This window comes from Nicotiana sylvestris, chromosome 1 (assembly GCF_000393655.2).
Source record: "Nicotiana sylvestris chromosome 1, ASM39365v2, whole genome shotgun sequence".
NCBI classification, from domain to species: Eukaryota; Viridiplantae; Streptophyta; class Magnoliopsida; order Solanales; family Solanaceae; genus Nicotiana; species Nicotiana sylvestris.
The window spans coordinates 157,676,103-157,745,124 of record NC_091057.1 but is presented as its reverse complement, the minus strand read 5'-3'; the positions used below and the strand labels follow the sequence as shown (position 1 = coordinate 157,745,124).

At 35.4% G+C, this 69,022-nt stretch overlaps 3 protein-coding genes across 8 annotated transcripts; 2 read left to right on the top strand and 1 right to left on the bottom strand.

The window, feature by feature from the left end:
* Positions 1-3,633: 3,633 nt before the first annotated feature.
* LOC104243688 (ATG8-interacting protein 1) lies at positions 3,634-8,612 on the bottom strand. 6 transcript variants are annotated; one of them, XM_070170047.1, is made up of 5 exons: positions 8,442-8,562; positions 6,331-6,695; positions 5,840-6,255; positions 4,087-4,221; positions 3,634-4,017 (listed from the first exon to the last, which is right to left on the bottom strand). In XM_070170047.1, the coding sequence occupies exons 2-4, from the start codon at positions 6,668-6,670 to the stop codon at positions 4,117-4,119; spliced, it is 861 nt and encodes a 286-aa protein (XP_070026148.1). In that variant the 5' UTR covers positions 6,671-6,695; positions 8,442-8,562; the 3' UTR covers positions 3,634-4,017; positions 4,087-4,116. The 6 variants fall into 6 exon arrangements, with proteins under 6 accessions (XP_070026148.1, XP_070026144.1, XP_070026157.1 ...); XM_070170043.1 differs by having other exon boundaries at positions 3,634-3,985; XM_070170056.1 differs by having other exon boundaries at positions 6,370-6,695.
* A 24,969-nt stretch (positions 8,613-33,581) lies between these two features.
* LOC104243686 (bifunctional L-3-cyanoalanine synthase/cysteine synthase 2, mitochondrial) lies at positions 33,582-37,908 on the top strand. The gene is made up of 10 exons (XM_009798923.2): positions 33,582-34,020; positions 35,587-35,696; positions 35,855-35,912; positions 36,080-36,343; positions 36,422-36,559; positions 36,785-36,836; positions 36,952-37,031; positions 37,173-37,232; positions 37,506-37,586; positions 37,676-37,908. The coding sequence occupies exons 1-10, from the start codon at positions 33,874-33,876 to the stop codon at positions 37,772-37,774; spliced, it is 1,089 nt and encodes a 362-aa protein (XP_009797225.1). The 5' UTR covers positions 33,582-33,873; the 3' UTR covers positions 37,775-37,908.
* Positions 37,909-45,133: 7,225 nt separating this feature from the next.
* Positions 45,134-46,646, top strand: LOC104243694 (uncharacterized). Its single transcript, XM_070155528.1, has 3 exons — positions 45,134-45,211; positions 45,406-46,228; positions 46,324-46,646. The coding sequence occupies exons 1-3, from the start codon at positions 45,134-45,136 to the stop codon at positions 46,644-46,646; spliced, it is 1,224 nt and encodes a 407-aa protein (XP_070011629.1).
* Positions 46,647-69,022: the final 22,376 nt, after the last annotated feature.

The following is a 69,022-nucleotide window of genomic DNA, read 5'->3' as shown; positions in this document are numbered from 1 at the left end:
ATAGATATAGAGAGAGATAGAGAAAAATACACAGATACGAGAGAGAGAAACAAATCTGAAAATAAGAGAGAGAAAAGGGCTGAACATTTAAGAGATAGAAAATTCCGAAAAAATATTTAAGCTTTCAAATAAATAAAAAAAAACTAAAAAAATATTCTGCTTTCTTTTGTTGTTTGAAATCAGAATTAATTGTTGTTTCATCAAAGCTGGAAGCTTTTGTTTTTTTGGATTACTACTCCACCGGTCCGTTACTGGGTTGTTACTGTTGCTGGGCTATTGTTGCTGTGTTGTACTGATTTTACTGCTGCTGCTGATTCTCATATTCATTTTCTTTTGCTTCCAATATCAGGTACACAACTGAAAAGCTGGTTATTGTAATCCGAAATATGAAGCGTGAATACATATGAAGAATGAAAATTTGAAGTTTTAATTTCGTTTTTTTTCTTTGTTCCTTTTGTTGATTGTATTTAAGCTATTTCATGAATTACTAAATAATAATTGGAATAAGAAAATAATATCATAAGTTAGTCTGTAATAAATCGGTTCGGCAAAATAGGTTAATTCACTAGTTATGAAGGCTTCAAGATTATAGGTTGATCATGAACAAGTAGCTAAATTTAGCTAAGACACGAATTTAAATTAAACATCGTAAATTAGGCATTAAGGCATGACTTGAGCTTAATCAAGATTAGAAGAACGTTTAAGTCTAATAAACTTTCTAATAAGCTTTAGTAATTATGGTTAAATTTAGTTTCAAATGATTGTGAATAATTAATCTCAATAATATTTTTTAAAAAAATAACAATGCTAAGTTTTAATCTAGCTATATTTGTTTATTTTGAATATTAGTTGTTGAATTTTTATTTAATTTATAATTTTCGAAATTAAGAATAAAATCCCTTTTTCATCAATATTTGTATGAATCAAGCAATTAGCGTGTCATGTTTTCTTAAATAATAATAATAAAAAAAACGTAATTAATTAGGATTTTCTTTATTCATTTTAGAGACTAATTTTAAATAGCAAAATGTAGTCGCTTTAAGATTTATTCATTTAGGAAAATAAATGAGATGAGCCTCGCTTAATAAAATGTATAGATTGCGGGGCCCTCAATAAATGTACATTTAATTGCTTAGAATTAAGGAGGAGTCGTTTTAGCAAATTTCACGGCTCTACCCCAAAGTAATAAATCGCTAATTGCTTTAGGCGCGATATAATAATAATACATTCTTAAACACGGGTATGCATTTATGCGACCCAAATCCAAATCCCAAAACATTGAATAAAAATACGTTCCGGATCGTGGATGCATTTTATGTGTCCCAATCCAAAGACATGTTTTTAAACGATGTTCACATTCTTTAAAAAATATAATAATGAAAGCGGTAAAAAGATAAAACTTGCACATGAGTCCATATTTGTATAAAATCAGATAATCAAGCCAAATATAACAGTTGAGCGACCGTGCTAGAACCACGGAACTCGGGAATGCCTAACACCTTCTCCCGGGTTAACAAAATTCCTTATCCGGATTTCTGGTTGGCGGACTGTAATACAGAGTCATTTTTCCTCGGTTCGGGATTAAAATAAGTGACTTGGGACACCCTAAATCTCCCAAGTGGCGACTCTGAAATAAATAAACAAATCCCGTTTCGACTGTTCTTTAATTGGAAAAAACTCCCTTTGTACCCTCGCGGGGGCGGAAAAAGGAGGTGTGACAACTTATGCTGGAACTCCATCATATTATGTTGGAATTCCAGCATACTTATTCTGGAACTCCAGTATAATATGCTGGAGTTCAAGTATACTTATGCTGGAACTTCAGCATAATATACTGGTGTATTTTCCGGGTTATGAACAGTGTTTTCGCTCAGATTTATCTTTACTTTAAAAGTGGCTAAATTTCGATTACTTTTGAAACTGTGCTATTTTTGAACGACCAGTTGTAAATCTGGCTATTTTTGAATTTCTCCCGTTGCCTTGGCCCCCAAAATTTGAATGTCCCAAATTTATTTTTAATTATTTGATTGAGGTTATTTTATACTAATAAGTTTATAAATTATGATAATCTTCACTAATTATCCTTTTTATATATGAATTAAGTTATATATGTATGGACAACATATTGAATTTCTTTTACCATATTCTTTGAAACTGCATGAACACAAAAGTATTCATGCATCGATTTCCTTTTAGTTTAATTTGACATATTATATTAGGTTACTTACAATTTATTTTAGATATTCACCAAAGTGCTATTTAATAGAATGAACTAAACTTATCACTTAAATTGATCAGAAGGAGTAAATATTTTTGGCATCGTTAATGCTCAAATTATTATGTTATATATATTTATTTCTTTTTCTTGTTTGTGATGATAGCCAAATCAAAATTTGTGTACCTCTTCCAATTTTTTTTGGAAATTTGCTAATGTTTGTCATGATTAATTTGTTGTTTAGAAAGCAAATTTTGTTGTTAGTGTAAATATTTTATAAAATAAATTTAAAAGCCTCTCAATATGATTTCGCCTTAGGCCACGAGATCCATTGAGCCGCCCCTGGCTGTGGCCTCTTCAGGGGGCTGATGGATTCAAATCTATAACAATGCGATTCAGTTTATGCTTTTTAATCATGGAATAATTATATTCATGCAAGTCAAGGAACTTAACTGAATAATTAACTTGAATTTTATGTATAACTTCTATCTTCACTTTATTTGCTCGTATATTTAGTATACTCTAACAAAATTTGGATAAAATTATACAATCACATAACATAAGAATTAGCACAAAATTCTTCTTCTCGGATCCAAAGTTAATTCTTGATAATCCAATAAACGAATGTTGTATTTATGTAGGAAATATTCTAGATGGCTACTGCCTTTTTTCCTCTGATTTCTTTTGCGTATTTGTTTGCTGATCCTTTTAACTTAGGGGATGTGATGTAGAGACAATAAAGTTAACATTATAAGCTCGAATTCTCATATATATGTAATTAATTACAAATAGGATCTTTTACGCCTAAAAATAGAAAAAGAACTATGCTCTCTCAATTTGAATCAGGTGATCGTTTATAAGACGCCACTTAAGAAGGTTTCGTTTGGTGAGGCGAAAATTCCAATTTAAGATAGGACATCGGAAAAGGAAAGACCAAGTGCTGCAAATTTACGAGGTTTACTGCAATGAATTTTTAATCATAAGAACAGCAGCCGTCCAATGGGCAACTGTTTTTTTTTGGTTTCCCACCCGTTGTTCGGTACCCGTATTGGAGTCCGACTATATCCGGATTCGCGTCGGTTAAGGCCTCATTCGGGTTCGGTACCCGTATTAGAGCCCGACTATATCCGGATTCGCGCCGAGTAAGGCCCCATTCGGGGTTAGCGCTCCCTACCAAGGATTTTTCCATACCCAGGGCTCGAACTCGAGACCTCTGGTTAAAGGAGGAGCAGTCCTATCCACTGCACCACATCTGTAACCTAACACAAGCAAATATTTCAGAAAAAGGAAGAAAGTTGGAGAGAAAAATGAAAGATGGGAGATGCGAATGCAGCTGTCACTAGTTAAACAGAATAAAGCCGAACATAAAACAGATTCCCCTCGCTTTAACAAATCACTCATGGGACAAATAAAGACTGTAATTGTAAGCAGGAATTCCAGCAAACTTTATACGTAAAATTCAACGATCCATCTGACACCAGATATGTACAAGATGACGTACAATTCTAACCCTTCTCAAAAATTAGATTATGAAAATAATACAGTGAACTCTTCTGAAATCCTCAAAAGAGCAAAACTAGACAGTAGACAACTTAAACCTTTGGAGAACAATTGTATAACATATGAAGTTCTGTAGACTAGTTTTCAGAACGTAGCTAAATTCTAAGCTGCACAGTGCCAAGCGTGGGAATCAACATTAAAACAGGGCTGCTGCAACTTCCCGAATATAACCCAACAATCAAGACTCCCAGGTGCATGCTTATAAAGCCCCTATCAAACCATAAAGATATTCGCATAAGGCCCTGGTCAAAAGCAAGTAAATCAGGTACACCGAAAAGCAAAACCTCCCAAGACAAGTACACAGGACTTACCCTCATTCACTCATTTTCGTCATCATCATCTTAAAGTTGAGCTGGTGCACTCCCTCTGATAAAGGTACCACGGCGATCACCCCCAACAATCACATCTTTCAGTCGAGATAGTGGACCAAACATCCTGCCAATCCTCTGTCAACATGGAAATACAGATCAGTGGACCAAGAATGCAACTAAACAGAGTAAAGGTAGGAGTGGAATTAGCATTTCTGAGAGCCAAGATGATTGATCTGACGACAAGAAACATAAGCGGAACTAACAACGTATGCGGATGACTTTCAGATTTTAATATTCTACTATACCACAATAAGTGAAAGGTTTTGTAACCCTGGAAATCCTGGTTTATCACTTAGCTGTTTGTGTGATTGAAGTCTCTCAAATCTGATTATAAAAGCTACTATTGATTAGACCAAAGAAAGCAACAAGTGTAAGCTTTTATCCTCCCAGAACCAACAATGGAGATCTCGAAAGCAGAATCAAACATAGGACAAGGGGCGAAGATTAATAAAAGCCGAAAGACCTTCTGCAGATTCACTGATTCAGGTTCACTTATTCTAGCACAGATGAATTTCCAGACTCAAGACAGAACCATATTCAGAAACAACATACTGCGTGTTGTGTTAAAGTAATTTTGTCATTCCATATAGGGCATTGGAGTTGTGAAACTATTATGAATCTTTGATCCTTTTTTTATTTTTTACTTTTTGGATAACAGTGGTGTCCCGGATAGCTTGCGCACACCTCAACTATTCCACGGAGCATCTACTACCTCTCACCAATACATGCACCAGGTAGCTCTGCCTACCAAGGCTTAGGCAGATGACAAGAAATCACCAAGCAATTTTTGTCTCCGCTGGAATCAACTATAAGAACTGCAAAGTAGTTTACTATGTAGGGGAAAGATCATACTCTTCCAAGCCAGTCAACCAAATTTTTATAGACTGGATCCACCAAGAGAAAAAATTAGCAACTGCATTTTTGCCAAGAGTAGGTCACGAGAGAATATGGTGAGATGCCCTTGTGAAAAGGAGAGAAGGATGTGCTCCATAAAAGCTCTTTTTTTAGATAAAAACAAGAGTTGCCACCTAACTATCCATTTCAAAAGTAGTTCTTTTTACATAACAAATGAAACAAAGACCTATACAGGTATCATCAGAACCAGAAGGGAGAACATTAATTTCAAGATAGGCTGTAGTCGGTGTTATAAATATACACGAATAGACTGGCAAACACATAAAGTCCTGTAAATCGCATTCAACATTAACAACTAGTCCCATCTCAGCAAAAGATGGGTGCAAGTATAGGCCAACATATGAGAAAAAGGAGATACGACTGAATGCTTGAGGAGGGAGGAGGGAAGAAATCTAGTAAGCTCATTTGAGAATGTTGACTAAGCTGCAAGCCTAGGTAAAGGCATCTTTATCAGTTGGATCTTACTTAAATCCAGCTATTTTGGGTCAATCTTGTGTTTCTTCTTTTAGTTATCTCAATCAGAATATTTTGTTTGCTAAAAAGTTCCCTGGATTTTTGAACTATCAGACAAATGGCAAGTGTTGCAATTATGCAAGCACTACCCTTCAGAAGGTATTGTAATATGGTAGTTGGTGGGTAAAGTTATTACAAAGTGACCCTAGATGGGTTTTCTATATTTTCTTCACAAACAATTTCAGATTTCAGACCCAAAGTTGAAATATTCAACTCAACAGGGATAAAAATTTCAATTATTCTTCAATAAACAGCAACAACTCACCTCCCCATGGACAACCTGCCACTTCGTTTGCAACACCTGCCACCTTTCTTGCTGCCACGTCTGCCCAATAATCACAAGGCCCATAACAGCAGCAGCAATGAAAATAGACCAGAATGCATTTGCGTCTTTCGCATGGGCCACAAGGGAAGCAGCCCCTCTTTTCCACCATGCTTGACAAGGAAGGTTAGCTGTATCATCATCATCTTCATCTTTAGACTTTGGCAAATTTGAGATGCCTGAGTCTAAGCCCTGGTAAAAGAGTTCAACTGGTTCTGCATGCACATTGGTTTCCTCTGTTGTTGCTGAGAGATCCATGGGTTCTTCACTCTGGCATGAACTATAGTTAGCAGTACCAAGGAAACTCTGCTCTTTGTCTACCAAACTTAAGCCTTGCAGGGCAGCATCTTCTTCAAATTCTGCACCAATAAATAACAGGTTACCCTTTTTTTCATCAATAAATTGAATACCAGGAGATCCCGGAGTGCTCGCACTTTTAGTTTTTGTACTTCCTTCATAAATATCTGATTTACCCCCTTCATCAGCAACAAGTTCTGGAGTAGCATCTTCACCTCCCTGTTCATTACGGATCTCATTAACATCGGGTTCCAACGGCAAATTCTCATGCTGGCTTGGTGGAAAGACAAAGTGACCAGACATAAACATTGCCTGGGAAGTCTCAGCTACATACTCTGCACTACTATTATTATCATCATCATTCGGGTCAACCTGCTTTGGACCAGGGGCAGCAGCATATGCTGATTGTGTAAGTGATACAACTTCCCACTCATTTCCACGAGGAGCAGTTTCCTCCCCTTCCTCATTGCTAGCCATCTTTCAGAAATTGAAACAAAAGAAGCTAAAAAGAAACAAATAGAAGTCAGAGCTTAAGAGCTAAAAGGAATCACACACTTTGAATAACAAATTTATTCCAAAGGAAGTACAGAAAATAATTAAGAAATAATGAGGGCACATATGATAAATTTAGTAAATTCTTAAGACATATTTCTACAAATTTCTGGTACCAAAAATATGCGATGAAATTAGAAAGTATGACATCAAATAACTCTTTACAGAGAGGTGGAGCTAGGAATTCTAACAAGGAGATTCAAGAAAGTATAAAAATGCCACATATGGCATTTGAACCTATATTTCTCTTAGGTTAAGGGCAGGGGCGGATCCACCTTATAAATTTGGGTTCCCGTGAACCCATGGTCTTCCGGCAAATTAATTTTTTCATGTATATAATTTACAGAAATGGTCTAATATAATTCTTAGGAACCCATGCACTACACGGATAAGTGGTGCACTGGCTAGATGGTTGTTTTACTTATCCAAGGACAAAGGATCGATTCCTCTTGGACTTTCTCATTCTACAGTTTTCTTTCCTTTTTTTTATCTTTAATTTTTTCTCGTCCTACAATGTTTTATTCCCCCGAATACCAATTTATGGCAACCTCAATCCCATCTCTCAAGTAATTTTCTATTTACCCTTTTTGCTTCTAAGTTTTTAATTGCTTTAACCTCAAAGAATTTTGAATTGTTAGTATAGTTTCTTAAGGAATATTTTAGTTTATTTTTGTAAGTAATTTACATATAAAGAATTAGTCATATGTTAAGATTTTTGTAATATTTTTTGTGCTTCTTTTTGCACTAAAATTTTCACAAGCTGCAAATTTTACAGTATTAAATTGTCATTAGCATTTTATTTTCCCTCTTTGTTTTGAATTTTGATGGTAAGAACTGAGTTGTTTAAGAAGTGTATAAATTATCTCTTTAAATAATATTTAAAATAGATAATAAGTCATAAAATACTAAAAGTTCTCACATCAATTGACATTATTAATCAAATAATTTTTTGAAGGGGATCCATTTTTTTTAAATCTGTAAAGAAATATTACTATGTTTTATCCTGTTCACACATATAACTTTCCAACAAATTGAATTCCCTTTCTTGCATGTGGTTCCACCACTGTTTTCTAAGCTGCGGAACTGAGAAGTCTCATAAACACATGCACTTGCAACATTGAGAACATCAAACCACAAGGTTTTAAACCTATTACATTTTCTAGTCTTATGGAAGTTGCTCGATAACTCTGAAGTCATATTCATTCCAGACGGAACCATAACTCGTACCTTTGGAACATGCAAACTGACAACACAATCAAGAGAGGAACTTGAAGAAAATTTTATCACTTTCCAATTTTCACTAGCAGAGCCCTCTGTCTATATTTTTTAATCTATGGATCAGTAACTTTTGAACAGTGCTTTTCCAAACCCTAACAAATTTCTAATTACGCGAAAAAGCGTATGTATTTTACACAACAGAGATAGAACCATAAGCAACTAAACAACAGCAACAGTCACAGATACTGAATCGTATAAACAGAGAAGAAATACAATATACAAGCTTTCAGCCGACAGCAGAAGCACATATACAGATCCGAAAGCTGAAACCACGCAACTTGTTAATATAGCGAATAAAGCTAAATCAGATTAAGGATTAAGTCACAACGATCAAATAATCCGATCAACAAATCGAGTGGAGAAAAGAAAAAGCGTTAAATCAAAAAACTAAAATCGGAGGTGAAATTCGAGTACTTACAGAATCAAAAGGCGAAGAGAGATGTGAGATCGGTGTAGATAACGTCTGAGCTCCGGCGAGAATGATTGAAAACTGTCTCGACGAACGAGCGAAGAGAGAGAATGGTTTATATAGGGAAGATTTTTGGGTGAAGAGATAAAATACCGGGAATACCGGTAACGCTGTAGTGTTAAATGACTTGCTGAGGATAGCGGTTTTACTTCTACCAACTGTAGCATGCAAACGGTGTCGTTTGGTGGATTCATTGGGCCAGATTCTGTGGGCCCGGGAGTAGTGCATGGGTGGTTCCCGGTTTTTGTGGTTGCTTGTGGGAGTGGAGAAGTGTTGTGACGTGCAGTGGTGTTTGTGTTGAGTTGGGAAAAGGTTACTCACGAACTCTAATCTTTTTTTTCTTAATTTTGCCAAAATTGACAACAAAAAAAAGTTTTTATAATACAAGGTCACGATTAATTCGAATTCATATAGGTAAGACCCATTAAAAAGTTATCGGTTAGGACTTTTTTAATTTACAAGATTTGTACCTAAAATCTCTAATTAAAAACAAAAATATTATGCAATAGTATTCACATTTATCGATATCGAATAATATGTGTAATTTTTAATTTTTTTTTACGTGACTCATAAATTAGACATACCATCTATATAATTTTTAATTTTTTTTTCACCTCAAACGACTGCACATCCTTTTAGGATGTGTTTGAGTGGGTAATCATTAGTGTTTTAAGTACCGCATATAATTATTTTATTACACCATCAAGTTAATTAAGTTACATCAAATCAAATACTTTTCTCTCTCAACACACGTTAAGTGCTTTAACCTGCGCCTCGTCGGAAAATGGGAGGAAGAGGACGACCAAGGAAAAACACTAGCAAATTCACGGATATCAGCGTTAAGGAACAAGGAAAGCAATCAGGAAAAACTAAAGAGAAAGTGAACGAAGAAGATGACCCAGATACAGAAAGTGATAGTGAAATGAACTGGCCAGATCTGAGCACCGCTCAGTTGAAATTGGCAACAACGGAGAAGACAGTGACCAGAGTGACACCAATGATGAACTCTGGCGCAAAAAACACACATGCAGGGAAGATCGGAGCTGAAGAGGCAAGTTCGAGCAAAAATCCAAGCAATGGAACAGTAAATTCAAAGGTAACCATGGAACAGAGTAACAAAGCACAAGGAAATGAGAAGGGTATGCAGGAGAAGTAAACGCATGGAGCTGGGGGAAGATCGTGGGCTGGATTGTTTAGTGAGAACAAACTAGTTGCTAAAGGAATGAATCTCTCATATATTCCACCAGTAGTACAAGACGGTGAGGTAGTGGTACAATTGTTGGAAGATGACATAGTGGAGGAGCAACAGAAATGGTGTAGAGCATTAATTTTATATGTTGTGGGAAACACCCCAACAATTGGAGCAGTTGAGCAATGTATAGCTCAACAATAGGGGAAAATCAGGAAGCCGAAGGTATTGTTCCATAGCGATGGCTATTTCATTGTATTGATGCATAATATTAAAGAAAGGGATGATGTTGTGATGAATGGACCACACACAATGAATAATAGACCAATTATCATTAGGCAACGAAAGGAGGGGTTTGATTTTGAGGATGAAATCCTCAGAACTATGGGTGAAATTTCCTAAACTACCACTTAGTTACTGGAGTAATAAGGCTCTAAGCAAGATTGGGAGTGGTCTAGGTAAACCTCTATATGCTGATGCATGTACAACTATGACTGATAGAGTTGTATATGCAAGAGTCTTAATTGAGATGGATATTACTAGGCCTTTACCAAGATCAATAAAACTATGTGACCCTACTAGGAAGAAGATTGATCAGATTATGCAATATGATTGGAAGCCACAATACTACCAAGAATGTTGTCAACTTGGCCACTCATGTAAGGAGCAGCAGAAACAACATAATGAAGAGGGACAACATGGGATAAATAATCAGAAGCTCAAGCAAGAATGGAAAATTGTAAGGAAGCTTGATCCAAAGGTGGATAGGATAGATGGACAAGGAAGGTTCAAAGAGCAGCTTGAAATAGAAGAAGAATTAGCACCAAAACAGCAAGATAATGGTAATCAATGGCAGATTGCTAATGGAAGGTCTGCATCAAAAAAAACAAATGAGAGCCAAAGGGGGAGAGGAAGTCAACATAGGCAATGCATTTAAAATACTTATTGACACTGCCCAGAGAATTATTCTCTGAAGAACAAGAGATGAGAAGCAGGAGGAGCAGACAAGGCAGTGAAGATAATCCCAAAACTAAAAATATAGCATGACGAACATTATAACATGGAATGTAAGGGGCATGAATAAGGTGTATAAGCAAAAACTACTAAAATTATTCTGTAAGGAGAATAATGTAGCAATGATAGCAGTTCTGGAAAATAAGAGTTAAAGAAAGTAAGGTTGATACAATAATGAGGAAAATATTTGGAGACTGGAAGTGGACAACAAATTATGAAGTAGCACAAGGTGGGAGAATCTGGATTGTCTGGGATCAGGCAAGAGTGGAGTTTGAAGTCAAACAAATGCATGATCAATACATAGCAGGGCAGATAACTATAAGGCAATGTAACAGTAACTTTTTGTTTGTTGCAGTATATGGTAAACATAACATCTAAGATAAAAAGAGTATGTGGAATGAGCTCAAGGGGATAATGAATGGAGTAAAGTGGCCAAGTGTTCTAATGGGGGATTTCAATAGTATAATGTCCATTGAAGATAGAGTACAAGGTAACCCAGTACAAGATGTGGAAGTGAAAGACTTTAAATTTTTTGTAGAGGAGGCTGGATTGTCTGAAATGAGAACAATAGGGAGATACTACACATGGACAAATAACACAGTGCACAGTAGAATTGATAGAATATTAGTCAATGCAGAATGGATACAAAAGTGGCCTCAAATGGAGGGGATCATCAAACAACCTGAATTTTCTGATCACTGCCCATTGATGATAACTATGGCTGAAGATATTGTACAGGTAAAGAGGCCTTTCAAGTTTTTTAACTGTCTAGCTAACCACCAGAAGTTTGAGGAAATAGTGAAGCACTGCTGGAGGAGGGAACATAGGGGCAACAAGATGCAAAAGGTTTGGTACAAGCTTAAAGCAATGAAAGGTGAACTGAAGAAGTTAAACAATCAGGAATACAGGAGTGTGAGGGATAAAATAAAAGAAGCAAAAAACAAACTGACACAGTTACAACAAACTATGCAATCTCCAAAGAATGATAGTGTAGTCATTGATGAAGAAAAGAAGACTAAATGGAGCTGGCTAAATGGATGGAAGTAGAGGAAAACATACTGAAACAAAAGGCTAGAGTCAAGTGGCTAAAAGAGGGGGACTCCAACACAACATATTTTCATGCTTGTGTGAAAAACAGACAGGCAGGGAATCATATTGGAAGACTTACAAATAATGAAGGGCATATACTGCAAAACACAAAGGAGGTTGAAGAGGAAATCCTACAGTTTTATAAAACATTACTAGGTACAGCAACATCTGCTTTACCAGTAGTGAATCCAGATATAATAAGGAGTGGGAATATGCTGGGTAGGGAACAACAATTGCAGATAATACAGCCAGTCACAAAGGAAGAAGTACCAATAGCTTTGAAGGGTATAGATGATAGCAAGGCACCAGGGTGTGATGGATATAACGCCTATTTTTTCAAGAAGACATGGAGCATAACAGGAGAGGATATCACATCAGCAGTACTGGAATTCTTTGAAAGTATAGATTTGTGCAAAGCCATAAACTGCACTACTATTACTTTGATCCCTAAAGTGAAGAACCCAACAAATATCAAGGAGTTTAGGCCTATTTCCTGCTGTACAGTGCTATATAAGATAATTTCCAAGATCCTAACAACAAGATTACAGGAAGTCATGCCAGAATTAATAGACAAATGCCAAACTGATTTTGTCCCTGGGAGAATGATAGTTGATAACATCATCATGAGCCATGAGCTGGTTAAAGGCTATGAAAGGAAAAACGTATCACCAAGGTGTATGCTGAAAATCGATATGCATAAAGCTTATGATTCTGTGGAGTGGATATATATAGAGCAAATGATGAAGTTACTGGGATTCCCTGAAAAGTTTGTAAGGTGGATAATGAAATGCATCAGTACTGTGCACTATACAATAATCATCAATGGGCAACCAACAAAACCTTTTGAAGCAAGGAGAGGGCTTAGGCAGGGTGACCCATTATCTCCTATACTATTTGTGATGGCAATGGAATACTTGAGCAGACTATTGAAAAACTTAAAGGGGAACAAAGAATTCAAGTACCACCCTAAGTGTGCTAAAGTCAATCTAGTACACTTAGGTTTTGCTGATGATTTGTTACTTTTTTGCAGGGGAGATATACAATCAGTCAAGGAAATGCATCAACAATTCAAAACCTTTTCTGAGGCATCAGGACTAACCGCAAACTAACACAAGAGTTGCATATACTTTGGAGGAGTCGATCTTGTGAACCAAGGGACGATTATCGATATACTGGGATACATCAAGGGAGAGTTACCTTTCAGATACTTAGGGGTACCTTTAAGCACAAAGAAGCTATCAATTATCCAATGTGAACCTTTGATTGACAGGATGCTGAACAAAATACAATGTTGGGCAACAAAATTCCTGTCATATGCAGGGAGAGTTGTGCTTATAAAGAGTGATTTGACTGCAATTCAAAATTTCTGGGCTCAGATCTTTATATTGCCAAAGAAGATTATTCAGTTCATTGAAACAATATGTAGAAGGTTTCTATGGTTAGGGAACGCAGAGCCTACTAGAAAGGCATTGATAGCTTGGGAGAAACTGTGTTGTCCAAGAGTTGCAGGTGGTTTGAACTTCACTAATGTGGAACTATGGAACAAAGCTGCCATTTTGCAAATTATTATGGAACATATGCAAGCAGAAAGAAAAGTTATGGATGCAATGGGCAAATGCTTACTACATAAAAGGGAATACAATATGTGAAGAAAGAAGTATTTTGAAAATGTTGGCTACACTGAACAAGAGGTGCAGAGGATAGATAGTTTCTCAATCAAACAAATGTATAAAGCCATGCAGGGGTAGTTTCAGAAGGTAAGTTGGAGGAAAGTAATATGCAATAACTATGGGCAGCCAAAATTGATATTTATATTGAGACTTGCAATTCTGGAAAGACTAGCAACAAAGGAAAGATTAGCAAGATGGGGAGTAAATATAGAGACGACATGTGCATTATGTCAACAAGGGATTGAAACAATCCAGCATCTATTCTTTGAATGTGAAATGACCGGAACAATATGGCAACAACTGCTACATTGGCAAGGAATACAGAGGAAGAAGCTGAAATGGCAAGAAGAGTGACATGGATACAAAGAGTAGCAAAAGGAAGAAGTGGAGGAGCAGCTCTATCCAGTGACTCTAGCTGCTGCAGTTTACTATATATGGCAGGAAAGAAACAATGTCATTTTCAAACAAGAAAAGAGAACATCAGCAAGCATAGTCAGGAAGATCATTCAGAAAATCCACTTAAGAGCCACCATGTTTCCTAGGTTAGAAAGGACTATGACCAAAGCAAACTGGAACCCGGATACAATGGAACAGTGATAGTAGATAGGAAAGTATGAAAGTAGAAGTGTAGAAAGACCCAAACTGGGGCTGCATGTCCAGTGGGGTGTTTGTTCGTTTGATTCTTGTACATACTTTAATTGGTAAATAAAGTCAATTAATTACCAAAAAAAAAAGTTAATTAAGTTACTTATAACAATAAATAATTATATGTATAAGTATAATATGATAAAATAATTAATTATAACATATTAAACAATGAGGCACCCTACAAACTAAAAGTGAAAAGAATATAAGAAGCTCGCTTCACAAGCATGTTCAATAAGTTCAGTTACGCCAAAAGTTGTACATGTTCTCTACCACTTATCATTGTCCCGTGCATGAATGGAGAATGTATCAAAATCTCATCAATATTTAAGCTGCATTCCCCTTCAAATATAAGACGAACCTCCTTAATTAATTAGTTTCCATCGGAATTGGCTATTTCAATTCAAAAAAATTTAATTACCACTCTCTTCAATAACTAAACATGAAAGGTTTAAACAATTCAAAGCATTCGCTAAACTTCATCGATTTTTTTTTATCAATATAAGATAAGTGGAAAACATAGCCATGTACTTCTAATGAAATATTTTAAAGATTCATTGATTTTGTTTTTGATGTTGGACATGAAAGTAAGGGAGGTTTAGATTTCATTGAAGTATATATATTAGTGTACAAAAGAAATTATCAACTCTATAATCTCATGCAAAAGAAAAGAAAAGAAAAATAAAGAAGGAGACGCAAGCAAAAGACCTATTAGCATAAAGACAGTTTGTCGATATACCAAATAAGTGTTTCACATTGAAATTGAGCTTACAATGTCACACTGGTTTTGTTCATTTTTTCCCCCGTTATTACATAAGATAGTGAAAAATATAGTTAGAGTCTCATAAATAGAATTTTCAGTTGATCCCCTTCAATGTTTAGTTTTAAAATTTACCAGACTTGGTTTCACGTTTTTAATATCGCTATATACCAAACAATACAATCACAGCAACTTTCGGGAAAGTCAGAAAAGATTTTACACGAGACATCATCCTTACCAACCAATAATAGAGTTGAGGAGATGTAGGCACGAAGCAAACATCTATAATTGTTAAATTATACTCGTAGTTTTTTGATTTATGAGACAATTTTATTCATGATCATTGAACTTTTGTGTTTGTTATCCAAAAGTCATTTTTCTTTTTTTGGTTAAGTAAAAATCATTTAATTTTTTGTTCATTACACAAAAGTCACTTTACTTTCTTTTGTTATACAAAAATCATTTTACTTTGCTCTAGTTATCACAAAAGCCACATTTTTACTTGAAAAGTCTATTATGTCCTTGATATTATATAAACCTTCATATTTATGTAATACCTTCTATATTATATACTATATAATATATTTTTAACTATGTATTTTATTTTATAAATAAAATAACTTAATATTATTTTATTGATTATTTTTATATATATTCGTATATTTAATTTTTTCTTAACATTAATTTTCAAGATATATTAGTAGCATTATAAAACAACTTTTTTTTCAGCAATTCTTTTTTTTTTGAATTTAATTGACCGACCAAAGTTGGTCTGTAATTACCGACCAACTTTTGTCGGTATGCCCTTCCGACCTTCAAAATACCGACCACGTGTTAATGGTCGCATTTTGGACGGTTATTGGCCATTACGACCAACTTTGATCGATTTTTTTGGACGTTTTTTTCCGAATTTCTAGTAATATAATTTCTCAAATAACCAATTACCCAAGTAAATCCCCAAGAAAATATCCCTAGCTCAATTCACATGTAGTACCTAGGGATTTTCCTTCAGATTAACATATGATTTTTTTCTCATTTTCTTGTTTGTTTACCTGCGAATTTTCTCACGGAAATGTACTTGCCGATTTATTTCTCTAATATATATTAAAGTTACTGACAAATTTAATAACGCTACTAATATATTTTGAAAATTAACGTTAAGAAAAAATTAAATATACGAATATATTATAAAAATAATGTTAAGTTATTTTATTTATAAATAAAATACATAGTTAAAAATATATTATATAGTATATAATATAGAAGGTATTACATAAATATGAAGGTTTATATAATATCAAGGACATAATAGACTTTTCAAGTATAAATATGACTTTTGTGATAACTAGAACAAAGTAAAATGATTTTTGTGTAACAAAAGAAAGAAAAGTGACTTGTGTAATGAACACAAAGTTGGATGATTTTTACGTAACAAAAAAAAATGACTTTTAGGTAACAAACACAAAAGTTCAATAACCGTGGATAAAATTAACTCTTGATTTCTTTATTTTTTATTGTTAAAACTAAAGGATAATACGAAGACGTAACTAGACAGAATAAATTTAATTGTTAAATAATAGAAGGAAGCTGGACTTGGAAGCATTACCAAAATTTGCCTTCTCCTTCTCTCTCTGTCTTCAGCTATAAGTCGTGTAGCAAATAGCAATACACTATGTTGATATTTGTTGAATTGTCTGATCAGCTACTCATTTAAAATCTTTAAACTATTAGAGATGGAATACTATGTGTATTTAACTATGGGGCCTGATTTTTTTCCCTTGGTCTGGGAAGATTTTTTGTTAAATAGTGGTAGTGAGACATGAATGCGAGACCTTTGTCTGCTGTGATCACCTTATATATAAGCTTAAACCGTTTGGAGGAACACTTATATTTTGTTCATCTATATTAACGAGCTGAAATAATCATGTTAATTTCTTCCAATTGAGTCTCTTGTATTTCCCTAGTCTTTGGGAATTTCATTATTCATCTAAATAGCAGGCCCTAATGGGATAAATTGCATATTATAACAACTCTTCTGTCCTTTTATGCATAACGCATGCAATAGCAACGAGTTAACGAGGAATTCAATGCAAACCTGAAACGGTACCATTCAAGTGTAACTTTTCAGTCACTAAACTCCATTGCGAAAAAAGAAACTAGGAAAAAAATACAAAATTCGTGATCACGAGTACCAGTATGAGCTTCTGAAAGTATTGTTCAATGTTGAAATATCAGCAGTCTTACTACAGCTTGTTGCGGAAGCCAAATGTATAGAGTGTGAATAAGTCACAACTACTATACCAAAAATTATGACAGCCACCAAATAATAAATAAGACAATAAAGCAATAATAAAGGGAACACCAGAATTTACGAGGTTCGGCTAATTCTGCCTACTCCTCGGACACAACCAAATATTTTATTCCACTCCAAAATACAAGTGAAATAATACTAAAGAGAGAAGATACAAATGCCTTAAACAGATGAGAAGGCAAATGAGAGGTGTGTTTCAATCCTAAACATTAGGCCTTCTTTTATAGGGGAAAAATCCCCCCAAACTTAACTCCCAACCAATGTGGGACTTTGGCATTTTGCCAAACTTCAACAAATCTCCACCTTGGCAAAATTCCACATTTTCAATTCTCTCTCAATAACAAATTTTGGTTGTGTCTTCATCTTCAATCTTCAGTGTTCAACAATGTTGATCAAATCCAAACAATGTTGAAACTTGACCGCAGTCACCACCTTTGTCAGCATATCAGCAGGATTCTCTGTAGTATGAATTTTCTTCACCGTGACTCCACCTTCTTCTATGATTTCTCGTACGAAATGATACCGAACATCAATGTGCTTCGTCCTTGCATGATAAACTTGGTTCTTCGCTAATTGAATAGCACTTTGACTATCACAAAAAATTGTGATACCTTTTTGTTCAACACCAAGCTCCTTTAGCAATCCTTGAAGCCAAATTGCCTCTTTCACAGCATCTGTAATAGCCATGTACTCTGCCTCTGTTGTAGACAAAGCAACTGTTGACTGCAAAGTAGACTTCCAACTAACTGGTGCCTTTGCAAAAGTAAACACATAACCAGTAGTTGATCTTCGTTTGTCCATATCACCCGCAAAATCTGAGTCACAATATCCAACTACAGACTGATTGTCTTCCTGCTCAAAAACTAACCCGACATCTACAGTATTATGAATATACCGTAGAATCCACTTCACAGCTTGCCAATGCTCCTTCCCTGGATTGTGCATATATCTGCTAATAACTCCAACAGCTTGTGAAATGTCAGGCCTTGTGCAAACCATTGCATACATCAAGCTACCAACAGCATTTGCGTATGGTACCTTTGACATATACTCTCGTTCAGCTTCATCCATTGGCGACATAGTAGTACTTAGCTTAAAATGGGAAGCAAGTGGAGTACTAACTGGCTTAGTCTTGTCATCTATGCCAAAACGTTGAAGTACTCTCTTCAAATATTCCTTTTGAGATAAACAGAGTTTCTTTGAACGTCTATCTCTAATTATCTCCATGCCAAGAATTTTCTTTGCCTCACCCAAATCCTTCATCTCGAACTCCTTCTTCAGTTGAATCTTCAACTTATCAATTTCTTCCGAATTCTTGGAAGCTATCAACATATCATCAACATATAGGAGAAGATATACAAAGGAACCATCTTTAAGCTTGTGCAAATACACACAATGATCGTATTTGCTTCTCTTGTACCCTTGCCGCAACATAAACTCGTCAAATCGCTTGTACCATTGTCTAGAAGATTGTTTCAATCCGTACAACGATTTTTCAAGTTTGCACACCATATTTTCTTTTCCAGCAACTTTGAATCCTTCTGGCTGAGTCATGTAGATTTCCTCCTCCAAGTTTCCATGTAAAAACGCAGTTTTTACATCCATCTGAACTAGTTCCAAATCCAATTGTGCTACCAAAGCCAACATAATTCTAATGGAGGAATGTTTTACAACTGGAGAAAATACTTCATTGTAATCAATTCCCTCCTTTTGAGCATATCCTTTGGCCACCAATCTTGCTTTGTAGCGAACATCTACTTGGTTAGGAAATCCTTCCTTCTTTGCAAATACCCATTTGCACCCAATTGCTTTCTTTCCCTTCGGGAGATTGGCCAATCTCCATGTATGATTCTGATGAAGGGACTGTATCTCATCATTCATGGCAATCCTCCACTTATCTTCTTCTGAACTTTGAACAGCGTCTTTATAAGTAGTAGGAACATCATCAGCTACAATTGAGGTTGCACAAGCAACCGTCTCTATGAGACGAACAGGTTTCGTTATTGTTCTTTTTGGCCTGCTGGTTGCTATTGATTCAAGTTGTTGTTGAGATTCCTGAGTTGGAATCTCCTCTACTGGCTCTCCTTCCAGAGGGTAATCTTCATTTGTTTCCTCCTCTGCTTCTTGTGTAGGAAAAATAAATTTTCCCTCAAACTCCACCTGCTTAGAAGCACCTTCATTTTGTTTGGTATCTTCTGTTACCTTATTTACCATAGCAAATTCATCAAAGGTAACATCTCTGCTGAATATTACTTTCTTTGTCATAGGGCACCATAAGCGATATCCTTTGACTCCAGAAGTAATTCCCATAAAAATAGCCTTCTTTGCCCTTGGATCCAATTTTGACTCCGTCACATGATAATATGCAGTTGAGCCAAACACGTGCAAAGAGTTATAATCTACAGCAGGTTTTCCGTACCATTTTTCAAATGGTGTTTTGCCATCAATAGCAGCAGATGGTAGACGATTAATGAGGTGGCATGCATATGTAATTGCCTCAGCCCAAAATTCTTTGCCCAAGCCAGCATTGGACAACATACACCGTACCTTCTCCAGCAAGGTCCGGTTCATACGTTCTGCCACTCCATTCTGTTGTGGTGTATGTCTAACAGTGAAGTGTCGGACGATGCCATCATTTTCACAGACCTTATTGAAATGATCATTTTTGTATTCACCTCCATTGTCTGTGCGAATACACTTGATCCTCCTGCCTGTTTGATTCTCCACCATCGTCTTCCATTTGAGAAAAATTCCCAGCACTTCATCTTTGTTTTTCATTGTATACACCCACACTCTTCGAGAAAAATCATCAACAAAGGTTACAAAATAGTGCTTCCCACCCAATGAAGGTGTTTTGGAAGGACCCCAAACATCAGAGTGTACATAATCCAAAATGCCTTTAGTATTATGGATCGCTGTACCAAATTTAACCCTTGTCTGTTTCCCTTTGACACAATGCTCACAAAACTCCAAGTTGCAAGCCTTTACTCCTTTTAACAATCCTTGATCTGATAGAGTTTTCAAGGATTTTCCTCCAGCATGTCCCAAGCGCATGTGCCATAGCTTGGTTGCTTCTGCCTCTTTGTCGTCACTGGATGTCACTGTCGCTGTCCCAATAACTGTACTGCCACGATAGCGGTACATATTATTATTCTTCCGATTAGCCTTCATTACCACTAGTGCACCGGAGCATACTCTCATCACTCCATTTTCTGCAATGATTTTGAACCCTTTTGATTCTAGGGCTCCCACAGAGATGAGATTCTTCTTCAAATCCGGTACATATCGAACATCTATCAATGTTCTGATCATTCCATCATGGTTCCTTAATCGTATTGAACCAATGTCATATGAGGTAAGAGGGCTGTTATCCGCTGTGTGGACGACTCCATATTCTCCTTCTTGAAATTCCACGAACCAGTCCCTGTTGGGACACATATGATAGCTACAAGCCGAGTCCATCAACCATATGTCTGAAGATGTTGATGACTCTGTTGTAACTAATGAGAAGTCTGAATCATCACAATCAGCTACATTTGAATCCATAATGGCCTTTCCATTGTTATGTTTGGCCTTATTCTTCAACTTCGGACAGTCTTTCTTCCAGTGCCCTTTTTCTCGACAAAAGGCACATTCATCTTTGCTGGGTCTGGATCTTGACTTGGATCTTCCCTTCTTTGTCCTCGTTTGATTTTGAGGACGACCCCTCACAAATAGTGCTTCTCCTTCTCCGCCCTTCTGTTTTTCTCGCTTTCTTTGTTCATAGCTGTACAAAGCCGAACAAACTTCTCTGAGAGAAACTTCGTCATTTCCATGGAGTAGAGTAGTTTCAAGGTGCTCGTACTCATCAGGAAGTGACGCCAACAACATCAAGGCCAAGTCACCATCATCATAAGTTGTATCCATATTTTGCAAATCTGTAACCAACTTATTGAAACTGGTGATATGTTCATTCATCGTGGTACCAGGAACATAGGTGAAGTGAAACAGTCTCTTCTTCATGTACAATTTATTTTGACTGTTTTTCTTCAAAAATTTATCCTCCAGTGCTTTCCATAATTTACTTGCAGAAGTTTCCTTTGTGTATGGATATTTCTGCTCTCTAGCAAGGTAGGATCGAATGGTACCGCAAGCAACACGGTTGATAATTCTCCAATCTTCTTCTCCAATAACATCTGGTTTCTTTTCTTCAATGGCCAGATCTAGCCCTTGTTGAAAAAGGACATCTAGAACCTCGCCTTGCCACATCCCAAAATGTCCGGACCCGTCAAATATTTCGACCGCAAATTTCGCATTTGACACAATTCTTGTCATAAGCGAAGATGTCAATGATGACGTATTGTTGACACTTGATGTAGATTCTTCTTGTTTATTGTCTCCCATCTTTGACACAAATATTATTTAATAGCTGACGACACAAATCAAGATTATTTCCTTTCTGGTGTGGAAGATCAGACTAAGCTGCAACCACAGAGCATACTCAGACAGAACCTTGACTCAGTTACCAAGATAAATCTTTTCTGATGTGGAAGATCAGACTATGCTGCAACCACAGAGCATACTTAGACAGTACCTTGGCTCTGATACCAATTGTTGCGGAAGCCAAATGTATAGAGTGTGAATAAGTCACAACTACTATACCAAAAATTATGACAGCCACCAAATAATAAATAAGACAATAAAGCAATAATAAAGGGAACACCAGAATTTACGAGGTTCGGCTAATTCTGCCTACTCCTCGGACACAACCAAATATTTTATTCCACTCCAAAATACAAGTGAAATAATACTAAAGAGAGAAGATACAAATGCCTTAAACAGATGAGAAGGCAAATGAGAGGTGTGTTTCAATCCTAAACATTAGGCCTTCTTTTATAGGGGAAAAATCCCCCCCAAACTTAACTCCCAACCAATGTGGGACTTTGGCATTTTGCCAAACTTCAACAAATCTCCACCTTGGCAAAATTCCACATTTTCAATTCTCTCTCAATAACAAATTTTGGTTGTGTCTTCATCTTCAATCTTCAGTGTTCAACAATGTTGATCAAATCCAAACAATGTTGAAACTTGACCGCAGTCACCACCTTTGTCAGCATATCAGCAGGATTCTCTGTAGTATGAATTTTCTTCACCGTGACTCCACCTTCTTCTATGATTTCTCGTACGAAATGATACCGAACATCAATGTGCTTCGTCCTTGCATGATAAACTTGGTTCTTCGCTAATTGAATAGCACTTTGACTATCACAAAAAATTGTGATACCTTTTTGTTCAACACCAAGCTCCTTTAGCAATCCTTGAAGCCAAATTGCCTCTTTCACAGCCTCTGTAATAGCCATGTACTCTGCCTCTGTTGTAGACAAAGCAACTGTTGACTGCAAAGTAGACTTCCAACTAACTGGTGCCTTTGCAAAAGTAAACACATAACCAGTAGTTGATCTTCGTTTGTCCAGATCACCCGCAAAATCTGAGTCACAATATCCAACTACAGCAAAAGAAAGTAACCATGACAAACAGCTATAATACAGCACAGATTGTGATCATCCAACAATTAGCAACATTGTCACATTAATGTTACCATCCAAACAATGAGAAAAATGCTTCCTTTAATTCATTCTGTTTTCTTGATAATCATAATAAGAACACCAGAAAATTGCAGGATTGAAATTCCATAGCAGATTTGGAAGTAATAATAAGCAAACCACATGTTACATTTTGCATTGAAGAGTACCCCCTTTGAACAAAAGAAAAGGTTTTATTGGCATCATGCGATGAAATTGAATAAATGCAGGACGAACCTCAAGTTGCTTGATATAATCTCTAAAATGGAGTAATTTAATATCTTTAAAGCTATTCTCTAATGGACTAATTGATGTTTTCACCCTAACCCTCTCATGTTACACAATTTTTATGTGCTTACTGAGTTTCGAGGAGAAAGAGCTAATAGTTACAGAGAGTTCAGTGTTGACGTGAACCAGGTGTAACAAAGGGAAAGTGTGATCTTTTTCTTACACTACCTCACATTGTTCTCCTTTCCCTTTTTATTTCTCTGAAGCTTCACTTTTCCTTTTACTCTTTTCAAATTCTCGAAATCGACCGATAGAGCTCCTCAAGTGATTGAGAAAATAAACGAAAAATTTTAGGGCTACATTTTGGAAATAGTCTGGGAAACTTGAGATACCTAAAATCAGTCTATTCTTCATATGTGCTGTGTATTAAGAGTGATTCTCTTCCATCATATTCTTAAGTGGTTAATGTTGAAAAACAGAACAACAGTTTACGAAACTTCCTAATAGTTTCAGCCTTTTGAACAAGCTCTTTTCTGGAAGCACCAATAGGCAAATTCAGCAGTTACAGAAGAAGACATCTGATTTAGGAAGTAAAACAAACCTGTTTTGTGTCATGACCTTTTTCCATGGTGAACATGATCGTGCTCAAATCAACACCTATGAACTTTGTCTCAATAGCTCCAGTTCTTGCCAGATTGGTCCACCTCTTGGCGATATCAGAAACCGTATCCTGAAAATGATTTTAATCTAGACAAATAAGTTCTACTACCATGTACAACAATATGCAACAAGAGAATTAACATTGACATATCAATAACTAAAAAGTTGAGGAATCATTTTCAATTGGTGAGACAATTTTGTCTAGTTTGAGATTTGAATTAGCTCAGTCATAAAGCTCCTACCTTCTAGGTACAAGTTTTGATCCTTACCATGTCTTTCCCTTTACCTCCCACACAAAAAATCAATTAATCAATTGTATGGCTAATCCCAAACTTGTAGCGGCTAAGAAATCCTCTATATCTAGTCTCTGTATGAACGCATATTTCATCCAATATTGTAGAATTTGTCTATTAAGGTAATTTAAAGGCTCTGTGGAACTAGAGATTCTCAATCGAGATCTCACATTTATTCCCTAAGCTACTCGAACTAGGGTGTGGGCACGGATCCGAGTGTCGGATTCCGCAAAAATTCTAGATTTTAAGATTCGGGGGTACAGATCCAGGTATAGATACGAGTGCGGGGATTCGGCTAAAAAAAATTCAAAATTATAAAAAATAGAGCTATAAGTCCGAACTCAGAACACGACCCCGTGAAATCTCGATTTTTCTGGAACACAAAGCAACAAATATGAGACAAAAGTACTACAATATTGAAGGTATGCCATTTTGCATGTCTTAAATTTGTTTTATTTTTAATTTTGAGAAATCAAAATCTCAATTTTTCCCCAAATTTGTCAATGGACTTAGGTCAAAGTATCCGAAGTTAGTTGACTGAATCGGGGACGTATCCCGCTCCCGCACTTGCTCCCGTCCTGTGTTGAGACGGGTGCGGCACCAAAAATGAAGAGTCCGCCCAACTTAGCTTATCCCTGCATCAACATACAAGTTTCTAACCAGACACAATATAATATACGTGTAACAACAACTAAACCTAAATTAGGTACATGATAATAACAAATGTTGTGTCCTAATCTTAACTAGTTGGTATCGCCGATATACAGATCTTTTAATTTCTTTGTGTCCTATTCTTAGCTAAGTACTCCATCATTGATGCCGAGATATTGTAGCTCTTTTGAGAAAGACCACCTTTTTCTAACCAAAAAGTCTAAATAGAAAAGAAAGGTCTCAGATCAACCATATTCAACAGCCAGTTAAATGCGTTCAATTTTAGCAAAGCGATTAATTTACTATACCATATTCTGAAACAAATAAGGATATATCAAAGCAGTAAGCAGTAATTAAATAATCAATTAACAAAGCATTCAAATTACGGTAAAAAGAGATACCGGAGTCCGACGAGTTCCAAGTCGGAGCTTAACGAATCCGAAAACGGGTCCTAGAACCCGCTTCATCATTTCAGCTTGGACATCCTTCGGGCTCATTTTGCTTACATCATTCGGCGGCGGATCGAATTTGGAGTTGGCGATTTCCTTCTTGTTGCCCCATTGTTCGTCCTCCTCGTTGTCTACGACGTCGTTAAGGTCGTCAGAAACGTGGATCCTGCGTTGTAATCCCTCTGCGAAACGGTGAAACCTTAGGGTTCCAGTGGTAACCAAGAATAGCAACAAGCAGATCGTGTAACAACATCTACGCAATTCCTTTAACATTGTACCACAGCTAATTAGGTGCTTGCATGTGTATACATTTGGGAATGGATTGCTGGACGTGAAGTGTGCATGTTAGATTTTAGATGTAAAATATTACTACGTCAAAGTTTTGTTAATGACAATTGTCTCCGCATGTTGAATTTCTCTGATTTGATTTTGACCCACACAATTACCACGACGGCTCAACTAATTTATCGAATGATATGCTACAACACAATAATATATTATTAGAATTTGAACTTGGAACGTCCAATTGTTATAGTTATGTATGTATCAACCGCTTTACGCCTCCCCTTAGGACTTGATAGGATTAATACATTACTTCATTTTGCAAGTCAAATTACAACTATTAGATTATAATTCGAATTAGAGTTTTTCTTTAATTATAACAATACCTCCTTTTCTTTAACTTGATTGGATAGGTGATCCTTTGAACTTTGTTACGTATGTGAATACGTGACCATATGAAGGGATAAAATTTGGAGGGTGTGTTGCAATTTACAGGTTACAAAAGTTACATGAAAGATCTTTCTCTTACAAACACATACCATTTCTATTGAAATTAATCTCACCTTAATCATTTCAACAACTATAGTTTCATGATTTCATCGAAAGAGGGACAAGCAGGCACACATATTATTTCGATTGAGCTTAATGCCTTATTAATACTCCATAAAATAAGGTAACAGTTTAAAAAGTTTAAAGATATCGGCAAATGGCGAGGATTAGTAGCCAACCACTTAAAGGATCAAATCCCCAATTCAAAGGTGGATTCAGCAATGACCTCGGTTTCAATACAATTTGGTATTTTGCGACTGAATCTTATATATATACGAAAAACAAGCAGAGACAAAGTTTGATATATATTTTAAAATTTAAAATCACTACTTAGAACCTACAACGTCTAAATTTTAAATTTATTTGTGAGAATACACTTCGGAGTTAGAACAAGCCCCTGATTGGAACTTGAAAGTTTAAGATTGACTTCATAAAAATTTAAAAATAAAATGAAAGGACATTGAGATCATATATTATTAGAGGGGTCTGTACGAGGATGCTTACTTTTGAGGTTGAAGACAAATACATTAGTTTGGACGGCCGCTTGCTGCTATGTTTGTTCATTTTAAGGAAATCTTTCATTGCATCACATGGGATTCCTTTGATCTAGCCTGTTTTCTGGTGAAAAATCAAACGTATACAAAAATAAAATAAAAATAAAATGGCAAGTGTAATGACATTTCACATTTATGGATTTATAAAATGTTGTATCTACTTTTTTATACATTGAGATTGTAAGTTGTAGCATGATCTTTCTTCTTCTTTTTTTATGAGCTAAAGGTTTTGATTAAAAGGAATATCAGAAATCTGAAAATAATGTCCTCCACCCATCAATTTATGAGCAAAAATTGAGGTTGGTTATTTTACCTTGATGGAGAAGAAGTTGGTAAATTTTTGTTTTTAATTCATGTTAGAATCTCATTAAATTGATGTGAGACAGCATTTCTATTTTACATTCGTCTTATACCGACGTGGCATTGATCATGATAAAATATGATAGCATTACATTGATATATAGTAAAATAGAAGTGTATGTGATGAAATACATACAAATTTCTAATTAGTTGTATCATTGTTGTTCAATTTAATTATCCGGAATTTATTGAATCGACTATTTGAAACATTGAAGAATTAATTCAAATAGCCGTCCACTCAACCGGGTAAACTAAAATAGTCGTTGAAGGTATAATATATACATAATTTATGCATTATATGTGTATAATCATGTATAATAAATTTATAATCTATATATATGATTAGAAAAAGTACACAATAAATATAGCGTATAAAAATATTGATGCTAAATAGGTCAGAGTAAAACATTCATTACCTGAAAGTTTTCATTTTCATGTCAGATCTTTGATTGACGATAGAGGAATCCTAGTCAACCTTTAGTTACTTTAACTATGTCATTCGCAGGTGACACCACTGGTTTATTAGATGGTAGTACCGGCATTAATATTTTAAATAAAATGAAGGATGAATATAAGTGAGATCATCTGTGTCCCCAATTTTCTTTCGTTATGACTTTTGTATGCAATCAAACAAAATCAGATTCTAGATTTAAACTTTGTGGGTTCAAATTCGTAATTCTATCATTATTTAACATATTTAATAATTTGTTAGGAAAAAATATAGGGTATGAACGAAACCTATAAATTCAAATGAATCCATATCTCTATACTAAATACGTCCCCGATTTTTTAAGCGGAAAAAAAACGTCCCCTGGTAAAATCCACGGTCCATTTCCAATTCTTGGTGTTGAATAAATGGCTTTTTTTTTCTTGCCTTATCCAAATGGCACCAATTTAGATCAAGTCATTTTTGCCCCAGAACAATTGACATGAACTGGCATTCGGCTGGGGAAATCCAAATGGACTGAATTTGAACATGGAAAATGTAAATAGTTTTAAATGGACCACCTCCAACAGCGACTGTGACAATTCCCTTTTTTGGTTCTAACTATATGTGGCTTATTCAATCTCTTAAAATTCTCTACATTTAAACTACAAAATGGGACTTCTTTTTCTCTCTCTTTTTGAGTAAAATGGGACTTGGGACGATAAAACTAGAAATTTGCCTTTGAGCATGCAGAAGAGGTGCATGCACTGATTGATTGCAATTCAGCCGCCATAGGTGTCCCACATCTGTATATGATCTACCATTCTACTTCCTTTTTTTTTTGGTTTCCTGCTCGGTGTCAGTTATCCTCGTTGGAGCCTGCTTATATTCGGATTCGCATCGCGTATGGCCCCATTCGGGGGAAGCGCTCCCTACTAAGAATTTTTTATATCCAGGGCTCCAATCCGAGACCTTTTGTTAAGGGAAGAGCAGTCTCATCCACTGGACCAGTTACTCTTGATGGTATCTACCATTCTACTTTGCTTGCATTTTGAGAATAAAAGTGATTTCTTTACTTTATTTAAGCACTCCTAATTTGTATCTTTTTTTGTTTTCTTCTTTTCTCTTTAACTCTAGGAAAGTGAATTTTAAAATCAAGTTAGTACATGAAAACAGTGAGTACTCATTGGATCATTTTCTTCATTGTTCTCAGATTTTACCATATATAATGTGGCCATCTTGAGACTATTCCTTTTTATCTTTTATAATTCTACGAAAGCAAAAGCCCTCAACAAAGACATCCCATTTTAAAGTTCATTTTTATTAAGGATGTGACATAGTGGTATGAAGTAGGAGGAAACTCTAGAGATTAGGATTCAAATTTTAATAGAGAAAAAAATATTTGATGATTTTTTTTATCTGTCTAAGTCGTGATTGGTAAAGTTATATGAATATGTGTTAATGAAAAATAGCAGGTATCCAATATAATATTCATAGTCGAGATGCTCTCATACACTACCATTATAAGAAAGGAAAATTTTACATAAGAACAACCGAGCTCCATGTTTTTCAATTTTATAGCCTATATTTCAATTTACAACCAACTAGCACAAAAATAATAGGCTAAGATTCAACATCCAACTCCAATAGGTTCTAGAAATTACTATTTAATTTTTAAAGAAGATTGCTCAAGCTTTTAAGTTCATTTTCGAATCAGTAACTGTGACTCAAATATTAGTTCAACAAACCAAATCTATTTGGATGGTGAAAATTAAATTTTTAACAAGCTTAAACATGTGGGTTTAAATTTCTAATTTGATTTTGTGAGAAATTTGGAGTGGGTGTTATTTAGACTTGTTAGAAATAGTATAAGGATGTTGTAAATAAAATTTAAAGTCATTTAATATAGATTTGGATTGGTTTTGAACAAGAATTGCAACTGAAAATCGTGAAAGAAGTTCGTCTACAGACGCGTGTATAAAGGTGTATAAAAGTGTATAATAGTGTATAAGATGTGTTTATACACTCATATACACTATTATACGAGATCATACATAACTATACAAAAAACTGACTTCGTCTTCTTCCTTGCGTCTTTTCTAAAATTTTACTCAAATCTACTCCAAATCACTTCAAATTTAAATCTTGAACTCCTTTTGATATTTTCAATCAATTGGAACAACAACCAATCCAAACAACTAACAAACTCAAAAAATCCTATTTTCGAAAGCAAAGCTTTGAATAACCTTCAATGGTGGACTTCTACTCTTCAATTTTCTTACATTGCAACCAAATGACACAGGGTAAGAAGCAACAATGGCGGACGACCCCTTGAAGCATATGTAGAAAATGTGAGAAGAATAGAGAGTGAAAGCAATGATTGTGTGAACACACATTTAACTCCATAGCTTTTAGAAGCAATGGATGTAAGAACACAGGTTTTGAATTTGCTAGTGCTTTCAAAATATGTACAATATGGGCTAAGTTGGGCAAAACTTAAAAACATAGGCCATTTTTTGTTATAATGTAAAGTCATGTGTATTTTCTTGTAATTCTTTCTTATAACAACTAATCTATACTATATTAAAAGCACGAACGTCCTTAACGAAATGTCGTTCGCTTTTTTTACCCTTTAAAAATAAACTTTACATTGGACAAAATTGTAATTATAGTTTAATTATTTACCTAATATGTAGGACATTAAGATAAGCTAAATTTTATTTATTAAATATTTTTCCTTTAAGGTATCTAAAAACACCTAATATTTAGGAATCTAAATTGAGTAAAATTTTACTTATAAATATTTTTTCTTATTTAAATCGTGTAAGAATTTTCCTCAAATTTGACTCTTTCATGTTTACAAGTTTTAACACTTTTAGAATTATAAAAGAAGACTTTTGCAAGTTTCTGGCTTCGTTTTAATTTTTGTAGGAATCATTAGCATTTTTCAATGTTAATCCAAATTTTTACATGTGCACAACGAGTTTAAGTTGACTTATAAATTTGCTATTTTTAATATAAATCTTTTAATCATTAATGATGGATAACATGTAAGTTATATTTTATGTCAGATATTATATCATTCAAATTATATTTATAACGTTAAAACTTTAAAATTAACTAACATTTTGCTATTAATCTTTATTTATTTGGATTATTCGGAGGGAGTTCTAATATTTAGAAATTCAACATCAAACAAAATTTTAACTTATATAACTTATTTTCTTATCTGAATTGCGTAAAATAATCTTTCGTCAAATTCATATCCTAAGAAGTAAAGAAAAAATTTAAATTCAATTCCTTATTTATCAAGATCTAATAGCAATCGTGAATATTGAATATCACCAAACTAAGTTGCACACACTTTAATAATTTTCCTTTGGATCAAAGAATAATCGAGAATATCAAGATATATTATCTTCTCTTTAAGTTGAAAAATTCGTTCAAAATTATTATATCATCAGTTCAAATGAGAAAAATGAGTTTGGATATAAACGACAAAGAAGGAAACCAAAAATAATAAAGTCAACAAAGAATAAGTAAAAAAATTATTGTTTGGATATAATATCGTTCGCTTTTTTCCTTTTATTTGTTAATTTCATAATGGACTAAATTGTTATTTAGGTTATTTTTCTAATATTTAGGAATTTGAAATCTTAATTTTTAGGAGTTTGAAATTTTAAAAATAGGTTGATCATTAATGCATTCTATATTTTAACTAAGTAAAAACTACTAATATGTAGCAACTCAATATATATATAAATCTCTAGATATATATATATAAATCCCTAGCCCAATATTTTGAATTTTATAAATATTTCTAAAATATAATACTTACCAAGTTGCCCCATTTATACCAACCACTTAATTTTCTCTTCATCTTCTAATTTCATAATGCTTATGAATGTTCTTTATAATGTTTGGTGATGAAAAGTTAGTATACTCCCTAATTTTAATGATGTAAAGGTTAAACCTCAAAGTCTTTAAAAGTATATCCTTCTCAAACCCATGAAAGAAAACAATGAATAAGAAGATTTATTGAAAAAGAGAATTAACTAATATAACTCTTAAGGTACATGCTAATTTTATCATCATTAATAATCTGGAACTTGTAGTAAAAAAATTTAGACTTTAAATGAGAGATAAAGAGACGTGATTGACAAGAGTCAATAACACTAATAATTCTGCAAATATGATGATCCAAAGTAAAATATTAGATAGATATTTTACCCTTTAAAAATAATTTTTTATTGGATAAAATTATAACTATTGTTAAAAATATAAAATTCTTGACGATTTCGTACTAAAATATGAATAAAAATAAACGATTTTTTAAATAAATACTTGAGTTTTTAGAATTAATAGCAAAATAAATTCATTTCACTTATTTTAAAACTATTCATATACGAAAAATTATTTTTCAAGTTGATAAAACTCATATGGTACATAAATTTATTTTTATAAGAAAAATATTGGTAAAAAGAGAAATTAGAGATAGAGCAAACTTGAAGCGACAAGGATAAAACATTAGAAGACAAAACATATTCTAAATGAGTTGTAATTTTTCATGATTCACTATAAAGAATGGTAACTCCCTATATTTTTTTTTACATTACTTCTTGTAAAATATTAACTCAACATTGGCGGAAGCTAACGAGAAAAAAATAATAGTAAGACATTTGAGGACTAATGTGATGACAGATTACTTTTTCTAATTTGTATTTTACAACTCAAATATATTATGTGGTATATATAAAAAAGATAGAGAGAGATTTTCTCAAAATCATATATTCACGAATATAGTATACACGCACAAAGCGCGTACCCTAAGACTAGTAAAATAAAAGTGTATGCCTTTCGGCGAACGACAATGATACATATGGCTTTATTTCTCTACATTTTTCAACACAAACAGCTTATTTAATTACTACTCCGTCAAGTCCACCTTAATTAATTTTTTGGTTTTTTTTTTTGCCCACAATATTTGATTTATTCAAATATCAAAAAAGAAATAACTTTTTTTCTTTCAAAGTTATCCTTGAAGTAAAGAGTCTAGGAGTATTTGTTATATTTTTAATGAACAAATTAAGGTTAATATTGTCATCTTCGTTGTTAATTAATGATAAAAGGTGAATTCGTTAATATGTGTGAAAATAACTAAAAAAAATCAATTAAAATGGAACCAGGAGATTATTTTTTAATTCATTTGCTAAACTCATTCACATGGATGAGTCGATGACAATGGTGATACACATACATAGTTGTGAAATCATTCGCCAAATGGCATTTATGCCAAAAGCAAAACAAGTTACTCCCTCCGGTCCAAAATAAGTAATTTTTTGGCCTTTTTCTTGTGGTCCAAAATAAATGATTTTTCCAGATTTCAAGAATGAATTAATTATTTTTTTCCTATATTGTCCTTGGAGTAAAAAATAGAGGATATATTAATGACAAAAGGTTTCGCATTAATGAAATCTTGAAAATCGTTAATAACATTACTCCTACGTATTCCCTTAGATCACTAGTAGAATTACAAATTTACGAAGGAATCAAACCATTATTTAATTATAATTTCTTGTTTAATTATAATTAAGGTTGAGCATTAAGGTTGTAGGTTAGGGGAAAGTTGTGAATATTTTTAAAGCACACTAGAGTGAGACTAGCCAGTTAGGAGTTAGTCTGAGGATGCTACTGGTCGTCTACTGATGCAGGGTTTTATCTGTTGGTTATTACTATACCTTCCATCTATTTCGTATTTCGTATCTCTTATATTACTGTTATTTTATTATGAGTCTATTGATGGTACTAATATATCGTCTCTTGTTACTTTCTTGAGCCGAGGGTCTCCTGAAAACAACTTCTCTGTCCCTCGGGGTAGGGGTAAGGTCTGCGTACATATTACCCTCCCCAGACCCCACTTGTAAAATTAACTGGCCGTTGTTATTGTTGTTTAATTATAATTTTCCACTACATTCTTTAAATATTTTTACTAGAACAACTGTGATTTTGTAGCTTTTTTTTTTATGTGAATTTCTAAATATATAAATTCTATTAGATTTGGTTAATCAAAGTCCATTTCGTTATCAAACTTAACCTGTATATATTCTGTGTTTTGTCATTCTTTCTAGACGGAGTAGTAGCACAAATTACACAGGAACAATATCATGTGAGCTAGCATCCACCAATTGAAGGTCGTAATGAAATGACTTTATCATTAACTAGAAATTTCGAGTTGAGTTTTAAATATTTAATCGCTTTTGTTAGAGAGCATTTTAGTCTCGATGTAAGATTTTATGGCGTGAATTCAAATTTAGTTAGGACTCAATATGAATAGCGAACACCAAATGAAAACCAAAAAAATATCATGTGAGCTTGCATGTCTTTTTACAACTTGGCAATTTTGGTTGCTAGCTTATTTCATTTTTTTTTTTTATTCTGTCCTTAATACTAATTTTTTATATACCTAAAAGATTGTGGGAGAGAGGGTGAAAAAATAAAATAAAAAATAAAAAAAATACAGCAAAGAAGTCCGATTTGATAATCCAAAGGTTAGACAAATCTTTTCGTTATAAAAAGGGTGTCATATCTTTCAACTGTGAGGTACACAAAAAAAGCTAAGCTATATATCATAGCTTTAATTTTGTGAAAGGTTTCAAGTGCAATTTCTCAGAGCTGTTGAGAATTCATCAATGGCGGCTTTAAGCAGATTGCTGAAGAGATCAAGATACTGTAATAGTAATGTTGATTTCATCACCAGATTGTTCTCTACTCAGCCTTTAGTTCATACTCCCAAATTACAGCTTCCTGTTACTAACATCAAGACTGAAGTTTCTCAAGTTAGTGCAATTAATTAATTCCTTCTCTCTTTCTCCCTATTTTTCTACATTTATGCTCTACCTTTCGTCAATTATGCTTAGTATTCTTTCTCTGTCTTTGTCTTCTTATTTAATTTTTTGAAATGTTTATCTCTTTCTGGATTTTATGTATTTATATAGAGATTTAGCTGAAATTAGTTACTGGTTTCTGGCTGTGGCATTTGAGTTTCCTTTCTTGTGCTTGTATATATCTAAGTGACGTCTCATAACTCAGTGCTGAAAAGTTAACCTTCCGATCATTTATATTTTGATCAATTTATATATAGTTTAATTATTTTAATAAAACAAAAAATAATTCTGATTTGTAACTTTAGTCGATCATCTTTTTCTTTTCTGTATGAGAAATAATGACCATGAAAAGGGTGGGTAAGGTAAAAGTGAATCATTAAACTAACGATATTTTCGAGGAGCCCTTGGTTGTACTATTTGAATTGCTTGTTTTTATTTTCTATTTTTATTTTATTTTTCATTTTCCTTATAATATTCTTTAACTTTAAACCTTTGGGACTTAATTTTTCTTTCTATTGGTAAGATGTTGCAGTTTGATTCGGTACGGAGTGTAAGAAAAGAAAAGAACATTTTTGAAACTTATGGTCTTATGAGCTTAAGGGGTAAAAGTTTTGTGGATATGGATATAAAAGCTTCTCATTGAGTAAAATGAAGAGTGTAAAGTTGAATTATTTCCAATTTTAGAAATCTGTTATTCTTTTTGGAACGGATTAATAAAGAAAATGTGTCGTCTAAATTTAAACAGTGAGAGTATTAGACAAATTATGAAATAAGGATGTATTTCTAGTTTGCTCAAGTTCTTATTACATGAAGGTTTTCCTTTTCAAATAGAGAACCGTGGATTAAGGAAAACAACGTAAAATATTGAGTTAGTCTGATTTGATGGGAACTATAATTGGGATCAAATTATTCTACGTTATTTGAGATTTGATAGTTGTCAAGCTTCAAGATTGACCGAAGACTAAACTATTGGATTAGGTTGACACTTTTGTCAGTATGTTTTGTAGGCACTGAAAAATCAAAGGGATGGGATATAAACAGCCTACCCTAATGCAAGCTTCTTGATTTTTAGTTCTATAAATAAATTTTGCTTTATGAAGTTGGGATGATACTCCCTTCACAATAAATTTATACATTTATGTCGGTTTTGAAATATAATAAGATAATTTTTGGTTGAAGTTGAAAAAGAAAGTACCTGAAAATGAAGTAGAAAAAAAGTAATTGAAAGTTGAAGTTGTATTTGAACATAAATTTCAGTTGAAAAGAAAGTTGAAGTTTTGTGATTGAAAATCATTATTTCACTTGAAATACTCCTCGAGGGAGCTTTAATTTAATATTTCATTTGTATTTGAAATACAAATTATATTGAGCTTCAGTCTGAAGCTCAATGATTTGTAAATAGTGATGGCCAAACTTAAGCTTGCAAATATTGATTTCAGTTTACAAGTGAAGTCATGATCAAACACTCCCCAAATGCTTATGTGATAAATTGACATAGTATTAAATTTCAAATTTCAGCTAATTGGGAAAACACCAATGGTTTATCTTAACAAAGTGACAGAAGGATGTGGAGCTCACATAGCTGTGAAACAAGAGATGTTTCAACCTACTTCTAGCATCAAAGACAGGTATCTTATCTTCTTCATACTTTTCTCCTGTCTATGTTGAGTATTTGTTCGTAACTGGAATGGATCTCATTTGTCTAAAAACTGTATTCTTGTTTGTACATCACTTCTTTGCTTCCACTCTGTATTAAGAAAAAACAATTCTCTTGTATTTGCACCAGACCAGCATTGGCGATGATCGATGATGCAGAAAAAAAAGGCTTAATATCACCTGAAAAGGTAAGTAAATGCAATTCTATCCGGACACTAGCAGGAGTATAAGAACTTGGGACACCGCATTTTTCTCTTATCGTAACATATGATTGTATAAATATTTGTCAGTGCGTAGATTTTAAACTTGACAAGTACTATATGTTATCTTTGACCTAATTCTTGATTATATTTAGACGACATTGATTGAGCCAACATCGGGAAATATGGGGATCAGTATGGCATTTATGGCAGCAATGAAAGGCTACAAAATGGTTTTGACAATGCCGTCATACACAAGCTTAGAGAGGAGAGTGACAATGAGAGCATTTGGAGCCGATTTAGTCCTCACTGATCCAACCAAAGGAATGGGAGGCACTGTTAAGAAAGCTTATGACCTTTTGGAATCTACGCCTAATGCCTTCATGCTTCAACAGTTTTCTAATCCTGCAAACACTCAGGTATTTTGAAGAAACCTTATTTAATCCTATGTTCTTTGTTTCACTATAGGATTCTCAGCTGTTTCACGTTGAAAACAGATTCATTTTGAGACGACTGGTCCTGAGATATGGGAAGAAACTCAGGGTAATGTTGACATTTTTGTCATGGGAATCGGAAGTGGAGGCACGGTCTCTGGTGTTGGACAATATCTGAAATCCAGAAATCCTAACGTCAAGGTAAATCCATACTATCAATGTACTTCTGATTGGCTATGTTCCAGAATGAGTTAAGAAATTTAACTTATATATGCTGGGGAGTGTAAATAATTTTACACTGTCGATGTATTTTAATTTGTTTTATCAAGTAATCTGCCCTTATTAGTTTTTATACACGTCAATACATAGAAGTTAAACTCATAAGTTAACATAACTTCAAGACTATATTTTCTTCTCGTTTGCTAGATATATGGAGTTGAGCCAACTGAAAGCAATATACTGAATGGTGGAAAACCAGGTAATTTTACTTTCATCTTTCAATTTGTCTGTGACATCCTAGTATTTATGAAGTACTCAAATTACTGCATGCTTTTATAAAATTGATAATAATCTTTAAATGACCACCAATACAGGTCCTCATCACATAACAGGGAATGGGGTTGGATTCAAGCCGGATATCCTGGACATGGATATAATGGAGGAAGTTCTGATGGTATGTTAAATTCTTTGTTAATCTGTTTTCTTCTGAAACTGGAAATATCAACAGAATTATGTGATTACCATGTATTCCATTGAATAACAGCTAAGTCATTCATGTAATTGTACATGATCTGTACTTGCTCATGTATTGCAGGTTTCTAGTGATGACGCCGTAAACATGGCTAGGGAGTTGGCAGTCAAGGAAGGGCTCATGGTAAAGTTCAAGATAAATGCATCTTTCTTTTAAAAACCTAGAGCTAAACAACTTGATCAGTACCAACTTGATCTTGTTGCCCCTGAAAACAAACATGCATGAACTGTTTGATTAAGTATGTGTCCGGATAGTCCAAAGTCCCGATCACTCTCATTTTGATAAAAGTATGATAGATCTTTCCATTCTAAACTACATAGTAGTATTCATCTATAGAGTAAATCTATGGTGATTCCTTTATATCATGTAATGAAAAAGCTTATCTCAATTGTATAGGTTGGAATATCGTCTGGAGCTAATACGGTAGCAGCTCTTCAACTTGCTCAAAAACCAGAAAACAAAGGCAAACTCATAGTGGTATGAATATGCCTCAATACTTTTTCTTTGCACATTTTTCAGAATTTATTACTTTGTTGTAGATGTAACTTATTCATTTTCAATTTCAGACTATACATGCAAGTTTTGGAGAGAGGTACTTGTCATCAGTTCTGTATCAAGATCTGAGGAAAGAGGCAGAGAACATGCAACCTGTTTCAGTTGATTAATGTTGCAATTTTACTTATGATGATTATATAGTTGAAGGCTCTGCAAGAAAAATGTATTATTTTTCTAAATAATGTTTATGCTTGATAATTGTTGATGATTCACCTTCCTGAATCCAGAATCCTGCTTATGCTCTGCTCTTGTTGTTGCTGTGTCATAGTATAGAAATCAGTTGGCAGTTAGTTTTAAAAAAAAATTATGAGGACTGAAAAGCAGGACAACTATGTCCTCAATCTTCCTTAGTTATGAATCTTATAGGCAAACAAATCCAGTATTGGTCATTTTTCCACTAAACATGTTAGAATTGACATGGAATATCACTTGGCTATGGATAATCTTAAGCTGTCTGATACGGGCTGGCCCGGTCCAACCTAGCCCAGTTCATGCGGCTTTGGCAATTGACGGGCTAGGTTGGGCCGGCCCAATGTTTCGACGGGTCTTAAAATGATCAACCTAGTCCAGCCCCGCTTTGTGTCACGTTTTAACTTGTGCCCACTTTGCAAAAAAAATTGCAAGCTTACCCGCTTTTTCGCATAACTTCAGCATACGGGGCTGAAGTAACAAAGACAATCACGTAAAACTTCAGCATTCTAGTAGCCGGGCTTGAAGTTTTTATTTTTGTAACTGGCGATCTAGAGCTGGAGTTTTTGTTTTGTAACTAACGAACTTCAGCTCTAGAGCTAGAGCTGAAGTTTTTGTTTTTGTAATTGGCGAACTTCAGCTCTAGAGCTCAAGTTTTTTGTTTTTGTAACTGGCGAAGTTTTTGTTTGTAACTGGCGAAGTTTTTGTTTGTAACTGGCGAACTTCAGCTCTAGAGCAATCTTTATTTAAACAACTTTTGCTTAGGTTTGGCTTCTCTACATTACTTAGGGTTTAGCTTCCACACAAACTTCTGCAAAGTATAGTTCCAAACTATAACTATATCAGCTAAATATTAATATCCAAAATGAGTTAGAATTTGAAGGGTCGTGTTGTTAGATTATGGCACATTCCAGGCCGCGAGAAACCAAAAAATTCTAATTTAATTGAATTAATTATTCAAGATGAAAAAGTGCATACTTTTTTACATATTATTTTTTTCGAGTTGTGATGTATTTTCTTCAACTTATACGCCTTACTAACTTAAATTTCTTTTCAATTTTTTTATTGTAGGAAGATCGAATTCATGCAACTATTGGGATTTTCGTACTTTCACTACAAGCATTAGGAAATGTAAGGTGTCTTACACATAATTAGGTTTTCAATTTTCCAAAATGTTAGTGACAGGGGTTCACCAGAAATTCTTGAGTTTTTACCCATGTTTTTTTGTAGTGATAAACCTCAATACAGAGGACAACTTCTGAAAAATGCACTGCAATATGTCATGAGCATTTGCTACAAAAATGTTCCCTTAGGCACGTGCTACATATTAAGCAAATTGTATAGCATCATTATTTTTTGTGGAACATTCGGAAGCACCAAAATTAGCAGTGATTTTTTAAGAAAAATAGTGTACATCTTCTCAGCTCAAACACGAATAAACATACAAAAACTCCAAAATTTTACAGCTCATCCTACTGGTAACTTAAACTTTTTCATAAGACTAATTTGCTGTAAATTTGGAGCAGAAGTACAACTGCCGAACTGTTCAATTAAAAAAAAATTGACCTTATAACTAAAGCAGCATTGCTTCTGGAGATAAATACTAGTTTGTTTTGTAACTTGAAGAAGAAAACGAATGAGGAGAAGAAAGGGGGCTGAAGTTATTTAAAAAGTGGGTACAAGTTAAAAGTTTAAAAAAAAATAGGTATAGGTTAAATGGGGGCGACCAAATAAGGCGCCCCGTGCAATTTTTACAGTCTTACGTGGGTCACGGGCCCCCACGGGCCGGCCCCTCATTTTTAAAAATTATTTTTTATATTTTCAAAAAATTCAAATTTTAACCTAAAATGCACAACGTGTATATATATACAGACACACACACTTACAAGTCTAAAAATATACTTGATGGATGGAAAACTCTACAAAACTTAATAACTTTTGACATTATTCCAATAGATTACTATAAAACAAAAAGGAGAATAATATTTCATTCATTAAAAGTCAATACTCAAAATAAACTACTCAAAAATCTTTTCAAGGTACTCATGGCATATCTAACACCAACAAATTATCTTCATCAAGTACTTTTGAATAATCTTTTGAAACAAAGATGTCTTAACATCTTCATTTTCATCTAAATTTATAATTATATGTAATGTTAATTAGTTAAACAATAAGAAATAACTAAAAAATTAAGAACAAAAAGTATTCAAATTAAGATAAAAAATATTACCAGTTTGAGATTAAACTACCTTTCTTATTATTTTTAGTTTTTATTTTTTTTATATTTTTAATTAAATACGCTTATTAAGCCCACGGGCCAACCCAGCCCAGCCTCAGTCAAGTCTCATGGACCACATGCTTAACTGGGTCGGACTTAAAAGCCTCGCTTTTCAATGGGTTCCAAAAATTTTAGCCCAGCCATATTAAATTATGGGTTGGGTTGGGTCGGCCCAATGGGCCAAGCCAATGTTGACAACTCTAGATAATCCAAAGCGACTGGAACATATGCGATACTTTTTTCTACAATCAGACCTTTCTATAACAACATCTTTATATAACAGTCATTCACTATAAAAGCCAAGTTTTCCTCATAACCCATTTTTTAAGTTATATTTTACCTCTCTATAATAACTTTTTACCTATAACAACAACAACCATATTTATATCAGAATGATCTTTGTAAAATGACTCCTCTATAACGGCCATATAGAATCTTTAAGATTACTATAACAATTCTAAAAATATGCACACAATCGTTTCCATTAAACAAAGTTTCTATCTTGCATAAGATTTAAAGATTTGCATATGATATCTTTTCCATTGGGCAAATTCTAAAAAAATATTTAGGTAGAAAATTTAACTGTCAAGCTTTTAGATTGTCTTCAAGGGAAAATTATTAGATACTTTTTTGCTGAAATGGACACGAATCTTCGCCAATTCAAGTATTATATCACTAGTAAGAGAATAAAATCTACGAAATAAGCTACAATTATAAAGTTCTTCCATCAATCTTGAAATTAATTATTTTTTAGGTAGCTTTTATATGTCTACCTTATAGCTTAAATCTTTATACTTTTAGTTATGAATTTATTAATAATGTATTAGCTTTCTTCAATATTTAACTAGTGAAATATGCATATCTTTTGATATTTTAAATTTGAATAATTTTCTTATCTTTTATATGTAACATTAAAAAGAAAAAATAATTGATTTTTGGATAATTTTGATCTATAACAGCCAATTTAAACGTCAAATGATGTTATAAGTGTATAACAACCATCACTATAAAAGCCAAAAAATATCTGAACAAACGAGGTTATTATAAAGAGGGTTGACTGTATATATGGGGGGGGGAGGGAAGTACACGGTTAGCCACCAATAACACATGTATTTACTTTTAAGCCAATGTTTAAAATGTCTTTAGTCTTTAGCCACTGCTTTAATAAACTTTAACTGCTCGAACGAAAATATCCTTCTGCTAATGTCTTTTGAACATAACTTCAAGACTTCACGACTACATGTCCTTAACTTTTGAACTTGGAACTCTAAGTTCTGGACTTCAGGACTACATGTCCTTAACTTTTGAACTTAACTTCAGGACTACATGTCCTTAACTTTTGAACTTGTAATTGTAAGTTCAGGACCAAGTGTCCTTAACTTTTGAGCTTGTTAGACTAAGTTCAGGACCTATTGTGCTTAACTTTTGGGCTTCTTAGCCTAAGTTCGGGACCTATTGTCCTTAACTTTTGAGCTTGTTAGTCTAAGTTCAGGACTTCAGGACCTAATGTCCTTAACTTTTGAACTTGTAAATGTAAGTTTAGGACCTATTGTCCTTAACTTTTGGGCTTCTTAGCCTAAGTTCATGACCTATTGTCCTTAACTTTTGAGCTTGTTAGTCTAAGTTCAGGACTTCACGACCTATTGTCCTTAACTTTTGAACTTGTAACTGTAAGTTCAGGACCTATTGTCCTTAACTTTTGAGCTTGTTAGTCTAAGTTCAGGACCAAGTGTCCTTAACTTTTGGACTTGGAACTCGAAGTTCAGGACCAAGTATCCTTAACTTTTGAACTTGTAACTGTAAGTTCAGGATTCATAACGTAGCAGATAACCAAACGTTATTTGTATATTTTCACAAAAAAAATAAAAAAAATAATAATTGCAATTTACCTATAAGATTGATGTCAAATGAAATGCAAAAAATTCTTCCAAAATCATCGTAGTTTGCTATTGATTGTTCCAATAAATAAAACCAAAAATGGTAGTAACCTATACTACAAATTTTAAGAATGTATATCTGTATCGATACTCTGAACCAAAGCACTTCTATCCAATAAATGAACCCATAACGAGATCAACATTGCTAAATGAACGTAACATCGTTTATGTCTTTTGATATTTCTTAATTCTCGTCGATATAGAAGCAACTTGGTATTAGCTATGTTGTGGCGTGATGAATATAAAATATTCATATATTATATACTTAAAATTATACTATTTTCAATAAAGTATTTATATAATATTTCGATTCTCTATATTTTCTAACAATGTTTTGCAGGAGATAAGAATGCTATTAATTAACCAAGAAAATGACAGAAACAAGAATGTCGTAACATATTCACTCCACAATGCAAGAAGATCACGACGCATCTTCTTCATGACGTATCTTCCTCGAGATACATCTTCCTCAAGATGCATCTTCCTCAAGACATATTCTCCTCAAGATGCATCTTCCTCACTTGAGATCACAACACTTCAAGAAGAAATGTACTTCTATAAATAGAAGGCAACTCTCTGTGTATGAAGCATCGGGGAAAAAGGAACAAAAGAGCCACTTTATTTTCTAAAACTTTGGTCACTTATTCTTTCTTGTTCTTCTTTCGTTACTTATAATTTTCAGATTTCCTAGTAGTATTAGCAATATAGGCCATATTATAGAAGTCCTTTCTTTTTCAAATACTCGATAATGGAGTAGTGTCTTTTTGTTGGGATAGTTGATGAAGCTTGATATATATATATATAATAGTTTTCTCAATCTTATTACATACTTGGTCTGAGGTTCTCTAGCTCCACTTTTATATTGTGCTGGGGTGTTAGATTTTAAATAGTTTTCTCAATCTAGCATTCCAAATCTTGATTTTTGCTTACTTCAATTTTAATTCTCACAGAGGAATTGTTATAAGCAATATCATTGATTTTTTAGTAAAAATATTCTCACAAAATTTTTACTACCTCTTAGCACAATTCAGGCAAGACACATATTTCGGTCTTATCGTTACTAGTCGTAAGTCAGTTAATAATATAACCTCAAGGAGTATTATTAATTGTTTACTTTCTAGTGAGCAAAACATAATTGTATTAGCAATAAACAATTATTCATTAGTGAAATATATGCAGAAATTGAGATTTCATTATAAAAATATCGTCAAGTGAATTCAATGATTCCCAACACTTTTTAAATATAAATTTTCCACAAGTTGTTTTTGTTTAAGTAATTTACAAATTTAAAATCCTACTCTTTTCATCAATTTGGTTCTCTCAAATAGTAGCTAAAACATTACAAGTTTGTAGCATAGTTTTTCCAATCTTTGTGGGACGATATCTTAAACTATATTAGAATTTGACTAAGCACGAGCAGGAAAATCATATACACATTGGCCTCGTCAAATTTTTGGCGCCATTGCCGGGGATTGGCATAAATCTACTTCAAATTAAATATTTTATTACTAATTTGAGAATTTATTATTATATGTATTGGTATCCTTATTTTTTTTAGTATTATCATCACCTACTAAATATTTCTATAACTATTACTATTTTATCCATTCTAACGTTTTTTTTTCGTAGTAATATAAAAGTTTTTTTTCTCGTTCTTTGTCATTGTTGTAACTATTATCTACTGTTTTTATTATTAACATGTGTAGATATAATTAATGTGTATATCTTAACTCTTATGATATTATCAGCAACTTCACGTCATAGCACTTTCATCATAATATACTATTTGTACTAACTATCTTTTCCTTTGATATTGATAATTATTATCACTAAGTGTACTATTCACTACTACGACTTTTCTTTTACTATTTTCTTTTAGTGATACTGTTATTGTAGGAATTAAGTTTAATTGTCTTTAAAAAAAACTTTAATTTTCTTTACTTCAAAAAAATAAAAAAAAAATCACTTAGTTTATGACCCGCTCTTCTACAAAAGAGTTGACACATTACAATCCTGAAATTGAAAGATCTCTTCGATTACGCAGGAAAGAACAAACATCATCTTCTCAAAGCGAAGCTTGCGAAGGAATGGAAAACTAGGGAGTAGAAGATATCAATCCACCCGAAGTACCACATGTTCATTTAGAAGATCAATTTGATGAAGTGGCGCCAAGACCAACAAACAGAATCCTAACGGATTATGCTAGACCTGATCGCTTCAACTGTGAATCTAGTGTTAGAAACCCCCAGTAGCAGACAACAACTTTGAAATTAGGACCGGCCTAATTCAAACAATTCAACAATCTTGTATCTTTACAGGAGATTCAAGTGAAGGTCCACATAGTCATTTAATTGATTTTCTGGAACTTGTTGAAACTGCTAAGTATAATGGAGTTCCTCCTGAAGCTATCAAGTTAAGGCTATTTTCTTTTTCTTTAAAAGGAGATGCCAAGACGTGGTTGCAAAGTTTACCTCAGGGGTCAATTACCACGTGGGACTAGATGACTCAGAAGTTTTTGAATAAATATTTTTATCCTACTAAAACAATAAAGTTAAGGCAAGAAATATTTAATTTCTTATGGATTGATACTGAGCAGTTTATCAAGATTGGGAAAGATTAAAAGCAATGTTAAAAAAATGCCGGCACCATGATATTCCTGAACACATGCAGTTGTATATTTTTTATCACGGGTTATAACCCTCTTCTACAAATGTGATTTGATGCAGCTGCAGGAGGTTCTATAATGGGAAAAAACAATAGAAGAAGCATTGCAGTTATTGAATGAAATTTCTGAAAATGCCATTCAATGGCTATCTGAGCGTGTAATCATCAAAAAGACCGCTACGGTAAATCAAGTTGATGCTTTAAACACACTAACACAACAGATTGTTTCTTTGGCACAAAAATTTGAATCTTTTCAGGCGAATACAAAACAATCAAGCCAGTCTGAGGCTTGTGATATGTGTGGAGGAAACCATCTGAATCATGAATGCCAAGCAATAAATCAAAATGATAAACATATCAATGTAATCGGTTACAAGCAGCACCCCTTTGGAAGTCTAATGGCACATAAACATCCAGGATTTCAATGGAGCAATCCAAATAGTGTCGAGAACTCTCAGAGCTTCCAGAAGCCACAGGTATAAGGTCCACCTGGTTACCAAAATCAAAACCATGGGCAATCAAATTTCAGACCTTATCAGCAAGCAACTCCATATCAGCAAATGCCTCAGCAAATACATCCAAGTCATGATGGCCTTTTGTACAAATACATTAAGGTCGCTGATAAAAAAATGGAAAGCAAAATTCAGCCCTTAAAAATTTGGAAATCCAGCTGAGCCAATTGGCAACTCTTGTGTCAGAAAAAATTCAAGGCCCCTTACCAAGCAATACGGAGAAAAACCCAAAGGAACACCTTAAGGTTATCACCTTACGATCAGGTAAGGAGCTTGATGAACCCAATAAAGTCAGAGAAGAAAAGAACCAGTCAGAACAACAGGTAAACAAGGGTAAGAATGTTGAAACACCCTCTAAACCATTAGAAGATAAAGAAGTCAAGAAAAAAGAAGAGAAAAATATTGAAAAAATGATTCCTCCCCCTGTGACAATTCATTTTCCACAAAAAATGAAAAGAGAAAAGCTTGATGGCGAATTTGCAAAGTTTTTAGAAATTTTGAAACAAATTCATATTAATATTCCTTTCACTGATGCTTTGATGCAAATGCCTTCATATGCAAAAAATTTAAAAGAAATTTTGTCAAGTAAAAAGAAATTGGAAGAAATTTCTGTAGTAATGCTTACTGAAAAATGCAGTGCTATACTTCAAAATAAGCTACTACAAAAATTTGGTGATATTGGCAGTTTTACAATTCCATGCACTTTGGGAGGAGTGTATTTTGAAAAAGCACTCTGCGATTCTGGAGCTTCAATAAATTTGATGCCACTTTCTATCTTTAGAAAATTGGATCTTGGTGAAATGAAGGACATAAGTGTTTCTCTTCAATTTGCAGATCAAAGTACTAAGAAACCTAAGGGAATAATTGAAAATGTGTTTATAAGAGTAGATAAGTTTGTTTTCCCTATAGATTTTATAGTACTTGAAATGAAAGAATGTCCTGATGAACCAATTATTTTGGGTAGACTATTTCTTGCTACAGGTAGAGCAATTATAGATGTCCACCAAGGACAGCTAATTATAAGAGTTGATGAAGAAAGGTCATTTTTGACATGCAAAAGATGCTAAGATTTTCAGGAGATGAATCATCATCTTCATGTTTTTCAATTGACATGATTAGTTATCTTATAGATGAATATAGAGATGATCAATTAACTCCAGACCCAATGGAAAGATGTTTGGCCAAATCAGGCATCATACAAGATGATGATTCCATCATCAGAAAAGAAGCTGAAATATTGGAAAAAGATTCTGAGGATCAGGAGATGCAACCAGAAGAAGTTCAACCAAAAATTGAACTCAAAATTCTCCCATCTCATTTAAAATATGCTTATCTTGAAAAAGAACAATGTCCAGTGATTATTTCATCTTCTTTGACTCAGAACAAGAAGAACGATTAATTGAAATCTTGAAAACACACAAAGGAGCCTTAGGGTGGACTATATCAGATATCAAAAGGATTAGTCTAGTTGTTTGTACTCACAGAATCCTTATGGAGGATAGTTACAAGACAATAGTCCAACTCCAAAGGAGATTGAATCCAGCAATGCAGGAAGTGGTAAAAAAGGAGATTGTAAAACTTTTGGCAGCAGGTATCATTAATCCTATTTTAGATAGTCCTTGAGTAAGTCTTGTTCAGGTAGTGCCAAAGAAAGGAGATATGATAGTTATTAAAAATAAAAATAATGAATTCATACCTAACAGGACTGTCACAGGATGGAGAGTATATATTGATTACAGACGTCTCAATGATGTTACTAGAAAAGATCATTTTCCTTTGCCATTTATTGATCAAATGTTGGAAAGAATTGCAGGATATGGGGTTTATTGTTTTCTTGATGGCTATTAAGGGTGTAACCAGATACCAATTGCACCAGAAGATCAAGATAAGACAACCTTCACACGTCCTCATGGAACATATGCTTATAGGAGAATGCCATTTGGTTTGTGCAATGTCCCTGCTACATTTCAGTGTTGCATGTCAGCAATTTTATCTGACATGACCGAGAAATTTCTCGAGATTTTTATGGATGATTTTACACTCTTTGGAAAAACATTTGAGGATTGTCTTTATCACTTGACTTTAGTTCTTAAGGGATGTGAAGAGACAAACTTGATTCTTAATTGGGGAAAATATCATTTTATGGTTATTGAGGGAATTGTTTTAGGACATAAAATCACTGCTAAAGGTATAGAAGTTGATAAGACTAAAATTGATCTTATAGCAGGATTACCCCCTCCCACAACTATTAAAGGCATTAGAAGTTTTCTAGGTCATGCAGGTTTTTACAGACGGTTCATAAAAGATTTTTCAAAAATTTCAAAACCGCTGACTAACCTCTTAATGAAAGATACTAAATTTAATTTTTCAGCTGATTGCCTAGATGTATTTGAGACCCTTAAGAAAAAGTTATCAACTGCCCTTGTAGTCGTGTCCCCTGACTGGAATTAACCTTTTGAGGTTATGTGTGATGCTAGTGATATAGCAGTAGGAGCTGTTTTAGGCCAGAGAAAGAATAAGATTTTCCGTCCCATTTACTATGCTAGTAGAACAATGAATAAGGCTCAACTTAATTATGCCACAACAGAGAAAGAGTTACTAGCAGTAGTATTTGCATTTGATAAATTTCGTACATATTTGATAGGAACTAAGGTCACAGTTTTCACTAATCATGCAACTTTGAAATACCTCTTAGCAAAGAAAGATGCTAGACCTAGATTGTTAAGATGGATTTTACGTATGCAAGAATTTGATCTTGAAATAAAAGATAAAAAGGGAACGGAGAATCAGGTAACTGATCATTTGTCTAGATTAGAAAATTCTCCCCTTGAGTTTAGTGAGATAATGGAAGAATTTCCTGATGAACATATTTTTTTAATCGACTCAGTAGTGACTCAACCACCCTGGTGTACAGATATTGCAAACTACTTGGTTGGAAAGTGGACGTCCCAAGATCTCTCATACCAACAAAGGAAAAAAATTATAACTGATGCTAAGTATTATTTGTGGAACGAACCTTACTTGTTTAAATTTTGTGCAGATAATATCATTAGAAGATGTGTACCTGAAGAAGAGATGACTAAAATTTTATATCACTGCCATGATGGAGCAGTTGGAGGTCATTATGCAGCAAATCGAATAGCTTTTAAGGTTTTGGAAGCTGGATTCTTCTGGCCGACACTCTTTAAAGATGCCCGAACATACGTTGCACAATGTGATAGGTGTCAGAGAACAGGTAACATCACTAAAAGAGATGAAATGCCATTGCAATCGATACATGTATGTGAAATATTTGATGTTTGGGGAATAGATTTCATGGGACCTTTTCCTTCTTCTCAATCTTTTGAATATATTCTTGTAGTTGTGGATTGTGTGTCAAGATAGGTTGAATCGATACCCACAAGAAAGAATGATGCTCGTACAGTGTGCAATTTTCTCAAAAAAAATATTTTTACTAGATTTGGCACACCGTGAGTCATCATTAGTGACCAAGGAACTCATTTTATGAATAGGCAATTCTCTACTTTGCTATCAAAATATGGTGTGACTCACAAAACAGGAACACCATATCATGCTCAATCTCAAGGACAAGTTGAAGTTTCGAACCGCGAGTTAAAAAGAATTCTTGAGAAGACAGTTGGAATTTCTAGAAAATACTGGTCTTTAAAATTAGATGATGCATTATGGGTTTACCGAATATCATTCAAAACGCCAATTGGGACATCCCCATATATACTAGTATTTGGTAAAGCTTGTCATTTGCCGGTTGAATTAGAACATAAAGTTTTTTGGGCATTGAAAGTGCTAAACTTTGATTTGACCTTTGCGGGTAAAAATAAATTTTTTCAGGTTAATGAATTAGAAGAGTTGAGGTTGGAAGCCTATGAAAATGTCAGAATTTTCAAAGAAAAAACAAAAGTATGGCATGACAAGTTGATCCGACAAAAGAGTTTCAAAATTGGGGATAAGGTACTTTTTTACAATAGCCGACTCAGGCTATTCCCTGGAAAATTAAAGTCCAGATGGACAGGTCCTTACAATGTTACAAATGTTACTTCATATGGTGCTATTGAGATTTAGCAGATCAGTGGTGGAGATAAGTTTAAAGTAAATGGTCACAGACTAAAATTATATTTTGGAGGGCAATTTGAGAAACAACCATCAGTTACTCTAATTGAATAAGGAATCATGTAGAAAATAAGTCGAGTTGGCGACATTAAACTCATAACTATATTTTCCTACCCGTAGCCATTGAGGGTGAAGCAATGGAGCCTTATAAGTCCCGTATAAATTTGCATAAATTGCTTAGCCAGTTGATCTGGTTAATATCCAGGTTATTGTACAACCAGAACATTTTATAAAGGCATCTACAAAAACAGAGTCACATATGCAAGAGTAATTCCATGATGATCAGTATGCCTAAGTGACTGGTTGGTTAATCGTTTAATTATGCAAATTAATTACTGACTCAGGTAATTTTTTGGTTTATATTTAAACCAAGACCAAATGACTGATAAGGTCTTAAATTAGTCAGTCTAGTACACATAGAATATGTGTGATCATAGTTTCTTACAAGCTTTCTTCCGCGATTGTAAATTTGAAAGCCAAAAAGATTTTTTTTGTTTTTTTACATGTAATATATATATATATGTATGTATATATATATATATGTGTGTGTGTGTGTGTGTTTTAAAATTGTACATATAAAAAATTATTAGTGGTAACAAAATAATAGAATTATTAGTATTTGGCATTAGCCTGTTGGTTATAAAACTTACCCTTGGTAAATACAAATAAACTCATCTTTTATTTTATTCTTAATTGTTGTTCTTGTATAATATTAAAGTTTTCAAATAATTATTCGCATGGCTTCCATGTTTGTATTTGTGTTTTTGTGATGGCAATAATAAATCTCCTAATCTGAGAAATAGTTGGAATTGAGAAGCATTATGATCTCAACAGGTAGAATCAATAAAACTTTGCTAGAACTTGCCCCAAATGTCTATCAAGGCGAAATTATAGACAACATTGAGTTTTAAATGAAATTAGGCTTTCCTTGATTCACTTTTTAGCCTCTCTGTTTCTACCACTACACACGCATATATATTTCCCTTTAGCACCCAACTTTGAGCCTTATTAATAAGAGAGAAAAAAAGAGAAAGGATAAACCAACTCTTCTTAATACACCATATTGGTTTAACCAAAGAAAAAAGATTTCTTCCAGCTATAATTGAGTAGAAATGGCTATTTAAGTAAGGGATGAAGGAATACTTTTGGAGTAAAGTTTGTATTCAGAGAAAGGTGGATTGATTTGTATATAAAGTTTTAAAAAAATGATGTGAATATCCTTCTTAAAAAAAATTGACGTGAATATACTTATGGAATAAATTCTTGGTGTAAGAAGTTAGAACTTATGGAGAATATTTTTGTTGAAAGGAATGTTGACTTAATTGGTGTTAATAATGGGACAGAAGACATCTCTAGAGTTTATCTTCTTTGTATTAAGTTGTACTAGTTCCTTTGGTAAAATAATTGGCTCACATTATAAAGCTGGAAAGAACACAGTCACTATAAATATTTCATTTACCCTTACCCGCACTAAGCCTCACAATAAAAGCCTGAAAAACTCCTAAAAAAGATTTTTAAAAAATCAATGTTGATTCTACATTAGTGGAGACTGACATGAAGGGCAAGGTTATGGACAAAGTTTGAGAAACTCAAGGATTGTGATCATAATGTTATCAAACTCAAAAAGTTCGTCAAAGGAGGAGAGAAATTTTTTGTCAAACAAAAGCAGAAGTAGAAATAAGATAAAGATTTGATGACTTGAAAAACTTATAGGTTTTGAATGTTATGTGAATTTTTATTTTCTTACTTTTCTAGTCTACAAGAAATAATAATTACTAATAAAATAATTCTCCCTTAAGGACGAGCAATGATTCAAGTATGAGGGAGTTTGATGAGTATAAAATATTCATATATTATATACTTAAAACTATACTATTTTAAATAAAGTATTTATATAATATTTCGATTCTCTATATTTTCTAACAATGTTTTGCAGTAGATAAGAATGCTATTAATTAAGCAAGAAAATGACAGAAATAAGAAGGTCGTAACATATTCACTCCACAATGCAAGAAGATCACGACGCATCTTCTTCATGACGTATCTTCCTCGAGATACATCTTCCTCAAGATGCATCTTCCTCAACACACATCTTCCTCAAGACATATTCTCCTCAAGATGCATCTTCCTCACTTGAGATCACAACACTTCAAGAAGAAATGTACTTCTATAAATAGAAGGCAACTCTATGTGTATGAAGCATCGAGGAAAAAGGAACAAAAGAGCCACTTTTTTTTTCTAAAGCTTTGTTCATTTATTCTTTCTTGTTCTTCTTTCATTACTTATAATTTTCAGATTTCCTAGTAGTATTAGCAATATAGGCCATATTATAGAAGTCCTTTCTTTTTCAAATACTCGATAATGTAGTAGTGTCTTTTTGTTGGGATAGTTGATGAAGCTTGATATATATATATTTATAATAGTTTTCTCAATCTTATTACATACTTGGTCTGAGGTTCTCTAGCTCCACTTTTATATTGTGCTGGGGTGTTAGATTTTAAATATTTTTCTCAATCTAGCATTCCAAATTTTGATTTTTGCTTACTTCAATTTTAATTCTCACAGAGGAATTGTTATAAGCAATATCATTGATTTTGTAGTAAAAATATTCTCACGAAGTTTTTACTACCTCTTAGCACAATTCAGGCAAGACACATATTTCGGTCTTATCGTCACTAGTCGTAAGTCAGTTAATAATATAACCTCAAGGAGTATTATTAATTGTTTACTTTCTAGTGAGCAAAACATAATTGTATTAGCAATAAACAATTATTCATTAGTGAAATATATGCAGAAATTGAGATTTCATTATAAAAATATCGTCAAGTGAATTCAATGATTCCCAACACTTTTTAAATATAAATTTTCCACAAGTTGTTTTTGTTTAAGTAATTTACAAATTCAAAATCCTACTCTTTTCATCAATTTGGTTCTCTCAAATAGTAGCTAAAATATTACAAGTTTGTAGCATAGATTTTTCAATTTATGTGGGACAATATCTTAAACTATATTAGAATTTGACTAAGCACGGACAGGAAAATCCTATACACATTGGCCTCGTCATGGCATCACCCAGAGAATATGGAACTTGAGAAGGTGAAAGTTGTTCACTACTGTGCGTGGGGTCAAAGCCATGGAGGTTCACTGGCAAGGAAAAGAACATGGACAAAAAAGAGATAGAAGAAAGGGTAATACTGTCTTTTCATGTTAATTCTAATAGATTAGTGGCTACTTTTGCTCAGCATTAAAAATGTTGGATAAAAACTAAATACCTTTTTAAAAAGTGGCTATCCCACGCAATTTTTACTTTATATGGGGCTTATGGCACCTGTTAAAAATTCTAATATAAAGGGGTTGGCCATGGTCCCTTAGCGGATATTCCATAAAATTGGAACAATGAAGTGAATTTGGACAAATCAGAAAAATTGTCTATAGATTTTACCTGAAGGGGAGCTTTTGAGCAACACTAAAGTTGTTTTTGTGTGACCTATAGATCATGAGTTTGAGTCGTGGAATCGGCTACTGATACTTGCATTAGGGTAGACTGCCTATATCACATCCATTAGGGTGCGGCTCTTCCCCAAACCCTATGTGAATGAGGATAATTCGTACACCGGACTTTAAAAAAAAATGTTTTAACTATAAAATATAAAAATAAAGGGTAGCCGTAGGCAAGTAGTACAAACCTACAGGCTCAAATATTTTTTACTTTTTCTTTTTGGCTTAAATTGGCACTTGGGAGTTAGGACAGCAAAACTAGGAATTTCCCTTTACCCCATCCCATGCTGGCTCTCGGATTGATTTTCAGCCATCATGGGTCTCGCCCCCATGCCCCTGGATTTTTGAGAATGAAATAAAATTCTAAAAAGCAGGTCGCCTTTAGCAGCAGCGACTACATGAAAATATATTTTAAAAAATTCGGACTCCCCGAATTATTACGGTCCTTTGCCTACCATTGCTACTACCATACACAATCATCTGCCTTCAGTGCATCTTATATTCTTCTAGGTCGCCTCTATGATAGCCAAAGAAAAATTAAATCCGGCAAATGAAACTCTTCCTTTTGGATTTTTTTTTGTGAGAATTCGGATTAGTCGGATCGAGTGGAATCATTTATAGGCAGAGGCGGATGCAGTGTGAGAGTTACGAGTTCAATTGAACCCATAACTTTCAACGCAGAGTAGAAATTTATTTGTAAAAGTTCATTAAAATTGCAAAAATAATAGATTTGAACCCATAACTTTAAATATATAATGGGTTCAATATTAAAAATCTTAAAAATTGAACCCATAATGTACTATATAATGGAATAATTTGTAGGTCAAAGCTAGAGAATTAATGTTTGGATGGCCTGATCTGCTTAAATTCTAGTGTATTTGTCACGTCCTTAGTTGTTAACTAAGTACACGTGCGGCACTTGACAACTCGCTCACGATCTTGCACAATTTGCTCACGTTCTTGCTATGTCAAGTCAGTCTTACTACACTCAAGATCGCTAAGAGAATAGAAGAAAGAACACAAGAGAATTGTTAAAGGAAGCTTTGTATTAGAGAGAACTTGAATTGTTTGCTTGATGAATTACAAATGAATGACCCCCTTTATATACTAGTCTCCTAGGGGCTAGTGTGTAAATATTAATTATTACACAAGTCCTTGATATTTACAAGATAAGGGCTTTTTCTAGAATTCTCTACAAGCCTAGAAGATTTCAAGGACTTTCCTAGCAAATTCATAAGGATCTAGGTTCTTCCTAAGGAAATGCTCATACCTCTCTAGAATCTTCTCACAAATGCTAGCCTTCTCCTTATGTAAGCTTCCACATGGCATTAATATATGCCAAATGGCGCCTATGTGGCATGATGACATGGCGGGTCATCACACTCTCCCCCACCCAATATTGCGACGATCGCGGCGCAATGCTGCTGCATTAACTCTCGGATCTTATCTTTGAATTGCCACAAGTCTTCATATCGTTCCCACGTAGCCTCCTCCGGTGATTGCCCTTTCCAATGGACGAGGAACATAGCGGTGACTTTTTGTCCTTGTTTTCGTTTGGCCTGGTAATCTATGACCTGGTAATCTATGATAGCCTCAATCTCCCGATCATGCGAGGCGGTGATAGTCATTGGCGCCCGACTTGATTGGCCCCTACTCGGATCATCCTTATCTTCATGATATGGTTTAAGCATGTTGGCATGGAAGACAGGGTAGATCTTAATATACGATGGCATGCCAAGCTTGTATGATATCTTGCCTACCTTGGCGACGATCTTAAATGGCCCCTCATACTTGCGAATCAGATTTCGATGCATGCCCCGTAGTACTTTGAACTGTCTTGGGTTAAACTTCACCATGACCATGTCCCCAACTCTATAGTATGTGGAACGCCGCTTACGGTCCGCAAACTTCTTCATCTTCTTAGCTGCCTTATCCAAGTAGGACTTAGCAGTGTCGAGCTGCTCCTCCCATCCTTTGGCCATATGATAAGCCCCCAAACTCTTTCCCTCGAACGCGGCTGGTAAGGAATGTGGAGTTTGTGGTTGTTGTTTTGTGGCTAGCTCAAATAGTGTCTGTCCCATGGACTCATTCCGCTGCAAGTTATAAGAGAATTGGGCGATATCTATGAGCCTTGACCAATTTTTCTGATGCGCGCTTATATAATGCCTCAAGTAGCATTCTAGTAAGGCATTGACTCATTCCGTTTGTCCATCCGTCTGTGGGTGGAAACTAGTAGAAAAGTGCAGCTCCGTACCAAGTATATCAAACAACTCTCTCCAAAAGTTTCCAGTAAAGCGGGGGTCTCGATCATTGATTATATGCCTTGGTAAGCCCCAATAATTCACCACGTTCTTAAAGAATAGCTTGGCGGCTTCCTTGGCTGTGCAACCTGGTGAGGCAGGCATGAAGGTGGCATATTTGGAAAATCTATCCACGACCACCATAATAGTACTATAACCGTCGGACCTTGGTAGGCAAGTGATAAAGTCCATAGTCACGCTCTCCCATGGACGCTCTGCAACTGGTAGTGGCTCTAAAAGTCCTCCGGGTTGTTGTTGCTCAACCTTGTCCTGCTGACATACAAGACAAGTCTACACATAACATTCTATATCACCTCGCATGCATGGCCAATAGTAGACTGACTCAACCAAGGCCCTGGTGCGACGTTGGCTTGGATGACCAGCCCACATTGTATCATGACTCTCCCTTATGATCCACCGTCTAATGTCTCCAAACTTAGGCATGTAGACCCGCTGACCCGTGGTAAGCAATATGCCGTTTTCTACCCAAAAATGTCTTGTTTTGCCCTGGTTGGCTAACTCGATAAGTTGTTTGGCTGCTGGATCATGTTGCATGCCTTATTTTATAGCCTCCCAAATATCCCATCTCGCTGAAGTGATTGCAGCAAGCTCGGCTTTCCGGCTCAAGGCATCGGCTACAACGTTACCTTTGTCCGGCTTATACTCCAGCGCATAAACAAACCCGACCAAGAAATCCTACCACCTAGCCTGCTTTGGTGTGAGCTTCTTTTGTGTCTGAAAGTAGCTAGTAGCCACATTATCAGTCTTGACCACGAACCTCGACCCGAGCAGATAATGTCTCCATGTACGAAGGCAATGCACAATGGCAGTCATTTCCTTCTCTTGCACCGTGTAACGCCGCTCCGTCTCATTTAACTTGCGGTTCTCAAATGCTATGGGATGCTTATCCTGCATCAGGACACCCCCAATGGCGAAGTCTGAGGCATCTGTGTGCACCTCAAATGTCTTAGAAAAGTCAGGTAATGCCAAGACTGGCTCCTCTGTTACAGCTGCCTTAAGGCATTCAAATGCCTTTTGACAATGCTCCGTCCAAACCCATGGCTTGTTCTTCTTTAGCAACTCAGTCAATGGTGCGACCTTTGTTGAGTATCCACTGATGAACCGTCGATAGTAGTTAACAAGGCCAAGGAAGGATCTCAACTCAGTTACCTTTATAGGTGCCTCCCACTCCTGGATAGCACGTACCTTAGCATCGTCCATGCGTAGCTCGCCATTGCTAATGACATGGCCCAATAAGTGCACCTTTGATTGTGCAAACTCGCACTTCTCTCTCTTGATGTATAGCTCGTTCTCCCGCAAGACTTGGAAAACCTTCCTTAAGTGCTCCATGTGTTCCTCCAAGGTGTTGTTGTAGATGACTATGTCATCTAGGTAGACTACCACGAACTGATCAAGGTAGGGATGAAAAATCTTGTCCATAAGGGTGCAAAATATGGCCGGTGCATTGGTTAAGCCGAAGGGCATCACCAACCACTCAAAGGCTCTGTATCTCGTCACATATGCTATCTTTGGCTCATCCCCTTCCGCAATGCGAACCTGGTAGTAGCCCTTTCGAAGATCCACCTTGGTAAAGTACTTGGCTTGCCCAAGTCTATCGAACAAGTCAGCAATGAGCGGGATCGGGTTCTTATTCTTCACGGTGACCTTATTAAGTTCTCGGTAGTCTATGCATAAATGCAACGATCCATCCTTCTTCTTCTGGAACAATACTGGTGCGCCAAAAGGTGCCTTTGATGGGTGAATGTGACCAGCATCTAGCAACTCCTTCAATTGTTTCCCGAGCTCCTCTAGCAAATTCAGGTAAATATTCCATTGATTGAAGCTTTAAAGGAGATGCCTGGATACGCAAAAATGATGAAAGACTTAATGTCCCGGAAATTTGACTTCCAAGACTTGGCTACGGTGACACTTACTCAGACGTGCAGTGCAGTGGTAACTAGACCTGTTGCTGAAAAACTCTCTGATCCAGGGAGTTTTACTATTCCATGTACTATTGGAAACTTTGCTTTTGCGAAAACACTCTGTGATTTAGGGGCCAGCATTAATCTTATGCCCCTGGTCATTTACAAGAGGTTGGGCATTGGGAGAGCTAGACCCACCTCTATGTTGTTGCAACTGGCTGACAGGACTGTGAAACGTCCATTTGGGATCCTTGATGATGTACTTATTCAGGTGGGGAAGTTCGTGTTCCCTGCTGATTTTGTGATACTGGATTGCAAAGTGGATGAAGAAATTCCTATCATCTTAGGAAGACCATTCTTGGCCACAGTGAGAGTTCTTATTGATTGTGAGACCGGGGAGCTTAAGATGAGGCTCAATGACGAAGAGATTATATTCAATGTGCAGAAATCTATGAGGCGACCAAGTGAGTTTGTCAATTGCTCTCTTATTGACGCCGTAGATGTAATCGTATAGTCTGATGATGAAGTGTTGACGGTTGAGGATCCCCTCGCTGCATGTTTGACAAATTTGGAGGAAGTGAATGGTGAGGACTTGGCGGAATGGGTGTTGGCACTGGAAGGTAGAGGGTTCTGGGAAAGAGAACTAGAGTTTGAGCCCCTACACTTAGAAAAGAGAGAGACTCCTCCAGCTAAGCCATCCATTGAAGAACCACCAAAGCTGGAACTAAAGCCATTGCCAGCCCACCTCAGGTATGAATTTTTGGGACCTGAATCTACTCTACCTGTTATTATCTCATCTGGTTTGTTAGATGTGCAGGTCCAACAACTTCTACAGGTATTGAAGGAATGTAAAACTGCTATTGGGTGGACCATGACAAACATCAAGAGGATCAGCCCCGCTTACTGCATGCATAAAATTCTGCTGGAAGAAGGGCACAAACCTTCCAAGGAACATCAGAGGAGGCTGAACCCAAACATGAAGGAAGTGGTGAAGAAGGAGGTGATAAAGTGGTTAGATGCGGGAATTATTTTCCCAATCTCTGACAGCAGCTGGGTGAGCCCAGTTCAATGTGTGCCTAAGAAGGGTGGCATGACGGTAGTAAAGAATGATAATAATGAACTAATTTTAACGAGAACCGTCACAGGCTGGAGAATTTGCATGAATTATCGAAAGTTGAATCTAGCCACCCGGAAAGACCACTTCCCACTTCCCTTCATTGATCAAATGCTGGATAGATTAGCAGGGAGGTCACACTTTTGTTTTCTGGATGGGTACTCAGGGTACAACCAGATTTCCATTGCACCTGAGGACCGAGAGAAGACTTCCTTCACATGCCCTTATGGCATTTACGCCTTCAGGAGAATGCCCTTTGGCCTATGCAATGCACCTGCCACATTCCAACGGTGCATGATGGACATATTTACTGACATGGTTGAGGATATAATGGAGGTGTTTATGGATGACTTCTCAGTGGTGGGGAATTCATTTGAGGAGTGCCTGGTGAATCTGACGCGTGTGCTGAAAAGGTGCATCGAGACTAATCTGGTGCTAAATTGGGAAAAATGTTATTTCATGGTACAAGAAGGCATAGTCTTGGGGCACCGAGTGTCAACCAAGGGAATAAAGGTAGATCGAGCAAAGGTTGATGTAATAGTAAAGTTGCCTCCACCAACTTCGGTCAAAGCAATCAGGAGTTTCCTTGGACATGTCGGTTTCTACCGGCGGTTCATAAAAGACTTCTCCAAAATCGCCAATCCTCTTTGTAAGTTATTAGAGAAAGATCAACCGTTTGTATTTTTTGATGATTGCAGGGTAACATTTGAGGAGCTGAAGCAGAGGCTGGTCACAACACCCATCATTGTTGCCCCCAACTGGGAGCAACCGTTTGAACTAATGTACGCTAGTGACTACGCAGTGGGGGCAGTGCTGGGCTAGCGGAAAGATAAATTGATGCACCCAATCTACTATGCTAGTAGAACGTTGAGTGGAGCCCAGTTGAACTATACGGTGACTGAAAAAGGAGATGCTAGCTGTGGTGTTCGCATTCGACAAGTTTCGGTCCTACCTGATAGGATCAAAGGTAATTGTATACACTGACCATGCTGCTCTCAGGTACTTAATAGAAAAGAAAGACTCTAAGCCACGCCTAATTCGTTGGGTGTTGCTTCTGCAAGAGTTTGATCTTGAAATACGTGACCGCAAGGGCACTGAGAATCAAGTCGTTGATCACCTATCACGACTTGAGGGATCTAAAAATGCAATTGAAGTTGAGGAAATTCTGGAAACTTTTCCAGACGAGCAACTGCTCGCCACCACTCATCAGGAAGCGCCATGGTATGGCAATTACCTAGCCAGTGGTATAGTTCCTCACGACCTTTCATCGGTCCATAGGAAACGATTTTTTCGTGAAAGTCGTTTGTACTATTGGGATGATCCCTATCTCTTTAGAATATTCCTGGATAACATGATCCGGAGATGCGTCTCTGAGATAGAACAATCTTCTATTTTGCAGGCTTGTCATCCATCGGCTTATGTTGGACACTTTGGAGGGATCAGGACAGTAACAAAGGTGCTAGAGGCCGGATTTTTTCGGCCGACTGTGTTTAAAGATGCCCACTCATGGGTGAAGGGTTGTAATGAATGTCAACGCACCGGGAACATTTCCCGGCGCCACAAGATGCCCATGAACCCAATTCAGGAGATAGAAGTGTTCGATGTCTGGGGGATTGATTTCATGGGTCCCTTCGTCAGCTCCTATGGCAATAAATACATCCTTGTTGCTGTAGACTATGTGTCCAAGTGGGTGGAAGCTGTAGCATTGCCCACCAATGATGCGAAAGTGGTGGTGGGATTTCTAAAGAAGAATATATTCACCCGCTTTGGGACATCACGGGCGATTATTAGCGACGGAGGCACTCACTTCTGCAATAGAGCCTTCGAGAAGTTGCTTATAAAATACGATGTGCGCCACAAGGTAGCTACTCCTTACCACCCGCAGACTAGTGGACAGGTTGAGGTATCCAACAGGGAAATCAAGAGTGTGTTAACGAAAACTGTAAATGCCACAAGAACTGATTGGGCAAGGAAGCTAGATAATGCACTCTGGGCTTACAGAACAGCTTTTAAGACACCAATTGGTATGTCACCATACAAGTTAGTATTTGGGAAGGCCTGTCACCTACCTGTAGAACTTGAGCATAAAACGTGGTGGGCATTGAAGCAACTAAACTTAGATATGGAAGTTGCGAGCACGTCAAGAGTCACAGAATTGCATGAGCTCGAGGAATTCAGGTATCTTGCTTTTGAGAGCACAAGGTTGTACAAAGAGAGAATGAAGAAGCTACACGATCAAAACATTGTTGAGCGAAATTTCAAACCTGGGGACATGGTATTGCTATACAACTCAAGACTGAGGTTGTTCCCGGGCAAGCTGAAGTCACGATGGTCTGGACCATTTCGAGTAGTTGAAGTTTTCCCGTCATGAGCGGTTGAAGTTTCCACTGAGAATGAATCTCGTACATTTAGAGTCAATGGTCAGAGATTAAAGTTGTATGTGGGTATGAGCGAGCTTAAGGAAGGGTCTGAACTACACCTAACTGAACCACAGAGGTCGAGCGAGCCTTAAATGCGCTCATCCTGCGTCGTACCGCGACGTTAAATCAGGCGCTCCGTGGGAGGCAACCCACAAAATTGTTGTAAGTATAACATAAAATATAATAATAATAATAATAATAAAAACGTCAGAATCAGAGACGCGGTTCCACCGCGACCGCGGTCAAACCGCGGTACTGACCCTTCTCTGAACCCAGGCCATCGCGGTTCCACCGCGATCGCGGTAAAACCGCGGCCATGGACACTCTCTGAAACCAGACCATCGCGGTTCCACCGCGACCGCGGTCAAACTGCGGTAAGGACTGTCGCACCTCCTTTTTGCCGCGCCCGCGAGGGCGCGTAGGGAGTTTTCTCCAATTAAAGGACAGTCGAAACGGGATTTGTTTATTTGTTTCAGAGTCGCCACCTGGGAATTTTGAGGCGTCCCAAGTAACCAATTATAATCCCTGAATCGAGGAGAATATGACTCTGTTTATTTTTCTGCGAACCAGAAATCCTGAGTAAGGAATTCTGTTAATCCGGAAGAAGGTGTTAGGCATTTCCGAATTCCGTGGTTCTAGCACGGTCGCTTAACTGTTTTTATTATTGGCTTAATCAACTTGATTTTATTAAATATTGATGTTATCTGATTTTACTACCGCTTATACTTGTTATGATTAAGGACCCTTCTTGGAATCGAATTACGCGTACATATATTCGTGTTACAAATTTAAAAATGCGGAATTGTGTCACGCGTACGTGTACACAATAATTTTTGATAATATATTAAGCAATCATTTTTACGTGATTATGTTGAATCAAGAATATTTATTTTTCTTGAATAGTGAACCGTACATCTCGGGTTTTTATGAAATTGATTTAACGCCTTTGGATAAATCCTTTTATTAAATATTTGTTCGAAATTGCGCGTACGCATAATCCGAATTTTTTGCTTTTAAAAATATAATCAAGGTACGCGAACGTATCCCTAATTGCGCAAAAATATTTGCAATGATATTAAGGATTTTTCCACAAAATATTCATACATTTTTATGTGAAAATCATGATAAATTCCCATTTAAGGTTTCAAAGAATTTACAATATTAAAAGTTGACCGTTGATTATATTTTCGAATATAAATAATTTATTCCAACTGTTCAAATTCAAAGGACATAATAAGAATATGATTAATATTATCTTAAAAAAAACGAATATGACATATATATATACATGCCAAAGAATAAATGACATATGAAACTGAAAATAAATGATTCATAAAGGAAAGGAAATATTTTCCGAGAATTTTCATTGTTTACTTAATGCAAATTCTATTTCTAATTATCAATGATGTAAAATGTGGCAATTTATGCTTGTACACTCACTTTTAGTCTAATAGGCCTAATTATTTGGTCACTTTGTTTTATGAAAGTAGATAAGTATCGAATTTGTGGACAAGGAATTATTATGCAAGTTAATTCAACAAAGTTACATTACATGCAACCCAACTATTTGGCGTAAACATTCATAACGTTCTATCATCTTGACGAGCTATACCAACTTACTTTACTCTTATGATTATACCTGTCATCATACCATATAATAACTTATACCAATCTAAACAAAATCATACTTATTACAAGATATTCCACTAATGTAACTTCTTTATCTTTTCATTTAGCTAATGGTATTATGGAATGTAATCAATGGTCCATTTTTATGCCTTACTCTCTGTCTTGACAATTTATTAAACTAATGAGATAATGAACTAATATTATTACAAACCTTTATACAAACTTTCAAAGTAAGACAATTTAGCTCATAGCTATCAAATTGAATTTACTACTAATTAACTAACATGAAACAAAAATGAAATTTAAATTGATGAACTTGGACAAATAAAAATAGACTTTCAGTTCAAACTTCATTGACGAGTCATGTTGAATCTCTTTCCAACTTAAAATTTAAAAGACATATACCTGAAAATGGAGGTAGAAGAAGTAAGTTTCAGCAGTTACAGCAGTAACACACTCAGCCAAATATCAGTATTCCCACAGATTTGAACAATAATAAGACCCGAAGAAAATAGATGCACAGTATAGTATTTTGAAAGACACTTCAGATTTTAACTGAACAGTGGAATCACACAAAGTTGAACAGATTCAACACAAGAACAACATTTCAGATTTCAGCTTTTCTTCAGTTACAAATTCAGTTTGTTTCTGATTTTCTGTTTCTACTGCTATATCTGTGTGTGAGTGTATATGTGAGTGTTCTATTTTCTGTTTCCTTTCTTTAAAATCTCAGCCCTCAAAATCTCTTAAAGATTCTCTCTTAAAAATTCTCTCTGCCTTTCTTTTTCTTCTTAAAATCTTCCCTCTGAAAAAATTCTGCCCTTAGAAATTCTCTCTGAAAATTCTGTTTTTTCTTCAAAATTCTGTTTTTCTCTCTTAAAATTTTGTCCTCTTTAACTGTCTGTCCAGCTCCTGTATTTATACAGGGCTGGTCCTAGGCAATTTAAGTGCTTCTTGGACCCCCTTCTTCTTTTTAAAAACAGAAAATCCCATTATGCAAAACCTTCTCCCTGATTTTCAGCAGCCCATTATCCCTTGTTCCCCATTAGTATCATTAACTAATAGCCACTAACATTACATTATAATATACTAGCACTTCCACCCTGTTTTTTACTGCTCATTCCCAGAAGTGCCCCTGAAATCTTGATGTTATTACTGAAAAATCAGAACCTATAGCAAAACAGATTCTAAAATCTGTACAAACTTAGTTATCTCCCTGATTTACAGCTAAAACCAATCCTATTAACCTCCTAACACAATTGCATTTGACCAACTTTTGCAAACTTGAATTCAAACTGGACATTACAGCAATATTATACTGAATTCAGAACTAACATCATAACAACATTACTGAAGTTATCATAACAATTCAGACTGGATTTAACATTGAACCAAAATCAGACACATACAGGATCATTGCCAATACTGACAATGCCCTTGACACTTTAATGTTCAGACAACATATATACAACACTTATTGACAGATTCATATAAACCAGGATGATTTAACTGATGATTATCTACAATATCTGTCAACAAACAGTACATATGATAGAAAACAGGTTGTTTCAATCAGTATTATTATGAATGAAAATTCATAATATAACTAATCGACGAACTAAATCGAGTCGATTACACACATTGTAACTAAGCACAATCAATCAGAAACAATTCACATTTAAAATTAGGTAGACGAGTAGGAGACAGTATGATAATAACAGATTGAAAAATTATACAGACTAAAACAAACACAAAAATACATATATAATACACAATATAAATAGAAAAAATACCTTTGAATCTTCAATTTTATTCCGACTCGAACTCAACTTGGATTTCGGATTTTTGTTTGAAATCAAACTGACCTTAGTCGAAGTATTTTCCACTGAAAATACTTCGACTAAGGTCGATTAAACCTCAATCTTCATTTAATATGCACAAAATCCGGAAGCTTGGTATTTTTAGGGTTCTTAAAAACTCGATTTGGGATTTAACCATTTCTGGTCAGATTCGAGAAGAACCAAACATGACACAATGGTGAGGGTAGCCTAGGGGTTATTTGGTGTTAATTTGAAACGGATCTGAGTTCGTCCTTGTTTGGTCCGAATCTTCAAAAGAAGATTCGAGAAGCTCGGGACTGATTCGAGCCAAACAACCAACAGATCCATACTCAGGATGACTAGGGGAAGCTATGGTGTTAACTAGGTGTTGTTTGGTTTAGGTCTGAACTTGGCTCGAATCTTCAAATGAAGATTCGAGAACCTTCAGGAGGATTCGAGCCCAACGGCTAACATATTTGGATAGAGGAGGCTCAGGGGATTCTATGGTGTTATTTTGGTGACCGGCGGCGTTGATGCCGCCGGGTTTCAGGCGGTGGAATCCTAGGGCGGCTAGGGTTAGGAGTGGGGGTTTGGGACGATGATGAACAGTGTAGGAAGGGGGGGTGTTTGGTTAGGGGCCGGGGTAAGGTTTGGGATTTATATAGGGGTGGGGTGGACTGGTATCGTCCGTTGGATCAAGTAGAATGGATGGCTGAGATCTACTCACTTAACCAAACGGTGTCGTTTGGTTTAAGTTAGGGGGACGGGTTGAACCGGGTATCGGATCGGGTAAGGGTCTTGGGTTAGGGTGATGAGATCTTGGCCGTTGGTTGGATTTAATCCAACGGCCCTTGATGAGAGGTGACCAAACGACGTCGTTTGGTCTTAGCTTGGGACTGGGTCAGACTTGGCTGTTTGGATTGGGCTGACAGGGGGGGTAAATTGATTTGGTCCTGGATTTTAATCCAGGTCCAATCTTTACACTTGTATATTTTTATTTTCTGATTTTATTATTAATAAAAAAAAATCCTAATAAAATTATAAAACAATTTTTAACCTTACATAAAAATATTAATTACTTCATAACAACTATTTAACACATAGTCAAAACATTAATCACACAGTAAAAAAAAATAGAATGAATGCATATTTTTTTGTGATTTTATTTAAATTATCTCTTAAATGCATAATTAAATCCTATATGCATGCAATATGTATCTTATTTTATTTTTATTTTATTACGACAAAAATAAACATTTACGGACATAACACAAATATTTAACACCACGCAAATTCACAAATTACACAGTAAAAGAAATTTATTTTGATTTATTTTGGAGCAATTTTTCGTAAGGCAAAAATCACGTGCTCACAGCTGCCCCTCTTTGTGCGGAAACTCGAAGAGTTTTTGTGCAAAGATAAAGTGAGCGGATACGAGCGATTTTTGCCCGTTCGAATACTCCGTGGGAAGCATTTTTAGAAAGATTTGACCGAACATCTGCTTCAAAGGTTTCCTACATATCCTTGGCTATAAAGGAATCATGTCAGTGTAGTTCGGGAACTTTGGGGTAGCTGGGACTACCGCGGGACTGTGATGTTACTGCTGCTTCGTGCTGTTTTTACTGCTTGCTGACCTCCTTATTACACCTTACTTTAAAGGAAATACAAAATTAAACTAGACTATGGTACATGAATTATAAAATCTTATCTAGATCATGCCCTTGCGTTTCTTGTTGTTTTGATATCTTGGTGAATCTTGGGCATTTGGCTTATTTCGTATTTTTCTTGAAGCTCTTGTTGTTTCTTGCTGGGGATTCTATTGGACTCCTCTGCTTTATTGATTTTAAGTGTGCTCCTTTCTCATATGAGCGGGCTTTTTGATTTCAACACTTCAATTTCATTCCCTCATTCTCCAGGTGGGTGCCTTGACTGCTTCTTTTCTTTTGTCATCCTCATTCTCCAGGTGGACGCCTGACTTCTTCTAATTCTCATCCTCATTCTCCAGGTGGACGCCTGACTTCTTCAATTCTCATCCTCATTCTCCAGGTGGACGCCTGATTTCTTCTTTTCTTTGTCCTCATTCTCCAGGTGGATGCCTGACTTCTTCTTTTCTCATCCTCATTCTCCAGGTGGACGCCTGACTTCTTTAATTCTCATCCTCATTCTCCAGGTGGACGCCTGATTTCTTCTTTTCTTTGTCCTCATTCTCCAGGTGGACGCCTGACTTCTTCTTTTCTTCATCCTTATTCTCCAGGTGGACGCCTGACTTCTTTAATTCTCATCCTCATTCTCCAGGTGGACGCCTGATTTCTTCTTTTCTTTGTCCTCATTCTCCAGGTGGACGCCTGACTTCTTCTTTTCTTCATCCTTATTCTCCAGGTGGACGCCTGACTTCTTCTTTTCTTTGTCCTCATTCTCCAGGTGGACGCCTGACTTCTTCTTTTCTCATCCTCATTCTCCAGGTGGACGCCTGACTTCTTTAATTCTCATCCTCATTCTCCATGTGGACGCCTGATTTCTTCTTTTCTTTGTCCTCATTCTCCAGGTGGACGCCTGACTTCTTCTTTTCTTCATCCTTATTCTCCAGGTGGACGCCTGACTTCTTCTTTTCTTTGTCCTCATTCTCCATGTGGACGCCTGACTTCTTTAATTCTCATCCTCATTCTCCAGGTGGACGCCTGATTTCTTCTTTTCTTTGTCCTCATTCTCCAGGTGGACGCCTGACTTCTTCTTTTCTTCATCCTTATTCTCCAGGTGGACGCCTGACTTCTTCTTTTCTTTGTCCTCATTCTCCAGGTGGACGCCTGACTTCTTCTTTTCTTCATCCTTATTCTCCAGGTGGACACCTGACTTCTTTAATTCTTTGTCCTCATTCTCCAGGTGGACGCCTGACTTCTTCTTTTCTTTGTCCTCATTCTCCAGGTGGACGCCTGACTTCTTCTTTTCTTCATCCTTATTCTCCAGGTGGACGCCTGACTTCTTCTTTTCTTTGTCCTCATTCTCCAGGTGGACGCCTGACTTCTTTAATTCTCATCCTCATTCTCCAGGTGGACGCCTGATTTCTTCTTTTCTTTGTCCTCATTCTCCAGGTGGACGCCTGACTTCTTCTTTTCTTCATCCTTATTCTCCAGGTGGACGCCTGACTTCTTCTTTTCTTTGTCCTCATTCTCCAGGTGGACGCCTGACTTCTTTAATTCTCATCCTCATTCTCCAGGTGGACGCCTGACTTCTTCTTTTCTTTGTCCTCATTCTCCAGGTGGACGCCTGACTTCTTCTTTTCTTCATCCTGGTATTTCCTGACACAAATATTGTTTCTGCCCCTGTTTTAAATCAAAGAAAACTTCGTTAGTTTAAAGCAGGGTGGTTGACTGTGGTATTCTTGCAGATGGTGATGTTTCTCTTCGTCTCTCTTTATTGCCTTGGAATGATTGAAAAGATTGTTTTGTCTTTGTAATTGATCCTTGACTATAGGATTCCTCTCTGTGTGTTTTCCTTCAAAACCTTTCAACTGTAATCATGTGCCTCTTTTGACTTTGATGATCCACTTTTGATTTCATCTTTCTTACACCCGTATTTTATCTCCCCTCTTTCGTGGCTGTATTTTATAATCTTGAATCTTGGTAGTATACCTTGACATTCCGTCTTATTTGTTTGGAATAAAACTTATCTCAAAGCTTGGAGAAAGTAAGAATATTAGTAACGAAATACGCTGATTTCGACAATTATAGAATGAAAAGAAAAATCCAATTTTTTGGATGACTGTTGGAAAAGGAATAAAGGACTTATCTGATTGGAATTACTAACACCAATGATCAGGGTATGCATTTCGGATTAATCAACCCAGTCTTTTAATCAATCTCCTTTCAATTGTCTCAAGGAGTTTTCACCGATAAATTTTCCTTGTTTTTCACTTCTTCACTTCCTTTTCGCCTTATGGTACCCGTGTGGGTTTTCACTTATAAGACTCTCTCATTTTACTTTTCTCTCAACTTCCGTCGCCTTATGGTGCCCGTGTGGGTTTTCACCTATAAGACTCTCTCATTTTTACTTCCTTTCCTTGTTTGTACCAGAGTGTTATGAACCACTTCATTTGCTTGCCTCAGCATTTTTTCTAAGATTGATCGAAAAGTCTTTTTGGTATAAGGTTAGGAATGGAAAAGGTATTAAAAGCTAAATAGCTTTGGTATGGGTTTAAAATTACAACTCTTGGAATCTTTTCTTATTTCCAATACAATTCCTGCCCCAGTTTCTTGATTGGGGTCTCTTAATGTTTCTTTTCCGTGCACATTGTACATGTGGTGCACCCTATGACCGAGCCGTGAGGCGCCTACGTATCCTTCTTTGAGGAATCAGGTCAAACGTAGTTCACTATATAATAGTGAAGATTTTGATTTTTTTTTTTTTGATTCCAAGAGAGGGTAGGAAAGAAACAAGTATGGCTCAAAGGGGAAGCAAATGGTATAGTGTTTGGATAGCAGAATAAATTGCCTTTGTCATTTCAATCTTCGAAATAGTGCTAAATACAAACATTCAAAAAGTTATGCATAATATCTCTTTACCGCGTCAGAATTGATCGCCATATCTATGCATTTGCCTTCAATATCTGTTAAACATAGTGCACCATTCGATAATACTCTGGTCACAATGAATGGTCCTTGCCAATTCGGAGCAAATTTGCCTTTTGCTTCAACCTGATGTGGAAGAATGCGTTTCAGCACATGCTGACCTACTTCAAACTTCCGGGGACGCACCTTTTTGTTGTATGCTCTTTCTATTCTTCTTTGATATAACTGACCATGGCATACTGCGGTCAATCGTTTTTCGTCAATCAAATTTAACTGTTCTAGACGGGTTTTGACCCATTCATCATCATCAATCTTTGCTTCGGCGATGATCCGAAGGGAAGGAATCTCAATTTCTGCAGGAATTACTGCTTCAGTGCCG

Excerpts from the sequence above, each read along its gene's own strand:
- LOC104243688 (XM_009798928.2), bottom strand. The coding sequence starts at position 6,670 with ATGGCTAGCAATGAGGAAGGGGAGGAAACTGCTCCTCGTGGAAATGAG. Across the intron at positions 4,222-5,839 it reads GGCAGGTTGTCCATGGGGAG|AGGATTGGCAGGATGTTTGG; the intron begins GTGAGTTGTTGC and ends CCATGTTGACAG.
- LOC104243686 (XM_009798923.2), top strand. The coding sequence starts at position 33,874 with ATGGCGGCTTTAAGCAGATTGCTGAAGAGATCAAGATACTGTAATAGT. Across the intron at positions 34,021-35,586 it reads TCAAGACTGAAGTTTCTCAA|CTAATTGGGAAAACACCAAT; the intron begins GTTAGTGCAATT and ends TTCAAATTTCAG. Across the intron at positions 36,837-36,951 it reads ACTGAATGGTGGAAAACCAG|GTCCTCATCACATAACAGGG; the intron begins GTAATTTTACTT and ends CCACCAATACAG.
- LOC104243694 (XM_070155528.1), top strand. The coding sequence starts at position 45,134 with ATGGCACATAAACATCCAGGATTTCAATGGAGCAATCCAAATAGTGTC. Across the intron at positions 45,212-45,405 it reads AGAGCTTCCAGAAGCCACAG|CTGAGCCAATTGGCAACTCT; the intron begins GTATAAGGTCCA and ends TTGGAAATCCAG. Across the intron at positions 46,229-46,323 it reads TAGACTATTTCTTGCTACAG|GAGATGAATCATCATCTTCA; the intron begins GTAGAGCAATTA and ends TAAGATTTTCAG.